Here is a 72,089-nt window from a genome sequence, read left to right as displayed (position 1 = left end):
TATTCACCATAGGACTGGAAAACTTCAACTGGAAAAGCAAAGTATGGAGAATCTGTTTCTTAAATCTTTTTTTCAACTTCCATGTGTGGTTTAGGATGTTAGCAATTTGCATTTTGGAAAGATCCTGTCGGTTATTTATGTTCTGACTGCTTTTACTGTTATGCATAAAACAGCTGGACGCCATACCAATGTCAATATAACTCCAAATATTCTCAAACATATAGTGTGTCCATAAAAGTATTACATGAGCTTCTACACTGAAATGAGGAGGTCCACAAAGGCTTGTACCACCAACACGGTAGATACATGAAACACATATTCAAAACAAAAATACTGGAAGTGTTATTAGACTCTGCAGGTTAATAAATATTTGAACAGTAACTCTAGGGTACGTTGGTTTTCATTACCTTCTAGTGCAGATCTATGGAAAGTACATCTACATTTCACAGTAAAATATGTATAAAGACTTCAGATATCCATAAAGAAAACCTTCAGCAGAGAAACATTGGCTTACATTTACAAAGTAGTTTACGTCAGGTTTTTGCTTAGGTTGCAATGACATCTAACATTCTGGTGTCAAAATTTGAGAGTTTTTATGCTATATTTGAAAAGGGAATAAAACATTAGGCAAGTTAGGCGGCTGCCTAAGGCCTTGCATTCGAGGGGGCCTTGTGGCTGCCTATCTTGCCTGTTAAATAAGTAAGCAAGTGGCGATACGTACAATGCAGGGCCATTGCTAGGGATGTGCTATTGGGGATTTGATGTCATTGTGCCTGCCCAGGGGATCCACTGGAACATTTCATAGACTGCAAGCCTGAAGAGGCACTAAGCAACATTGTGGGAGCCAGCAGGCTATGTAGGCATTATTACTAAGTGTGGGGCAATGAGGGGGGGCATAATTATTAAGTGTCAGGCAATGAAGGGGCATAATTATCAAGTGTGTGGCAATGAGGAGGCATAATTACTAAGTGTGGGGCAATAAGAGCCAACAGAATTATGGTATTATTTAATCAGTGCAGTGGTAATATGTTGTTGTGGTGTGGAGGTATTATTTTATGTTTTTAAACTCATACCCATGAGAAAATCCTGCATGCCTCTCTTGTGAGCGTTGATGCGCACACTGTATTCCTCGTCACTCTCGTACTGGCCAGTGGGGGTTGAGGGTGGAGGGGGGTGGAGGGGGGGGCGGGCAAAGACTATTAGACATCACAATACCATCCAGAACATAATCCTGTCTGGCTACAGTATCATCTTTGTAAGTAAGGGTGGGACTAGAATTACTCTGTGCACAGTCCAGTCCTATTAGACTGCAGCATGAAAAGAGGGAGGGAAGGGGGTTAGCCTGCAGTAATTGGATAAAGAAACCACACACAGCAGAAGCAGACTTAGGGATTCAGATGAGTCATGCAGAGTAGTGTTGGGCGCGAATATTCGCATTTCTAATTTTTATCGTGAATATATTCGCTATATATTCAAAATTACGAATATTCACTTTTTTAAGCATATGCACATATTCGCATATGTGAATATTCGCATATTCCTCCTTTTCACTTGTGGGCCAATTAGAATGATGCAAATACACTTGTCAGAGGTTGTCAACAACATCCCTAGCAACCAATAGTAAAGTTGCCCACCCCCTCACTGTTTTCTTCCTCCAATACGCGAATATGCGAATATTCGCAAATGCGAATATAACGAATACGGGAAACATAAGACGAATATTCGTCTATATATTCGCAAAATATTGCAAATTCGAACATGGGCAATGCCGCACAAATAGACACATAAAAAATTATATGTACATGTTTAGGATTAGTTACTGAGTAATATATAAAAATTTTTGCAGGATATGACAGGTACTCTTTAACCGCTTAAGAACGCAGGGTACCGTACCCTGCGCCCACTCCTGCTATATAATGCGGGGGTCAGTCCCGGCGGCTAACGGTCGCAGGGACCCGTGGCTAATACCAGACATCACCGCTCACGGTGATGTCCGGTGTTAACCCCTTAGACTTTGATCGCTGCCTCTAAAATGTAAAAAAATACATACCTTCCTCCTCGGTGTCCGATCGGCTTGAGCAATCGACCGCCGATTACACTGATCAATGCAATGCCATGGCATAGCATTCATCAGTGCCTGCAATCAATGTACTGCATGTTATAGTCCCTTTTGGGTGCTATAACATTGCAAAAAAAGTGAAAAAAAAACAAGTTAATAAAGATGATTTAACCCCTTCCCTAATAAAAGTTTAAATCACCCCCTTTTACCCCCTTTTAAATAAATATATATATATATATATGTGTGTGTGTATATAACCGCATAGGGTTCCCCCTATTTTTAGTAACAGCCTGACATTACCAGGGTGGGTGAGGGCAATTGTTATTGGCCCTCCCCAACCTAAATAACACCAGCCTGTTACCACCTAGGCCCAGGAGTGCCATTTTTGACTGAGGTAGCCTATGAAAGAAGGGGGCTACTCATGAGATAGATTTAAGAAAAGGTAAAACCTAAAATGAGGGAGGGAGGGTGGAAGCACGCTTTAACAAAACAGCAGCAGAGACCCTGAGCCCACTGCCTCTGCTTGAAATAGTGCTCAGACTCCGTCCACAAATTAGGTTAACTGTTTACAGCTAACCTCCACTTGTGGTTGGGTTACCATGATGTGTAATGAAAAGTAATAATAATTATAACCATGTCTAATATAACCATGCCTGAAGTGTGCCCGGCAGGCCGACTGAGGTAGCCTATGAAAGAAGGGGGCAAAATACCAACAGACAGGAAAAATTAATTTATTTATTAATGAAATTAGACCTTGGACAATTGGTTAAAAGCATTCGCCATTTCGACCTGAGGGTCTGGTATATACCTATGATAACATGGGGAATTCCAACAGCCTAACTTCTTAACAACATCATAAGAGGGGATGGCATGCCTGGAAGCAGATGATGCTGCACCCATCCTAAAAGAATGCCCCGAGACTGTACAAGGATCCATGCCATCAGGGCCGGTTTTAGGCTTAGTGTGGCCCTAGGCAAAATCAAAAGAGGGGGCCCAAAAGTCTTAAAAGTGCACTAACCAGATTTGCACATTTTTGGTCACTTCAAATACTATAAAAAATATCTTAAAAGCAATTGAAAAGTCCCATCAAAACAAAAATGGTACCGATAAAAACTACAAATCAAAGCGCAAAAAATGACCCTCATACATCCCCATATACAGAACAATAATAGAGTTACAGGGATCAGAATAGTACAATTTTATATTTTTGTATAGTTCCCCCACAGTAGGTTGAAGTTCCCTAACATTAAGTAGGCAGTATAGTTCCCACACATTAGGTTGGCTGTATAGTCCCCCACATTAGGTTGCCTGTATCGCTTCCCAAGATTAGGTTGGCAGTATAGTTCCCCCACATAAGGTTGTAGTTCCCCCACATTAGGTTGGCAGTATAGTTCCCCCCACATTAGGTTGTAGTTCCCCCACATAAGGTTGGCAGCATAGTTCCCCCATATTAGGTTGGCAGTATAGTTGCCCCCAGATTAGGTTGTAGTTCCCCCACATTAGGTAGGCAGTATGTTCACCCACATTAGGTGCAGTATAGTTCCCCACATTAGGTGTAGTATAGCTCCCCACATTAGGTGCAGTATAGCACAGTATATTAGGTGCAGTATAGTGCAATTTGGGGGGGGAGTGGCTCCCTCTGTAGCCGTGCATCCCCTCCCCTATTTCACAGGAGGTGGTTTGGATTGATAGTGGATCCAGCATGTCACCCAGTCAGAGGCTGCATGCCCAGCAGAGGTAAGTGAGTGTTAGGGTCCTATCCGATATGAGGCCACCTCCGCGTGGTGGATGGGGGACACGTTTTGATCAAAAAGTGCGCTAAGAGCCTCCATTTTGTTGACCAAGTGTGCTGCTGCCATTTTCTTTTTTTTTACATGTTTTGTACTTGCCACAGCAGCGTGCACCCTTGTATTGGGTATAGGTGCTGGCTACATTATAGTTTTTTGTGTGCAATTTGGGGGGAGTGGCTCCCTCTGTAGCCATGCCTCCCCTCCCCTATTTCACAGGAGGTGGTTTGGATTGATAATGGATCCAGCATGTCACCCAGTCAGAGGCTGCATGCCCAGCAGAGGTGAGTGAATGTTGGGGTCCCATCCAATATGAGGCCACCTCCGCATGGTGGATGGGGGGACACATTTTGATCAAAAAGTGTGCTATGAGCCTCCATTTTGTTGACCAAGTGTGCTGCTGCCATTTTCTTTTTTTTTTACATGTTTTGTACTTGCCACAGCAGCGTGCACCCGTGTATTGGGTATAGGTGCTGGCTAGATTTTTTGTTTTGTTGTTGTTCCTCAACATTAGGTGCAGTATAGTTCCCCCACATTAGATGCGGTATAGCTCCCCCACATTAGGTGCAGTATAGCTCCTCCACATTAGGTGCAGTATAGTTCCCACATTAAGTGCAGTATAGTTCCCCCACATTAGGTTGGCAGTATAGTTACCCACATTAGGTCCCCCCTCTCCCCCTGCTTTTTCTATTTTTCATATTTCCTTACCTGGTCGCGTTCGGCAGGCACAGGTAATGCGGCGGGTCTTGTGGGCTGTGTGGATAATATGAAGAGTGACGTCTCCCGACGGCTCCTCTGCGGAGTCAGGGACGTCACTCCTCATTTCCTGCAGCCGTGGCCGGACTGCTAAACTTAAGCAGCTGGCGCTGCAGGAAATGAGGAGTGACGAACCTGACGCCGCGCAGAGGAGCCGGCAGGAGATGTCACTCATCATATTATCCACACAGCCCACAAGTCCTGCTGCATTACCTGAGCCTGCCGAGCGCGGCCAGGTAAGGAAATATGAAAAAATAGAAAAAGCAGGAGAAGTGTCCGAGCCCGCCGCTGGTCACTGTTTTAAAGTGAAAACCCTAGTAAATGGACTTAGTCCTGGAGGAGTTTGTATACCCTGAAGGGAATTGGAATAAAGATAACTGTTTTAAAGTGGCCACGGCCAGGCTGCTGAACTGCTACTGAGCAGCCGGCAGGGGGCCCCCTGGGGGTTGGGGGCCCTAGGCAATTGCCTGGTTTGCCGCGCCCTAATGCGGCCCTGCGTGCTGATGCTACAAGCGAGTATCCTGACTTGCCTTACAAATTCCCTAGAAGTCAGAGGTAAAATGGGGAATGGTAGCAACAGTGAATCAGATGGTTTGGAATGGAGAAATCTTAATAATTGCTGAAGGACCTTCACTGGGCACCATGAATTGTTAGTGGGGTAAAAACTGACCATGACCTGTTTTGTTTGCTGAGTTTTAGAGCATTCCAACACTAACTTAAAGCCAGAGCCAGAAGGCATTAAATGTTTGATTAGTAAGGCATGTGTATTATAAGGGGTCTTAGCGAATTCACCCGGTCTGAGAAAGCCGTAAAATCCTAAATAAATGGCAGCTTTAATTACCATGCTATCAGAGATCCCGAACGGGTTGTTATCTAGTAAAATACTGAATTGTTGAAAATTCGTAGCAGATATCGAGTGAGGCCTAGGCTTCTCAGTCTTTTGAATTCCCTTTAAAGGACAACTGCAGGAGAATTACACTTATCCCCTATCCACAGGATAGGGGATAAGTGTTTGATTGTGGGGGGTCCGACCACTGGGACCCCCCTCGATCTCCCTAATGGGGCGCCGGCATTAGCGCCCATGGTGACGCCCCGTCTCCTCCCTGTCCCCATACAGTTCTATGGGGGATGCGGGGAGGCACGAATGCTGCCTCCCCGCCTCTCCCATAGAGATGTATAGAGGAGGCGTGCCGGCCACAACGTCATGCTGCGGCTGGCATGCCCCCTGCACGGGAGAGAGCCGCGGCCCCGTACAGGAGATCGCCTCAGCGTTCGGACCCCCCGTGATCAAACACTTATCCCCTATCTTGAGGATAGGGGATAAGTGTTTGTACCGCTGCAGATGTCCTTTAAGGCTGCTTTGACCGGGTGAGCACTAAGGACAGAAGGGAGAATTGGATACTGAAGGGAACGAAAATGTTGAATACCTGCTAAATATAACCGGATGGAATTATGTGATAGTTTTAGAGATGAGTGGCAAAAAAAAAACAAAAAAAACGAAGGCTAGGATGTACTGAATATCAAAAAGGGGAAGGTGACGGGTGTTTAACTTAAGAAAAGTGTTCCAGGCTAACTTGTAAGACCTGGCAGTGTTACTAGCTAACGAATGATTAATCAATTCTAAAGCTCCCAAATAGAAACTGTTCAAACGAGAATCAAGGAACTGAGAGGAGGTGCCTATCACGTCTGCCTCCGGCATTACTTGACATTACTTGACAGAAAACCTGAAAGTTTATACGAGAGAGTGCATCAGCAGCTATGTTTTACACTCTAAGTGAAACTTTCCTTCCAGAGCAGTGTGGGCCAACCTGGAGAGAAATGACATAATAATGAGTGACTTAGCCCTACCCTTGTGAATAATGTCACGTGTGACCATGTTATCAGTATAAAATACCACTGTCTTTCCTAGCCATAGATGACCCCATGTCTGGGCTGCTGCCACTATTGGAATAATCTCGAATAAGGCCGAGGTAGGCGAGAACTCAGGTAAAGCCAAAAGTTCAGGAGTCCAGGAGTCCCCTCCCCCAATGAGGGGAGAATATGGCTGCAAAAGCTGCTGAGGCTGCGGCGTCCGTGACAACTACCGGTGACAACTATCCGTGACAACTATCCCCAAACTGATTGGCTTTGGGGATAAACATGGAGACCCCATTCCACTCAGACAGGAATTGATCCCACATTATTAGATCTGCTCTAGCTGCCTGATCCAGGACCACGGGAGATTCTGCATTGGGAGCTGGGAGACGAAGGCCCTACCCTGAGGAATGATTATCATGGCAAAATGTAGCATTCCCGACAGGCTCTGGAGTTGTTTGCTGTTCGACGCTGGTGAACAGGCCATGTTGTGAATGACGGCCCAGATACGATCCAGCTTTTCCCATAGTAGTCTAGCTTCCCTGTCAATCGTGTCTAATATAATGCCTAGAAATGTAATGGATGTGGAGGGACCCTCAACCTTCTTGTAGGCCACAGGGACATTCAAGTTACAGAAAACTGATAAAAGCGTCTCAAGATCCTTAGGTCGATCAGTTGGGCTTTCAAGTAGCAGAAAATCATCCAGGTAATGTAATACATTTGCACATGATCAATGGTTAGTCAAGACCCACTCTGATGCTGCACCGAATGTATCAAATAACCAGGGACTACTCTTGGACCCAAAGGTGAGACATGTCGCAAAGTAGTATTGCCCACACCACTTGATCCCGTTCCATTGCCACAAATCTGGATGAATTGGTAACAATTTAAAGGCATTGGAAATGTCAGCATTAGGCAGCCGCGTGCTCGGCCCAAGCAGCAAGATCCGCTGGATGGCAACATCTACTGAAGTGTAGTTAAGTGTAAACTCTTCTGACGGTATGAGTGAATTAATGTTGGGAACTGCCGAAGAATGGGGTGCGGACAAGTCATAGATCAACCGATATTTATTAGAACACTTTCCACAAGCCACACCAATAGGACTCACCCTCCATTGATTAAAGGCCCAATCACGAATCCTTTCAGAACCTCGTTTCTCAAAAGCTGACTGGAGATTGCGGCACACAAAGGTCATTTGGGACAGACATACAAAACCAGTATTAAAACCATTATCAAATCCAAGTGTGCTGCTGCCATTTTCTTTTTTTTTACATGTTTTGTACTTGCCACAGCAGCGTGCACCCTTGTATTGGGTATAGGTGCTGGCTACATTATAGTTTTTTGTGTGCAATTTGGGGGGAGTGGCTCCCTCTGTAGCCATGCCTCCCCTCCCCTATTTCACAGGAGGTGGTTTGGATTGATAATGGATCCAGCATGTCACCCAGTCAGAGGCTGCATGCCCAGCAGAGGTGAGTGAATGTTGGGGTCCCATCCAATATGAGGCCACCTCCGCATGGTGGATGGGGGGACACATTTTGATCAAAAAGTGTGCTATGAGCCTCCATTTTGTTGACCAAGTGTGCTGCTGCCATTTTCTTTTTTTTTTACATGTTTTGTACTTGCCACAGCAGCGTGCACCCGTGTATTGGGTATAGGTGCTGGCTAGATTTTTTGTTTTGTTGTTGTTCCTCAACATTAGGTGCAGTATAGTTCCCCCACATTAGATGCGGTATAGCTCCCCCACATTAGGTGCAGTATAGCTCCTCCACATTAGGTGCAGTATAGTTCCCACATTAAGTGCAGTATAGTTCCCCCACATTAGGTTGGCAGTATAGTTACCCACATTAGGTCCCCCCTCTCCCCCTGCTTTTTCTATTTTTCATATTTCCTTACCTGGTCGCGTTCGGCAGGCACAGGTAATGCGGCGGGTCTTGTGGGCTGTGTGGATAATATGAAGAGTGACGTCTCCCGACGGCTCCTCTGCGGAGTCAGGGACGTCACTCCTCATTTCCTGCAGCCGTGGCCGGACTGCTAAACTTAAGCAGCTGGCGCTGCAGGAAATGAGGAGTGACGAACCTGACGCCGCGCAGAGGAGCCGGCAGGAGATGTCACTCATCATATTATCCACACAGCCCACAAGTCCTGCTGCATTACCTGAGCCTGCCGAGCGCGGCCAGGTAAGGAAATATGAAAAAATAGAAAAAGCAGGAGAAGTGTCCGAGCCCGCCGCTGGTCACTGTTTTAAAGTGAAAACCCTAGTAAATGGACTTAGTCCTGGAGGAGTTTGTATACCCTGAAGGGAATTGGAATAAAGATAACTGTTTTAAAGTGGCCACGGCCAGGCTGCTGAACTGCTACTGAGCAGCCGGCAGGGGGCCCCCTGGGGGTTGGGGGCCCTAGGCAATTGCCTGGTTTGCCGCGCCCTAATGCGGCCCTGCGTGCTGATGCTACAAGCGAGTATCCTGACTTGCCTTACAAATTCCCTAGAAGTCAGAGGTAAAATGGGGAATGGTAGCAACAGTGAATCAGATGGTTTGGAATGGAGAAATCTTAATAATTGCTGAAGGACCTTCACTGGGCACCATGAATTGTTAGTGGGGTAAAAACTGACCATGACCTGTTTTGTTTGCTGAGTTTTAGAGCATTCCAACACTAACTTAAAGCCAGAGCCAGAAGGCATTAAATGTTTGATTAGTAAGGCATGTGTATTATAAGGGGTCTTAGCGAATTCACCCGGTCTGAGAAAGCCGTAAAATCCTAAATAAATGGCAGCTTTAATTACCATGCTATCAGAGATCCCGAACGGGTTGTTATCTAGTAAAATACTGAATTGTTGAAAATTCGTAGCAGATATCGAGTGAGGCCTAGGCTTCTCAGTCTTTTGAATTCCCTTTAAAGGACAACTGCAGGAGAATTACACTTATCCCCTATCCACAGGATAGGGGATAAGTGTTTGATTGTGGGGGGTCCGACCACTGGGACCCCCCTCGATCTCCCTAATGGGGCGCCGGCATTAGCGCCCATGGTGACGCCCCGTCTCCTCCCTGTCCCCATACAGTTCTATGGGGGATGCGGGGAGGCACGAATGCTGCCTCCCCGCCTCTCCCATAGAGATGTATAGAGGAGGCGTGCCGGCCACAACGTCATGCTGCGGCTGGCATGCCCCCTGCACGGGAGAGAGCCGCGGCCCCGTACAGGAGATCGCCTCAGCGTTCGGACCCCCCGTGATCAAACACTTATCCCCTATCTTGAGGATAGGGGATAAGTGTTTGTACCGCTGCAGATGTCCTTTAAGGCTGCTTTGACCGGGTGAGCACTAAGGACAGAAGGGAGAATTGGATACTGAAGGGAACGAAAATGTTGAATACCTGCTAAATATAACCGGATGGAATTATGTGATAGTTTTAGAGATGAGTGGCAAAAAAAAAACAAAAAAAACGAAGGCTAGGATGTACTGAATATCAAAAAGGGGAAGGTGACGGGTGTTTAACTTAAGAAAAGTGTTCCAGGCTAACTTGTAAGACCTGGCAGTGTTACTAGCTAACGAATGATTAATCAATTCTAAAGCTCCCAAATAGAAACTGTTCAAACGAGAATCAAGGAACTGAGAGGAGGTGCCTATCACGTCTGCCTCCGGCATTACTTGACATTACTTGACAGAAAACCTGAAAGTTTATACGAGAGAGTGCATCAGCAGCTATGTTTTACACTCTAAGTGAAACTTTCCTTCCAGAGCAGTGTGGGCCAACCTGGAGAGAAATGACATAATAATGAGTGACTTAGCCCTACCCTTGTGAATAATGTCACGTGTGACCATGTTATCAGTATAAAATACCACTGTCTTTCCTAGCCATAGATGACCCCATGTCTGGGCTGCTGCCACTATTGGAATAATCTCGAATAAGGCCGAGGTAGGCGAGAACTCAGGTAAAGCCAAAAGTTCAGGAGTCCAGGAGTCCCCTCCCCCAATGAGGGGAGAATATGGCTGCAAAAGCTGCTGAGGCTGCGGCGTCCGTGACAACTACCGGTGACAACTATCCGTGACAACTATCCCCAAACTGATTGGCTTTGGGGATAAACATGGAGACCCCATTCCACTCAGACAGGAATTGATCCCACATTATTAGATCTGCTCTAGCTGCCTGATCCAGGACCACGGGAGATTCTGCATTGGGAGCTGGGAGACGAAGGCCCTACCCTGAGGAATGATTATCATGGCAAAATGTAGCATTCCCGACAGGCTCTGGAGTTGTTTGCTGTTCGACGCTGGTGAACAGGCCATGTTGTGAATGACGGCCCAGATACGATCCAGCTTTTCCCATAGTAGTCTAGCTTCCCTGTCAATCGTGTCTAATATAATGCCTAGAAATGTAATGGATGTGGAGGGACCCTCAACCTTCTTGTAGGCCACAGGGACATTCAAGTTACAGAAAACTGATAAAAGCGTCTCAAGATCCTTAGGTCGATCAGTTGGGCTTTCAAGTAGCAGAAAATCATCCAGGTAATGTAATACATTTGCACATGATCAATGGTTAGTCAAGACCCACTCTGATGCTGCACCGAATGTATCAAATAACCAGGGACTACTCTTGGACCCAAAGGTGAGACATGTCGCAAAGTAGTATTGCCCACACCACTTGATCCCGTTCCATTGCCACAAATCTGGATGAATTGGTAACAATTTAAAGGCATTGGAAATGTCAGCATTAGGCAGCCGCGTGCTCGGCCCAAGCAGCAAGATCCGCTGGATGGCAACATCTACTGAAGTGTAGTTAAGTGTAAACTCTTCTGACGGTATGAGTGAATTAATGTTGGGAACTGCCGAAGAATGGGGTGCGGACAAGTCATAGATCAACCGATATTTATTAGAACACTTTCCACAAGCCACACCAATAGGACTCACCCTCCATTGATTAAAGGCCCAATCACGAATCCTTTCAGAACCTCGTTTCTCAAAAGCTGACTGGAGATTGCGGCACACAAAGGTCATTTGGGACAGACATACAAAACCAGTATTGAAACCATTATCAAATCCTTGACACAGAAATACAACCAGGTCTGGAGCAGGATGCCCTGTATGTATGCTCGAAGGACCTGTTCTTTTGGGACACTGACTCTTGGGATGGGCTCTGTGGCAGATGCAACAAATATGTAACAACCGGCACTGACTGAACCTTTGCGCATTGCCTAAATAGTGCACTTGTCTACCAAATTTGTTGACTGAAGGCCCTGGCTGAGATTTGGGCATGACCCCACTATCCGAGGCAGAAGTGCTGGTTACAGCATTAGGGCACCAGTTTGTAGCATGGGTGGAGGACTGGCAAATGGCGCAAAGTGGTGCGCTAAGGCCAGCGAAATGCTACAGAAAAGCTCGGTGTCCAGTGCGGCCTAATTCGTAATTTGCTGGAACTGAGAAAGGGTGGCTTCTGCTTTAGCGGAAAATGATCGATGGTAGTCATAGAACCCGAAACCCCCGTACTTATAACCTAAATCTATCAGCTTAAGAAGGTACTGATTTATCTCGTTTCTCCTGTTAGGGTTAATGGCACAAACCACATCCCTGTAGAGCCCGAAAGCTAGAATGAATTTGAGGATGTTCAGCTTTCTATTGAGCCGAGGATCCCTAGCTTTCACTACAACCGACACTTTGCCGCAAGCAAAAGTCTTCTCGTCCAATACGTCTTGAGAAGCCACCAGGAGAGATGCTAAGTTTACATCCTTCCCCTCAAGGATATCTTTCCTGATGGTTTCCGGGATGAAGTGAGCGGGGATAAGACTCACAGCAGGAGAGGACGTACCTGAAGATGAAATCCCAGATGAGGAAGCAGTAACTAAAGTGGCAGTACCTGAAACTAAACGAACCGAAGGTCCTGCAGGAGCAGCAGGCATAGTGGAAGAGACGGGTACTAAGGCAGGTACGGACCCCGATGTGCCAGCCGCCTCTGTGAAGACTCCTGGCGTAGGAGACCCGGTGGACTCCAGATTAACCGCGGAAGCTGCTGGGCTTGCATGAGCCTCGAGAGCTAATAATCTCTCTTGCATAGCGTGCATTGATGTAGAGAGGGAATTTAACCCCTTCAGGACCAAGCCCATTTTGGCCTTAAGGACCAGAGCGTTTTTTGCAAATCTGACCACTGTCACTTTAAACATTAATAACTCTAGAATGCTTTTACTGATCATTCTGATTCCGAGATTGTTTTTTCGTGACATATTCTACTTTAACATAGTGGTAAAATTTTATAGTAACTTGCATCTTTTCTTGGTGAAAAATCCCCAAATTTGACGAAAAAATTGAAAATTTTGTATTTTTCTAACTTTGAAGCTCTCTGCTTGTAAGGAAAATGGATATTCAAAATACATTTTTTTTATTCACATATACAATATGTCTACTTTATGATTGCATCATAAAATTGACGAGTTTTTACTTTTGGAAGACACCAGAGGGCTTCAAAGTTCAGCAGCAATTTTCCAAATTTTCACAAAATTTTCAAACTCAATATTTTTCAGGGACCAGTTCAGGTTTGAAGTGGATTTGAATGGTCTTCATATTAGAAATACCCCACAAATGACCCCATTATAAAAACTGCACCCCCCCAAAGTATTCAAAATGACATTCAGTAAGTGTTTTAACCCTTTAGGTGTTTCACAGGAATAGCAGCAAAGTGAAGGAGAAAATTCAAAATCTTCATTTTTTACACTCGCATGTTCTTGTAGACCCAATTTTTTAATGTTTGCAAGGGGTAAAAGGAGAAAATTTTTACTTGTGTTTGTAGCCCAATTTCTCTCGAGTAAGCACATACCTCATATGTTAATTGTTCGGCGGGCGCAGTAGAGGGCTCAGAAGCGAAGGAGCGACAAGGGGATTTTGGAGAGTATGTTTTTCTGAAATGGTTTTTGGGGGGCATGTTGCATTTAGGAAGCCCCTATGGTGCCAGAACAGCTAAAACCGCCCACATGCCATACCATTTTGGAAACTAGACCCCTTGAGGAACGTAACAAGGAATTAAGTGAGCCTTAATACCCCACAAGGGTTTCACAACTTTTGCAAATGTAAAAAAAAATAAAAATAAATATCTAAAATGCTTGGTTTCCCAAAAATTTGACATTTTTACAAAGGGTTAAATCAGAAAATACCCCCCAAAATTTGAAGCCCAATTTCTCCCAATTCAGAAAACACCCCATATGGGGGTGAAAAGTGCTCTGCTGGCGCACTACAGGTCCGAGAAGAGAAGGAGTCACATTTGGCTTTTTTGAAGCAAATTTTGCTCTGGGGGCATGCCTCATTTAGGAAGCCCCTATGGTGCCAGGACAGCAAAAAAAAAAACACATGGCATACCATTTTGGAAACTAGACCCCTTGGGGAACGTAACAAGGGGTAAAGTGAACCTTAATACCCCACAGGGCTTTCACGACTTTTGCATATGTAAAAAATATATATATTTTTTACCTAAAATGCTTGGTTTCTCAAAAATCTTACATTTTTGCAAAGGGTTAAAGCAGAAAATGCCCCCCAAAATTTTAAGCCCAATTTCTCCCGATTCAGAAAACACCCCATATGGGGGTGAAAAGTGCTCTGCTGGCGCACTACAGGTCTCAAAAGAGAAGGAGTCACATTTGGCCTTTTGGAAGCAAATTTTGCTCTGGGGGCATGCCGCATTTAGGAAGCCCCTATGGTGCCAGGACAGCAAAAAAAAAACACATGACATACCATTTTGGAAACTAGACCCCTTGGGGAACGTAACAAGGGGTAAAGTGAACCTTAATACCCCACAGGGGTTTCACGACTTCTTGCATATGTAAAAAAAAATATATATTTTTTACCTAAAATGCTTGGTTTCTCAAAAATTTTACATTTTTACAAAGGGTTAAAGCAGAAAATACCCCACAAAATTTGAAGCACAATTTCTCCCGATTCAGGAAACACCCCATATGGGGGTGAAAAGTGCTCTGCTGGTGCACTACAGGTCTCAGAAGAGAAGGAGTCACATTTGGCTTTTTGGAAGCAAATTTTGCTCTGGGGGCATGCCGCATTTAGGAAGCCCCTATGGTGCCAGGACAGCAAAAAAAACACATGGCATACCATTTTGGAAACTAGAACCCTCGGGGAACGTAACAAGTGGTAAAGTGAACCTTAATACCCCACAGGGGTTTCACGACTTTTGCATATGTAAAAAAAAAATATATTTTTTACCTAAAATGCTTGGTTTCTCAAAAATTTTACATTTTTACAAAGGGTTAAAGCAGAAAATACCCCCCAAAATTTGAAGCCCAATTTCTCCCGATTCAGAAAACACCCCATATGGGGGTCAAAAGTGCTCTGCTGGTGCACTACAGGTCTCAGAAGAGAAGGAGTCACATTTGGCTTTTTGGAAGCAAATTTTGCTCTGGGGGCATGCCGCATTTAGGAAGCCCCTATGGTGCCAGGACAGCAAAAAGAAAAACACATGGCATACCATTTTGGAAACTAGACCCCTCGGGGAATGTAACAAGGGGTAAAGTGAACCTTAATACCCCACAGGGGTTTCACGACTTTTGCATATGTAAAAAAATATATATATTTTTTATCTAAAATGCTTGGTTTCTCAAAAATTTGACATTTTTACAAAGGGTTAAAGCAGAAAATGCCCCCCAAAATTTGAAGCCCAATTTCTCCCGATTCTGAAAACACCCCATATGGGGGTGAAAAGTGCTCTGCTGGCGCACTACAGGTCTCAGAAGAGAAGGAGTCACATTTTGGCTTTTTGGAAGTGCTCTGGGGGCATGCCGCATTTAGGAAGACCCTATGGTGCCAGGACAGCAAAAAAAAAAAACACATGGCATACCATTTTGGAAACTAGACCCCTTGGGGAACGTAACAAGGGGTAAAGTGAACCTTAATACCCCACAGGTGTTTCACGACTTTTGCATATGTAAAAAATAAAATAAAAAAATCACTAAAATGCTTGTTTTTCCCCAAATTTTTCATTTTTACAAGGGGTTATAGCTGAAAAATTACCCCAAAATTTGTAGCCCCATTTCCCTTGAGCAAGGAAATAACCCATAAAAGCACGTAAAATGCTTTGCTGGTGAACTACAGGTCTCAGAAGGGAAGGAGCAAAATTTGGAGAGAGAATTTTTTGGGGGCATGTCGGATTTAGGAAGCCCCTATGGAGCCAGAACCCCGGGAACCTGCTGAGGTATTCATCTAGGGGTATAATGGAAATTTTTTTAAGTTTTGTTTAGGGGTTTAGCAAGATAGTGAAAATAAAACTATACCTGCCAAGGTATTCATCTAGGGGTATAATGGAATTTTTTTTTGTTAAGGGTTTAGCAAAATGTTGAAAATATAAAACTATACCTGCCAAGGTATTCATCTAGGGGTATAATGGTAATTTTCAGTTTTATTAGGGGTTTGCCAATTAGATTTTTTTAAATAGTTTAGTGGAGAAAAAGGGGAAAATAAATGAATTGCTCACATGTCATTCCAAGGGTACATTGGGTAGAGTTATCCAAAGTCATTCTAAAAATAATTAAAGGGGACAAAATTAGATATCATATGTTGTGTGATAGATTTTAAAACAGTCTTCAATGCACAGACCGGGTTTGTGGGGACATGTCTCACAGTGGTATATAGTGCATTTTCTAATGCCACGCTTGGAGCACACCCGACACCGCTTCTGTTGCCTACTCCCCGATTCTCTACGGGGAACTACCGCAGGAAAATGTTGCCCTGGAACTATTCTGTTCTCCGATCCTGTGGCTCTGCTTTCCTCCCCTTCCGGATCCCCAAACAGAAAGTCCTTAATAACATTTTCCTGGAATTGCAGGTATGTGCATGTATTTCCTGCACGTTTGTACACCACAAATGAATTGTACATGGTAATTTGGAAGAGGTGCAGTGCCAATTTTTTATACCAGGTCTTAGTTTTGCGTAGGGCAGTGTACGGCTGCAAGGCCTGATCTGACAGATCCACCCCTCCCATGAACTTATTATAGTCCTGGATACACACCGGTTTAGGGGCACTCTCTGTGGTACCACGGACTTGGACAGGGGTGGATCTGTCTGGGTGTAAGGTGGTTAGTACAAGAACATCACGCTTGTCCTGGTACTTCACAAGCATCATGTTGTCCTTGCACACAGCCTTGCTTTCCCCCTTCTTCAACTTTTGCCGTACAAAAATTTTAGGCAGATCCCTTTGATTTCGCCTGATGGTACCACAGGCCACAGTCCCCTTGGCAAACAGGCATTGTAGTAATGGGACGCTAGTGTAAAAATTATCAAGGTAGATGTTATACCCTTGATCTAGCAGGGGGTGAACTAGATCCCATACTATTTTTCCCGTTGTTTTTAGTACGGGGGGACACTCTGGGGGCTCTATTTTAGAGTCTTTCCCCTCATAGACTCTGAATTTGTGCGTATAGCCGGTTGCGCTCTCGCACAACTTATAAAGTTTTACCCCATACCTGGCCCGTTTGTTAGGCAGGTATTGCCTAAAGTGCAACCTTCCTTTGAAGTGCACAAGAGATTCGTCCACTGCAATCTCTTTTTCTGGGGTGTAAACTTCAGAAAGTTTTTGATTTAAATAATTAACAAGGGGCCGAATTTTATATATGCGATCAAAATTTGGATCACTGGGAGGTGGACAATTTTCATTATTAGCATAATGTAGAAATTTGAGGAGGGCTTCAAACCGATTCCTTGGCATGACCGACCGGTACAGTGGAGTATGGTAAAGCATATCATTACTCCAATAGGAGCGAATTGTGGGCTTTTTAACTATGCCCATGTTAAACAAAAGGGCAAAAAAATTTTTGAGCTCTAGTGCATTGGTTGGCGTCCATTGATAAGGCCTAGCATGATATGCCTGTGGATTGGCCGCAATGAATTGCTCAGCATACCGGTTGGTTTCCTCCACTATCAAATTAATCAGCTCTTCTGAAAAGAAGAGCTGAAAAAAATCAGCTTCTTTCAACCCAACGGTGTCAACACGAATGCCTGCAGTGGCCACAAACTCAGGCAAATTGGGTATAAAGTTTGAAGCTGGAGCCCACTCAGAGATGGCACTAGGACCTGGCTCAATATTGGTACTAGGACTGGTACTAGGACCTGGCCTAGGGCGGTGGCGGGGAGGTTCCTCGTCAGAATCAGTGGAAGAGGAAGAAGAAGAGGGCAAATATAACAACTCTTCACCACTATCTGAACCAGAGGAAGATGCCAAGAAGGCATATGCCTCCTCAGTGCTGTACATGCGACGCCTTGACATATTGGATGACACTATAAGTGGCGAAGTGTTTCTGATGTACAACACTAGAACAATATTTTTTTTGTATTTTTATATATTTTTTTTAACTTTTTTACTTTTTTTATAACAACGGAAAAACTGAAACAAAAAGCGCCACTAGAACTAAAAAAAAACAGCGGCGAACTGTCACTGCTGTCACTAATCAGTGACGCACCAGGAAAAAACGTAACAGGGTAGTATGGAGGTGTGCGAGGTGGTGATGGGATGAAAGGGTGACAGTCACTTCAGGGGCACTGACAGTATTTTATATTATTCTTCACTGTCACTGTTATGGTCAGTGACAGACTTCAATTTCTTCACAGATTACAGCTGATGAATGAATGAACGAATGAATGAATGAATGAACGAATGAATGAATCAGCAGCAGGATAAGGGGCACTGATGGGCACTGAAACTTTATTACTGTACTGTACTGTAGAATGTAACTATATTCAGTTACAGTTACAAGTTACAATCTTCACTGCAGCCTGTCAGATCACACAGGCTGCAGACTTCAGACAGGGAGGACAGCAATTGGAAGGGGCACTGCTGGGAACTACTGGAGACTGATGGGCACTGCTGGGCACTGATGGGCACTACTGGACACTGATGGGCACTGATGGGCACTAGACTGTCACTGTTATATTCAGTGACAGTCACTAGGATCTTCACTGCAGCCTGTCAGATCGCACAGGCTAAAGACTTAGGAGGCAGCAGATGGGCACAGATGGGCACTGGGGGGCACTGCTGGGCACTACTGGGGCACAGATTTATAAAAGACTGTCACTGTTATATACAGTGACAGTCACTAGGATCTTCACTGCAGCCTGTCAGATCGGACAGGCTGCAGACTTCAGACGGCGGCAGCAGCAGCAGGGTAAGGGGCACTACAGGGGGGGGTTCTTTTACTTCCACTTAAATTTTTAGCTTTTAGAAAAGCTTTTTAACACTCTTCTGTCTTCTGTCTTCTGTCCTAACACTAACACCGGCTCCAATCGCTGTTCAGAACGAACTGAAAGCTTCGGAGCCGGTGTTATTGTAACAAAGACACTGATACACTGTGATTGGTCCACAGGGACCAATCACAGGGCTCTAATCCCAGGACCAATTACAGATGGTCCTGGGATGTCAAGCAGAACTTGTCTCCCGCCGCTGGGCACGGGATTTCTGCCTGTTAACCCTTGCGCTGCTGTGCAGCGCCGGGTTAACTGCATGTCATTTATAAACGCCGGGATGCGCGAACGCACTGCACAACACGGCGTTTATATATGACATTCTGCGGGAAGGGGTTAACAATGAGTGAATCTGGACAAGTGAAACAGAATCTCGGTCTGCCTGATCTTGGGGACCTGGGGTCCCGTGGGAACACAAAATCCTGAACAGTTCAGCTTTCCTGGCTGTAGCAGGGAAGGGGATACCCCGACAACGCAGTTCCGCTGTGATGTTTGGTATAGTCCAGGTCTTGAGTGACTGAACACTTACCAGAGAAGAAGATCTGGCAGGCGATGAGGAGGGGGGGGGGGGCAGGCGCCCCTTCTATGCATTACGAGATGTAAGGCATCACCTAAAACAATAGTAGTAATTGCTGCTAACCTGAACCCCACACTTAGATCACTAGAGAAGACAACGTGAGGCACATGGATTGACAAGCAATCTGTCTCTAGAGGTGCGCAACGACAAGACGAGTGACCTATATAAGCCAGACTACGAGGCACAAGGATTGAAGTGGGCAACCAACCTCTACTGGCAGATCCCCCCCCAAACCATGTAGCTCCCGGCGGCAATGCAACCAATAAAAGGGAAAAAAAACACACATGAGGACTCGAGGATTGACGTGGCAACACGCCTCAGAAAGCATAGGAGAATGAGGTGACTAATTATAGCCTTTTCCCCTTTAAATAACAGAAAGTACAGTGAGAAAAGGATGGGACAATTAGTCTGTTTTGTCTTGATACTTACAGACAAGCTATGCCCGAATGGCCCTCTAAGACTGACCGCTGGAAAGGACCTGTCGTAAGTAACGATGGATAGCGAGCACTAACCTATAATGATATAATGGTACGGCAAGTTGAATTCACAACTCTAAAAAGTATCAGAAATACCAGAAGCACCCTGAAAAATAAAAGGTCACAGAATACGTTCACAATTTAGCCTACCACAACTGAAACAATCCCGAAATCAGAATGGAGAAAAAGGAATCGTCAAGCGGATCTGAAAATAACGTGGTACATATGCAATATCAGGAAATGTAAATAATAAAAATAGCAATAAGCTCCGTACACAGAATTCTATTTGTTAAACTAAGCGAAATATAAAACCAGGCGATGTATAATGACAAGTGAACCCTCTTGATCCCCCTTAGCCTTGAGCCCCCCTGTATTGTTAGGTTGCTAAAACCCCCCATAACTCACTCTCTACTGCAGGATCTTACAAAAATGAAAATTAGCTAGCCTAGCAAACATCTTACTGTTCAGGCACTGTGCGAGCAGAGGTGACGTGATTGCTACTAGTAATAATGGGTTGATAAAGAACTTCGGCTATTAACATAAGGGAAAACTTTTCTGCTTTAAAAAATGCTTTTGTAAGTGGATTTCCCAGGTTTTGCTTACATGCGATTTATCAAGGTCGTGCGACAGAGTCTTACAGTAAGGGCATGCTGGGAGTTGTAGTCGTGCAAGCCAGGGAAGCGAGCAGTAATACGCTCTGCTCCCTGGCTGGGGTGATGAGAAAATCACTGTAATTTCATAATACTGCAGCCGCCCGGGACTCCCGCAGCCGGGCTGAGAGATGTGCAGGAGCCATCCCTGCCATCCCTCGGCGTGTACTGCAGTGCTGAGGGATGACAGGGACGGCTCCTACACATCTCCCCACCCGGCTGCGGGAGTCCCGGGCGGCTGCAGAGTTATGCTAGCTCGGGCTCCTTACAACGGCGACGCAGGGATAGTATATGATGGAGTCCTGGGTAGCTGCAGTGAGGCCAGCCCGGGCTCCTTACCATGGCGCCACAGGGATAATATATGGTGGAGTCCCGAGCGGCTGCAGTGAGGCCAGCCCGGGCTCCTTTTAACATATAACGGAGCCGCAGAGTTTTTAGTCCCCACTGCAAGATAAAATTTCCTGCTGGGTCCCGTGATTGGCTGCTCGGTCCCGGCCAATCACGGGACCCTGCGGGAAATATGAAATTACAGTAGAAGATATAAAAACTCTGCGGCACCGAGATATGTTAAAAGGAGCCCGAGCTGGCCTCACTCTGCAGCCGCCGGATTCTATCCCTACTGATTCTATCCCTACTACCCTAACTTAATGATGGGGACACTGATTTACATCCCCCCTTGTCTTCCACCCGCACATGCGCCACACATCTCCCTCCCGCTACCTGCTACAAGACTACAACTCCCCCTGTATGGGCATGCTGGGAGTTGTAGTCTAAGAGACAGGTAAGAGACAGATGGGAGATGTGCAGCGCGGGCGGGTGGGAGACAAGCGGGGGGATGTGTCCCTGTCATTAAGTTAGTGTAGCGGGGATAGAATCAGACAGAGCCCAGGCGGCTTCAGAGTGATGCCAGCCCGGGCTCCTATCATATTTCCCGCTGGAGCCGTGATCATGGCTGCCAGCGGGAAATATGAAAATTTGGTCTCCAAAGCTGTTTTGTAAGCCAGCTCCGGGCTGGCTTACATTTACGCTGTTTTGGAGGGCTTGAAACTTTTTGTGCGACTTTTTGTGCGACTTTCGCACTTCATAAATCCCTGACCACTACAAAGTGAAAAATAAAATTTACTTTCGTAGGCTCTTTTGTAGATTTTTGCTTACAGCCAAAAGTCACACAAAAATTTGCTTAGGTGCTAATGCAACTTTTTGTGCGACTTTTGTAAGCACAAAAAGAGCTCTAAATCCCTTGATAAATGTCCCCCATAGAATTTCTACCTGGGTTTAACATAAATTTGGACTGAAAGCATTAACCCCTTAACGATGAAGGACGTATAGTTACGTCCTCCGCAGGCTCCCGCCATATGCCGTGGGGTCACGCGGTGTCCCCGCGTCATATCGGGTCGGTCCTGGCGGCTATCAACGGCTCGGACCCAGGGCTAATGCAGGACATCACCGATCGCGGTGATGCCCTGCATTAACCCTTCAGATGCGGCGATCAAAGCTGACCGCCGCGTCTGAAGTGAAAGTGAAAGTATCCCGGCTGCTCAGTCGGGCTGTTCGGGACCGCCGCGGTGAAATTGCGGCATCCCAAACAGCTTACAGGACACCGGGAGGGCCCTTACCTGCCTCCTCGGTGTCCGATCGATGAATGACTGCTCCGTGCCTGAGATCCAGGCAGGAGCAGTCAAGCGCCGATAACACTGATCACAGGTGTGTTAATACACGCCAGTGATCTGTATAGAAGATCAGTGTGCAGTGTTATAGGTCCCTATGGGACCTATAACACTGCAGAAAAAGAGTAAAAAAAAGTGTTAATAAAGATCATTTAACCCCTTCCCTAATAAAAATTTGAATCACCCCCCTTTTCCCATAAAAAAATAAAACAGTATAAATAAAAATAAAAATAAACATATGTGGTATCCCTGCGTGCGTAAATGTCCGAACTATAAAAATATAATGTTAATTGAACCGCACGGTCAATGGCGTACGCGCAAAAAAAATCCAAAGTCCTAAAAAGCGTATTTTTGGTCACTTTTTATACCATTAAAAAATGAATAAAAAGTGATCAAAAAGTCTGATCAAAACAAAAATCATATCGATAAAAACTTCAGATCACAGTGCAAAAAATTAGCTCTCATACCGCCCTGAACATTGAAAAATAAAAAAGTTATAGGGGTCAGAAGATTACATTTTTAAACTTATAAATTTTCCTGCATGTAGTTATGATTTTTTCCAGAAGTATGACAAAATGAAACCTATATAAGTAGGGTATCATTTTAACCGTATGGACCTACAGAATAATGATAAGGTGTCATTTGTACCTAAATATGCACTGCGTAGAAACGGAGGCCCCAAAAGTTACAAAATTTCATTTTTTTTTCTTTGATTTTGTCGCACAATGATTTTTTTTTCCATTTCGCGGTGGATTTATGGGTATAATGACTAATGTCACTGCAAAGTAGAATTGGTGACACAAAAAATAAGCCATAATATGGATTTTTAGGTGGAAAATTGAAAGGGTTATGATTTTGAAAGGTAAGGAGAAAAAACGAAAATGCAAAAACGGAAAAATCATGCGTCCTTAAGGGGTTAAGAGAAAATGCAGAATAACCATCTAAGGCTAAGCTGCCTTAATAATGCACAGTATTTCTATCTATGTATACATTGAAAGCGTCGAGAATAAACGTGGTGTTTGCATTTTAGGCCAAGTTGTAAATACACATTGAAAGCGTAGAGACCAAAAGTTGACTAGTAGGTGAGTGACAAGAAAAGGAATTGTTGGATATGGTAGATGACAGAGTTCCTCTTCCATGTCTTCTGCCAGTGCACCAGTGCAAGTAGCAGCAGCCAAGGCCAGCCAAGGCAGCATAAGCAAGAAAAAGTTGCCTTCCAGGGGTTGTGTCATGGTTTCAGAGCATAGAACGGACCTTGTGGACTGGCTGACTCGTTCAAGGTTAGTTACATGGCGCAGTAGAAATGTCTGTCCTGGACCCCCCCCCCACTCCCGCCTAGTGCTAAGCTAGAGGATAGCATTATCCACTAGGAGGAGTTGGAGTGTGTTGCAGAGATGGTGGAGTGGGAAGCAATGGCCAAGCATAGCAGAAGTGGGACTAATGGTGGTAGGCATGATGTTGAGATTGTGAGGTATCATGGTAAATATGTTGAGGGGCAGCAAGGAGCCTGTGATCAAAAATCAGAAGTTCATACTGGGAGGAGTGGTGAGGTGGTGGGGACCATGTGCAGAAAACCAGGCACAGTGTCTGCAATAAGAAAGCCAGGCATAGCCAGGGTCTAAATTTAGTAATTAAGGCTCCATGTAAGCTCATGGAGCAGCATCACGAGGCCTGGCTATAAGTATCAATAGTCCACTAATGCCTGCTGTCTGCTGACTACTACTACTACTAGTACTGGTCTACCACTGCCTGCTTTTCACTACTACAACTACCACCAGTCCACCAATGCCTGCTACCAGCTGGGTTTTCACAAATGCAACTCATAATCCCTAACAAAGGGATAATTTATTTTCATTCAAAAGCTATTTTTTCTTTACCATTTTTGGACACCTATCCTGTTGCATCTTGCCTGCAACAAAACCTATTGCAACTCCCAAAAAGGGTGAATGTTTTAAATTTTATTTTTTTTAACTTTTCAATATTTACAAAAGCTATTTCCTCACTGTCTATAGTAAGGGTCACGGCAGGTGGTGGATCCTCTGGGCCTGTGTGGATGATGACGTGAGCCGTGCCAGGGAGTTGAGTCTAAGGTGCCGCTGCCGCTGGTTTTCACCAGAGCCCACCGCAAAGCAGGTTAGTCTTGCTGTGGCAGGCAGCACCCAAGTCGTTACCCCTTGCACGACTCGTCCACACAGGTTGCTGGGATGTGGTGTGGCACAAAAGGAAACTACCAAGACGAGGTCAAGGTAGCAGTAGGTCAGGGCAGGCGGCACACGTGTAGGGTATGGTAAGGGAACAAGGATCGGGAACACAGATGTCAGGAAAACAGTATGCTTTCACTAGGGCACAAGGTAACAAAGAGACGGCAGGGATACAAGGGAGGAGCAAGTACTTATAACAAAAGCACAGGTGAAAACACTAATTAGGGAAGTACTGGCCCTTTAAATGAAAGAGCTCCGGCATGTGTGCGCCCTAGTAGGTGGGGGCACGTGCACTAGGGCTGCGAGACCAGGAAGACCAGGGAGGGGAGTGGCGGGCTGGGATTCGATGCGAATCCCAGCCCCACCGTCAGCGGGGACATGTCAAGAGAGCGCTCATTGCCAGTGTGTCTGGCCAGAGCGCTGATGTTACATCGAGGTTCTTTACTATTTTGAAATATCGTCACTAAACCTGTTGCAACTCCCAAATTTTAATACTTTTTTTTTAAACTTTTGAATGTTTACAAAAGCTGTTTATTTACTAATGACTGTTTCTTTACTATGTTGAGAGACCATCACGAATCCAGTTGCTACTCCAAGAAAGGGATAATTATTGGAACATTTGGAAAAAGCCATTGCTCCTTCTGATTCCTCCATATGCGCCTTCATTTTAGTGTTAAAAAGCATACAAAATCTGCTAGTTCGGCGTGTTTTTAACAAGCTGTTGGTTACCATGGGTTACCGCATGTCGACGTATAGTTGACATTAACTTAAAACCACTTTAAAACTACTTGAATTTGAGGTTTATTTCATTGCTGGTTTATAGACAACCTGTTTGCCATGAACAAAACTTTTTAAAAAAGGTCTGAGAATACTCAATCTATATATATAGAACTCAATGGCCCTGATTTAAAAAGAATGGAGCATAGGATTCTTTGTGGGTTTTATTTCCCTACAATTTATTTTCCACAGTATTTACTAAGGTTTCCCTACAATTTCCACTTTTCCTACATTTTTCTTTTTTTTTTTACACATGCTCTGATCTGTGGGGTTTTCCTCAGCTGAAATCCACCACATTTTCTGTGAAAACCTTAGTAAATATGTTGGGTTTTTGAGAAAATGTCGGGAACACGCCCCTATTTGGTGACCACGCCCCTTTTTTCCAGACAACCACGTCCCTTTTTCGGGTTTTCTTAGCAAAATGGAGAGTTGTTGGGTTTGCAAAAGTAAATGAGGGCCATTGTGTGTATGTGTGTGTGTGTGTATGCTCCAGCATCACGTCCAAATGGCTAAAGATATTAACATGAAACTTGGCACATATGTTACTTATATGTCAACAACAAACATAGGATAGGTAGTTTAACCCTTACACACCCATATTTGCCAGGGTCGGGGTTTTTGTTTAATGTCCCATACAAGTCTATAGGAAATATATTTTACTGCATAACTTTCAAACGGCTGGAGATATTTCGATAATACTTGGTCACATGTTACTTATATGTCCAATTAAAATATAGGATGGTTCATTTAACCCCTTTTCTTCTCTACCCTTTTCATGCATCGGTCTGGCTTGAAAATCACGCCCAGTCCCACAAAGCCATGTCCCCTTCTATTTTCAGCTTACAATATCTTCATCACAAATCAGTCCCACCTGAGGACGGGATATGAGGTCGGGATATGAGGACAGGACATGGGGTTGGGATATGAGGACGGGATATGAGGTCGGGATATGAGGACAGGATATGGGGATGGGACATAAGGACGAGATATGAGGACAACATATGAGGACAGCATATGAGGACGGGATATGAGGTCAGGATATGAAGACAGTATATGAGGACAGCATATGATAATGGGATATGAGGTCGGGATATGAGGATGGGATATGAGGACGGTATATGAGGTTTAGATTGGAGGACGGGATAGGAGGATGGGATACAAGGATGGGATATGAGGACGGAATAAGATGATGGGATATGAGGTTAAGATATTAGGTCGGGATATGGGGTCGGGAAATATGGATGGTATATGGGGTCAGGCTATGAGGACGGGATATGAGGTTGGGATATATGGACAGGATATGAGGATGGGATATGAGGACAGGATATGAGGTCAAGATAGGAAGATGGGATAGGAGGTCGGGATATGAGGACAGGATATGAGGACGGGATATGAGGTCAAGATAGGAGGTCGGAATATGAGGACGGGATATGAGGATGGGATATGAGGTTGAGAAATGAGGAAAGGATATGAGGAAGGGATAGGAGGTCGAGATATGAGGACGGGATATAAGGACAGGATATGAGGTCGGGATATATGTGGACGGGATATGAGGTTTAGAAATGAGGACCGGATATGGAAATGGGAAATGGGGTTGGTATATGACAACAATGTATGAGGATGGGATATGAATTTAAAAGCTTCCTCGATTGTTGATTTTCCTCCCTAACAAGGATTAGGAAGGAAAAACCGGGCAACTCAGGGTACTCAGCTAGTCTATTGTGGCAGTGTGGCAAGGAAAGGGTGTATTTCCCTGGCTCACCCTGCAGAAGCTCTCACCTGCTTCTTAAGTAATGAGACAGGAGGGAAGGGAGGTGTATATGAGATGGAGACTCAGTCTAATGTGGGCTCTTCCTAGGAGACAGCATGTGGGCTGTAGGGGAGAGACAGAGCCTGCTGAGGAGTACACAGACCGAGCTATGAGTGGCTCAAAGAGTGACATGAATTGTGAGTAGAAGGTTGCAGGGGACATATGTTTAACCGGCTGAGGGAAGCTCAGCGGTTGTTAGTCAGGACAAGCTGATCTGTTTAGTCAGTGACCAGACGGTCTAGGATTTTGTTTTGTTCCTGCTTTTTGTTTATTTCTTTCCCTGCAACCTGTCTAATAAAACTGGCAAGGTGCCAGATTTGCATTATAAGCGTTTGTTTGCTGGCTTATTGAGAAGAAACGCATCCTGTGGCGTGGTCCAGGACGATCCCAGAGCTAATCCCCAAGACGGATCGTCACACTATATATATAAAACTCAATGTGTGTGTGTATTTTCCAGCATCAAGTCCAAACGGCTAAAGATATTAACATGAAACTTGGTACACATGTTACTTATATGTCAACAACAAACATAGAATAGGTAATTTAACCCTTACTCACCCCCATTTGCCAGGGTCGGGGTTTTTGTTTAAAGTCCCATACAAGTCTATGGGAAATATATGTTACTGCATAACTTCCAAACGGCTGGAGATATTTCGATAATACTTGGTCACATGTAACTTATATGTCCACTTAAAATATAGGATAGTTAATTTAACCCATAACTACCATCCATTTGTAAGGGTCGGGGTTTTTGTTTAAAGTCCCACATAACTTCTGTACGGCTGGAGATCTTTCAATAATACCTGGTACACATATAACTTATAGGTAAAATAAAATATATGATAGTTTAATTAACCCTTACCTTCACCTTTATATAAAAGATGGGTTTTTGTTTCAGGTCCCATGCAAGTATGTGGAACTTCCAGTACCTTACTCCACAAGCTCCACTTTGTATCTCCTGGTGAATGTGTCAGTCCGGCTTGCAAGCCACACCCCATCTCACAAAGACATGCCCACTGTGTAAGCCCCACCCTTTTTATTATCTACCCTTTTTGTGCATCAGTCTGGCTTGTAAATCACACCCAGTCCCACAAAGCCACGTCCCCTTCTATTTTCAGCTTACAATATCTTCATCACAAATCAGTCCCACCTGAGGACAGGATATGAGGATGTGACATAAGGACGGGATATGAGGACAGCATATGAGGACGGGATATGAGGTTGGAATATGAGGTCGGGATATGAGGTCGGGATGTGAGGACGGGATAGGAGGACGAGATAGGAGGACGGGATATGGGGACGGGATATGGGGATGGGATATGGAGTCGGGCTATGAGAACGAGATATGAGGATGGGACATGAGGTCGGGATATGAGGACGGGATATGAGGACGGGATAGGAGGTCGGGATCTGAGGTCAAGATATGAGGACGGGATATGAGGTCGGGTATGAGGTCGAGATATGAGGACAGGATAGGAGGTCGGGATAGGAGGTCGGGATCTGAGGTCAAGATATGCGGACGGGATATGATGTCGGGTATGAGGTAGAGATATGAGGACGGGATATGAAGTCGGGATATGAGGTTGAGATATGAGGACGGGATATAGGGACGGGATATGGGGTTGGGACATGACAACAATATATGAGGATAAGTCACAAGCTTCCTCCTTTGTTGATTTTCCTCCCCAACAAGGATTAGGAAGGAAAAACTGTGCAACGCTGGGTACTCAGCTATTACCTAAATAAGACAGAGATTTGGTATCCCCTCTGTGCCAATCATTGATAACATGCTGTATACGATGTATTGACCTGAAGAAGTACATATGTTCATGGAACATGTGTTACTGCCTATATAGAAACGACCATAGATAACAAAAGTGGTCCTGCAGAAAAAAAAAAAAAAAAGGGAATGTATCCTGATTGAACTCCCCCTAAGCAAACACATTTCCCTGTATAATGGTAGGGACACCAGGGACAGATGCCACATTTATGATTGCCTATGGGAATAGACTGACAGTATTTAATGTATTATTGAGGGGCAAATCTGCTATGAATCAAAGTATCATTCAGGTTTGTACACCTTTTGAATGCCACCAATTATTTATAGGCTTCTATGTCCCCCAAATAGAGATCACTCTGAACCAGAAACCAATTTCTATGAATAACTTGTTTAATATTAGCTACAGGGTTAAAAATGGAAAGAGAAGGAAAATGAATCTGATTTTATGCTCCTCTCTCTTTCTGCCTTTTTATGTATAAGTGATGTCCAATTCTGTTTAAGAGCCTTTTCCATAGGCTGATCCATACTGAAGGTAGATAGCCCTTGAAAAGTAATCTGTTACGTAGATGTAGAGCCTCAACTGCATAATCCTCTTCTTTACTATTTAATGGATCTGATTTTACGCTCCACTTTCGCTTTCTACCTTTTTATGCACCAGTGATGCCCAATTCAGTTTGAGAGCTTTTTCTGTAGGCTGACCTGTACTGAAGGTAGATAGCCCCTGAAAAGTAATCTGTTACATAGATGTAGAGCCTGAACTGCATAGTCCTCTTCTTTACTATTTATCCTACGTAAACATAGGAATTGCCCAATCATATCATGATGTAACAGAGAAATGCAGGCCTTAGGTTTTCTATAACACATTAGGTTTTCTTCTAACTGTACTAACACGTCTAGAATTTTCAACTTTTCTTCAGTAATTATAAAGGAAAATATGGGATTCATGTCACTGGTTACAATAAACCCTTAAGGACCAAGCCCACTTTGACCTTAAATGGGTACTCCGCTGCTCAACGTTTGGAACAAACCTCATGGGGGGCCGTTCTATGGTGTCACGAGATCTAGCCGCCGGCTCCAGCATTCGGAACAGTTTGTTCCAAACGCTGAGCAGTGGAGTACCCCTTTAAGCCCTTAAGGACCAGGCCCATTTTTGCCTTAAGGACCAGACCAATTTTATTTTTGCATTTTTGTTTTTTCCTCCTCGCATTCTAAAAATAATAACTCTTTTATATTTCCATCCACAGACCCATATGAGGGCTTGTTTTTTGCGTCACCAATTGTACTTTGTAATTACATCACTTATTTTAACATAAAATGTATGGCGCAACCAAAAATTATTATTTATGTGGGAAAATTGAAAAGAAAACTGCAATTTAGCACATTTTGGAATGTTTTGTTTTCACGCTGTACACTCTCCGGTAAAAAGGACATGTTTTCTTTATTCTGTAGGTTAATATGATTAAAATGATACCCATGTTATCTGCTTTTCTATAATTGTACCGCTTAAAAAAAAAAAATCTCAAACCATTTTAACAAAATTAGTATGTTTGAAATTGCCCTATTTTGACCACCTATAACTTTCTCATTTTTCCGTATATCGGGCGGTATGAGGGCTCATTTTTTGCACCATGATCTTTAATTTTTCTCAGTACCACTTTTGCTTAGGTTTTACTTTTTATAAATTTTTTATACATTTTTTTTAGAATAAAATGTGACCAAAAAGCGGCAATTTTGGATAACATTTTTTTTTTTACGTTTACGCCGTTCAACCTACGGGATAATTAACAATATACCGTATTTTAATATTTCAGACTTTAACACATGCGGCGATACCAAATATGTGTATTAATTATTTATTTTACGCTTTTTGGGGGGTAAAATGGGAAAAACGGATGTTTTACTTTTTACTGGGGAGGGGATTTTTCACATTATTTTACTTTTTTATTTTAAATTTTTTTACTTTTTTACCCTTTAACCCCTTAAGGACTCAGGGTTTTTCTGTTTTTGCACTTTCGTTTTTTCCTCCTTACCTTTTAAAAATCATAACCCTTTCAATTTTCCACCTAAAAATCCATATTATGGCTTATTTTTTGCGTCACCAATTCTACTTTGCAGTGACATTAGTTATTTTACCCAAAAATGCACGGTGAAACGGAAAAAAAAATAATTTTGCGACAAAATCGAAAAAAAATACGCCATTTTGTAAATTTTGGGGGCTTCCGTTTCTACGCAGTGCATATTTCGGTAAAAATTACACCTTATCATTATTCTGTAGGTCCATACGGTTAAAATGATACCCTACTTATATAGGTTTGATTTTGTCGCACTTCTGGAAAAAATCATAACTACATGCAGGAAAATGTATACGTTTAAAAATGTCATCTTCTGACCCCTATAACTTTTTTATTTTTCCATGTACAGGGCGGTATGAGGACTCACTTTTTGCGCCGTGATCTGAAGTTTTTATCGGTATGATTTTTGTTTTGATCGGACTTTTTGATCACTTTTTATTCATTTTTTTAATGGTATAAAAAGTGACCAAAATACGCTTTTTTGGACTTTGGAATTTTTTTGCGCGTACGCCATTGACCGTGCAGTTTAATTAATGATATATTTTTATAGTTCGGACATTTACACACCACATATGTTTATTTTATTTTTTTTTACACTGTTTTATTTTTTTTATGGGAAAAGGGGGGTGATTCAAACTTTTATTAGGGAAGGGGTTAAATGACCTTTATTAACACTTTTTTTAGCATTTTTTTTGCAGTGTTATAGGTCCCATAGGGACCTATAACACTGCACACACTGATCTCCTATGCTGATCACTGGCGTGTATTAACACGCCTGTGATCAGCATTATCGGCGCTTGACTGCTCCTGCCTGGATCTCAGGCAATCGGACACCGAGGAGGCAGGTAAGGGCCCTCCCGGTGTCCGATCAGCTGTTCAGGACGCCGCGATTTCATCGCGGCGGTCCCGAACAGCCCGACTGAGCAGCCGGGTCACTTTCAGTTTCACTTTGGAAGCGGCGGTCAGCTTTGACCGCCGCTTCTAAAGGGTTAATACCGCACATCGCCGCAATCGGCGATGTGTGGTATTAGCCGCGGGTCCCGGCCGTTGATGAGCGCTGGGACCGCCGCGATATGATGCAGGATTGCGCCGCAATCCCGCGTCATATCGCGGGAGCCGGCGCAGGACGTAAATATACGTCCTGCGTCGTTAAGGGGTTAATAGTCCCCATAGGGGACTATTTATAGCACTCATTTGATTGCTAACACTGTTCAGTGCTATGTATAGGACATAGCACTGATCAGTATTATCTGTGATCTTCTGCTCTGGTCTGCTCGATCTCAGACCAGAGCAGAAGACTCCGGGAGACAGCCGGAGCCAGGTGAGGGGATCTCCGGCTGCCATGCTGGATGATCGGATCTGTATTGATCACGGCATCTGAGATGGCATAGCCATGCCCATAGCTATGCCAGTCCTCACAAAAGTGAAGTCACAAACAATACGTGCATTACTTCAGCAAAAACTGTTCAAGTAACGTATGCATGCAATGAAATCCCAAAACCTGTGAAATTCTGGTGTAAAAAGCTAGAAATCAACCCTACAATCCTACTAGATTATCCAGGACCAAGATAAATTTGATGGTATGTTTCACCAAAGATGTCAAGTTTTGATTTTGTACCCTGTAACTTCACATAAGTTTTAACTTCATAAGGTTGGTGATGGGCATTGTTTAAATAGTACATTTTTGACATTTTAAATGTGTTGCCCCCCATATCTGATTTTTTTTAAATGATATCATGTCTGAACCAGCAGCAACTCTAGACTTTGTGAGGCCTTAGGGACAAGTCAAATATGAGGCCCTGCATAATTTTCTGCAGATTTCACAAAGTGATCCGATCGGTTGTGAGATGGTTGCGCTGTTAAGGCAGTACCAATCTCAAGTGGCAAAGGGGAAGCCATAAGATCAGAAGTGTATGTATTGTCCTGTAGGCCTCATGGCAAATTCTGTACAGTACACTAAGACCACATTGACTGATATTACCAGTATACAAGGAGGAATATTAACATGATACTGTTACTGACCAAATCCTGTATACTTAATAGCATGATACTGTTACTGACCAAATCCTGTATACTAAGACCAATTTACCAATAATAACAGTATACAAGAAGGAATATTATTACCATTCATATTACCATCATATTGATACTGACCACATCCTGTATACTGAGATCAATATTACCAATGATACCAGTATACAAGAAGGAATATTATCACCATACATTCATTATCATAATACTGTTACTGACCAAATCCTGTATACATAGACTAATATTACCAAGAATACCCGTACAAAAAAAGAAAAATGGTCAGCACCACCAGACAAAATTAAATATGTGCACATGTGCACACTGTTAGTTGTGTGTGTTACAAGCAAGGAACAAATAATACTGCCACACCATGACCACGTCTGACTTATTGTGGCTAACACCAAAATATTGTTACTGTATAAAATTCACTATACAAACACCAATATTCCCACATACAGTGACCATATAATGGTAGATACCAGCTGTATACAGTATCTGCAGACCATATAAGTGATTACAGTTACATCTAGCATCAAACAGGAGACGTCTTTTCTGATCATTCACTTCTCCATTTCTTCTTTGATTACTTCTTTTTGCAAAAATTTGTCTCTGCAGAATCTGCCTGACAAACATTTTAGTTTCTTTTCTATAGTACCATCCCTACCTCTTTACAAACTCCCCATTTGTATTGCCCTACAGTATATATCATGTGGTTAATTGTACAATTGTATAAACCTACTTGTTTGTAACAAATTTGAAAAACATTATGGTAAGGATTTAGCTGAGGCTTCAATTAGAGATGGGTGAATTTGTAAAAAATTTGATTCGGCCGAATATATTTGCGGCAAATTGTTACTAAAAACGACTATTTCCGGGCTACAGAGAGCCTCAATAGGGGTGTTGAACACTTTGCTTTACCGTAACATGCATAGGGAGTGTGCTGGGGTAGTGAAATAATACTGTTATTCAGTATTCCCTGCCTGCACTATGGTTGCTTGCAGTCATTGAATGGAGAGTGCTTCCTGTGATGATCTCAATTGCCAGACTATAAAACAACTTCTAAACTCTCCATGCCTACCTGCAGTGATGCAGGCTTGAGGTCAATGAATATCCCCTGTGCAGATCTGTATTTTCAGCAGTAACGCTGATTAGTGACCACACAGTGTCTGCTCTCTCTCTAGCCAGAACGAATGCGGGGTTGAGGTGAATGGATCTGTACTGTCAGTAACGTTGATTAGTAGTGTTGCTGACGAATATTCGCAATTCGAATTTTATTCACGAATATCGCATATTCGCGAATTTGCGAATATTCGCGAATATAGCATTATATATTCGCAATTACGAATATTCGGGTTTTTTTTTCACAGTACACATCACAGTGATCATCCCTCTCTGCTTCCAGCTTGTGTGGTGTAAAGAAGGCTCTAATACTACTGTGTGAGACTGGCGTACGCATTTTCGCATATGCGAAAATTAGCATATGCTAATTTCCGCATATGCGAATTTTCGCTTATGCTAGTTTTCACATATGGAAATTTTTGCATATGCAAAAATATACGCAAATATTACGAATATGCGAATTTAGCAAATATATGACGAATATTCGTCCATATATTCGCGAAATATCGCGAATTCGAATATGGCCTATGCCGCTCAACACTAGTCAGGGATGGATAAAGGGGTCTGGAAGAGGAGTAAAAAGGGGTCAGAGATGGAAAGGAGATATGATGGGGAACAGAGTGGTTTATAAGAGAACAGAGAGGTCCTGAGGAAAATAAAGGAGTACAGAGGGGTCTGGCGTAGTACAGAGGGGCTTGGATGGCACAAGGGGGCTTGGGGAGACTAACAAAATGGTTTAGAAGAGACATACTGCCTGTGATATAAATAGCCCTTTTCATTTTACCTCTCAGACTGCTCCTGTCATGCAAGGGTTAAACTTACAGAAATAAACAAACCTTACTGATAAGCCAGGAGCAGCCTGAGAGGTGATACATGTCCTGGGCCCTGATGATTTGGCCTCACAGCCTGGTCAGGATGATAGATGACTATCTATGAAGACAGATAAGGTGACATAACTTACAGCCTCCTCAGCGGCGGGCAGTGTCGGCTCCATGCTCACAGGGTGGAGATTAGACTTTCTCCCTCACAATGCTCTGCGCTCCTCAGCCTTTACAGCTGCTCAGTACACAAGGGCAGGTAGGGGATGGAGTGGCCTAGAGACAGCCGGGCACATAGGGGAAGTAGTGGATACTATGCAATGTAGCAGAGCCGGGCCAGGGCAAGGTCTGTGGTAATGTGACCATGTTCTGCTGTACAATATTGGAGCAAAGGCACATGAGGTGTGCCTGCTATCTGAACACTGTGTGGGGGGACATACCTTATCCAAAAGGCAGGAAAGATCGGAGACTCCTCTCTCCCCTGCTCTCCGGGGGCCTGGCAGGGACATACAAGCTGTGCCTGCTGCCACACACTCACAGTAGCCGCTACTGGCAGAGGGGATGAAGTACTTACAGCGAGGTATGGCCACTTGTTGAAGTTGTAGCAGGGTGAGTGAGGGGGGAGACTGGCTGGGGGGGGGCTGAGGTTACTGTTGGTGGAGCACTGCCTGCCGCTCCACCAGAATCGCTTGGTGATGCCAATAGCTCAGTGAGTGACTGGAGCTTTAGTTTACTGACAACGGCGGAAGTGCGCCCTCACAAAAGTGCCCTATAGGCGATCGCCTACTTCGCCTATTGGTAGAACCGGCCCTGGCCAACACCTCCACGCTGTGCCATTGAGCCACGATATGATATCCTCATGCTGCCAACACCTCCACGCTGTGTCATTCAGCCACTATATGGACTCCTCATGCTGCCAACACCTCCACGCTATGTCATTCAGTCACTATATGGTCTCCTCATGCTGCCAACACCTCCACGCTATGTCATTCAGTCACTATATGGTCTCCTCATGCTGCCAACACCTCCACGCTGTGTCATTCAGTCACTATATGGTCTCCTCATGCTGCCAACACCTCCACGCTATGTCATTCAGTCACTATATGGTCTCCTGACACTGATGCCACCACCAGGCTCTGTAATTGTGCTGCTGTGCGGCAGTGATTCTAAGAGTGATGCTGGTAATCTGCATACTATTCTGAATAACATTATTATTTCACTACCCCAGCACACTCCATATGCGTTTTAGGACACAGCAAAGTGTTCTATGCCCCTATAGAGGCTGTATGTAGGCTAGAAATAGCCTTTTTTAATATAGATTCGCAGGGAAAAAATTTGGATCGAAACTAACTTTTTCGGAAAATTCGGCGAATCAGCAGAATCGAATTTTTGAAAAGTTTGCTCATCTTTATAAATAAACAAAGAGTAGTCCGTTAAGCTATAAGGAATAAGTACTTATTTAAACACATGTTAAATGATAGTCTTGGCAATAATGATACAGAATAAATGGTTATTATCAAACATAACTGTAGATAAATAGATATTTTGCAGTAGCAGTTTTTCCAACTGTTGTTTCAAAAGAATAGCAAAAAAAATATAGCAGCAAAAAAATGATATAAATATAACTTTTAAACCAACTTTTTATATATGATCATTATTAGTGTTGAGCGGCATAGGCCATATTCGAATTCGCGAATATTCGCGAATATATGGACGAATATTCGTCATATTCGCGAATATTCGCATATTCGTAATATTCTCGTTTTATTTTCGCATATGCGAATATTCACACGTGCGAAAATTAACATATGCGAACATTTGAATATACAAAAATTAACATAAGCGACAATTCGCATATGCGAAAACTAGCATATGCACATTTTCGCATATGCGAAAATTCGCACACCAGTCTCACACAGTAGTATTAGAGCCTTCTTACACCACATAAGCTGGAAACAGAGAGGGATGATCACTGTGATGTGTACTGTGAAAAAAAAAAAAAAACGAATATTCGTAATTATGAATATATAGCGCTATATTCGCGAATATTCGCGAATTCGCGAATATGCGATATTCGCAAATAAAATTCGAATTACGAATATTCGCGAGCAACACTAATATATGAGGATGCTGTGAACACCACCACAAAGTGGGATAGATATGATCTTCCAGAGACTCCAGTTCAACATCGGTGTGCACCCCAGATACATCGCTATATGCCAGGTTATCTAATTGCAACACAGAGGCCGACAGAACATCTCCAATAGATGCATAGTTATGGGACTTCAGTGGTGAGTGGTAGAGATGAGTGAACTAACAGTAAATTCGATTCGTCACAAACTTCTCGGCTCGGCGGTTGCTGACTTTTCCTGCATTAATTAGTTCAGCTTTCAGGTGCTCCAGTGGGCTGCAAAAGGTGGATACAGTCCTAGGAAAGACTCTCCTAGGACTGTATCCACCTTTTCCAGCCGACCGGAGCACCTGAAAGCTGAACTAATTTATGCAGGAAAAGTCAGCGACCGCCACACCGAGAAGTTCGTGATGAATCGAATTTACTGTAAGTTCGCTCATCTCTAGTGAGTGGTGTATAATATGAAAAGCAGTCTCATCAACCAAGAACTCCATGATGTTTCTATCTAATTAATGTTCACCTATCTACTTAACCTCTTAACCCCTTGGGGACGGAGCCCATAATGACCCTAAGGAAAGGATGGGAGCATTTTTTTGCAAATTACTGTCCCTTTAAGCATTAATAACTCTGGGATGCTTTTACTTATAAATTTAATTCCGAGATAGTTTTTTCATGACATATTCTACTTTATGGTAGTGGTAAATTTTCATCTATACTTGCATCATTTCTTGGTGAAAAATTCAAAAACTTGATAAATAATTTGAAAATTTTGCATTTTTCTAAATTTGAAACTCTCTGCTTGCAAGGAAAATAGACATTCCAAATAAATTATATATTGATTCACATATACAATATGTCTACTTCATATCTGCATCATAAAGTTGACATGTTTTTACTTTTAGAGAAAGGAAGGAAGGCGCCTCATGTGCGGGATCAGTAGATCTTGCAGGTGGGGGTAGGGGAAGGTGATTCCCAAGCCGCTTACCGAAGTTTGTTGTGCGCCCACACACAACAAGGTTAGGAGCAGAAGAGATATGAAGGCAGGTCCACTGCAGCCCTCCTGGATAGGTGTAGAATCAAAGGCGAATGACCAGGGAGTCAGGAGTTTGTCTGGCGCAGAGAGGAACCATCAGACAGCCAAGTAAAATCAATGGATTTATTAGATGCAACGCGTTTCGCTGCGCATGCGCAGCTTCATCAGGCATGACAAGGGGAGGCTGGTAACAGGTATATATACCTCCAGGAATTAACCATTAGAGTGCTTTTTGAAAAGAGTTGTTACATAGAATTACATATCCATATGACAATGTATGAAAAAAATATATAAATAAATATAAACAGAAATCACAAAAATAGTAATAAGACAGCAATATGAAAGCACAATGCAATCCTATCAACATATGTATATAAATATATATAATATAATCTAATTATAATTATCGCATGTGATGTGAATGTAACACCACAAGCGACTCAAAAAATCGCACCGCTAAATCGCCGGCGCGGCATTCAACAACACAAGTTGGATATTATTTCAAAAAATATATATGATATAAAGAGTTATGTCAATTGATTCAAGAGATAGAAAAATTATTATTTAATTGTATATCGCTACCTTATTAAAAAATAAAATAATAAAAAATAAATGACAGTGCGATAAACCAAACCGCAACTGATCAAAAAGGAAATGTATGAACACTACTTAGAGAATAAAATGAACTCAATTAACTAATGCGGTATTGAATACAGCAACCGGCGAAAACGCAGGGTGTGAATATTCGTACAAGAATCCAGATTAACAAACAATAAATAAATTAAAAATACAAAGATGTTTATATGTAAAAAAGAAAGGAAAAAAAAAAAAAAAACTTAGATAATAAAACATAAGGAATAAATAAATACACCGTGGGGCGCTCCAGGGTGAACAGTACAGAAGGAACAAAGAAAAAATCAAGGTATAATATTTTCGAAATTAATCCATATGGAAAGATGGGAAATTTTTAACTCCCAAATTATCAAATTATTTAACTGTATCGATACATTCATTAAAACCTTGAGGGTGCAAAGTATGTAGTTTGTGAATCCAAAAGGATTCGCGGTTGTTCAGTCTTTGTATTCTATTAGGTAAATGAATGGGGATAGTTTCTAATTATTTTAGAAACTATCCCCATTCATTTACCTAATAGAATACAAAGACTGAACAACCGCGAATCCTTTTGGATTCACAAACTACATACTTTGCACCCTCAAGGTTTTAATGAATGTATCGATACAGTTAAATAATTTGATGATTTTGGAGTTAAAAATTTCCCATCTTTCCATATGGATTAATTTCGAAAATATTATACCTTGATTTTTTCTTTGTTCCTTCTGTACTGTTCACCCTGGAGCGCCCCACGGTGTATTTATTTATTCCTTATGTTTTATTATCTAAGTTTTTTTTTTTTTTTTTTTTTCCTTTCTTTTTTACATATAAACATCTTTGTATTTTTAATTTATTTATTGTTTGTTAATCTGGATTTTTCTATCTCTTGAATCAATTGACATAACTCTTTATATCATATATATTTTTTGAAATAATATCCAACTTGTGTTGTTGAATGCCGCGCCGGCGATTTAGCGGTGCGATTTTTTGAGTCGCTTGTGGTGTTACATTCACATCACATGCGATAATTATAATTAGATTATATTATATATATTTATATACATATGTTGATAGGATTGCATTGTGCTTTCATATTGCTGTCTTATTACTATTTTTGTGATTTCTGTTTATATTTATTTATATATTTTTTTCATACATTGTCATATGGATATGTAATTCTATGTAACAACTCTTTTCAAAAAGCACTCTAATGGTTAATTCCTGGAGGTATATATACCTGTTACCAGCCTCCCCTTGTCATGCCTGATGAAGCTGCGCATGCGCAGCGAAACACGTTGCATCTAATAAATCCATTGATTTTACTTGGCTGTCTGATGGTTCCTCTCTGCGCCAGACAAACTCCTGACTCCCTGGTCATTCGCCTTTGATGTTTTTACTTTTGGAAGACATCAGAGGGCTTCAAAGTTTAGCAGCAATTTTCCAATTTTTCACAAAATTTTCAAAATCGGAATTTTTCAGGGACCAGTTCAGTTGTGAAGTGGATTTGAAGGGCCTTGGAGGTATATAGTTTAGAGAACATTGTATAGTGGTCTCAAACTGCAGCCCTCCATCTGTTGCAAAACTACATATTCCAGCATGCACAAACAACTGTCTGGGCATGCTGGGAGTTGTAGTTTTGCAACATCTGGAGGGCTACAGTCTCAGACTGTAGCCCTCCAGATGTTGCTAGGCAACTTACTGGCTTCCGTAGGATCCAGATTCTTCCGCACGACATCGCTGCCCGCCGATCTCCGTCGCCCACAGCCTCTGGATGGGTAAGTGGATCTTCGGCGCCTGTTCCCCTTCGGTTTCGCCGTCTCCCTTATATTCCGGGTCACCGGGTCACCATAGACCCGTATAACCCGCAAATTGCAACTGTGAATTCACTTGTGATTTGCACCGATTGCCGACGGGGGGGGGGGTCTAATGACCCCCCTGGGCATTTGCACGGGGTGCCTGCTGATCGATATCAGCAGTCTCCCCGATCCAGTCACCGCCATGCGCGTGGCGGGGACCGAAATTCCCACGGGCGAATGGATACGCCCTTCGTCCTTAAGTACAAGGACGCAAGGGCGTATGCATATGCCCTTTGTCCCCAACAGGTTAAGGAACCAAGACGTACCGGTACGTCATGAGTCCACTCCCGATCTATAACGCGGGGCCACGGCACGCACCCGTGGCTAATAGCGCGGCATTGATCGCGGTGCCACGAGCGATTAACCCAGGTAGGGATCCTCCAGCTGTCATGTAAGCTGTTCGGGATGCCGCGATTTCGCCGCGGCGATCCCGAACAGCCCCCTGAGCCAACCGACATTGTTTTACATTCACTTTAGATGCAGCGTTCAACTTAGAACGCCGCGTCTAAAGTGAATGTAAAACCGTGTCGGTTGGCTCAGGGGGCTGTGCGGGATCGCCGCGGCGAAATCGCGGCATCCCCAACAGCTTACATGACAACCGGAGGATCCCTTCCTGCCTCCATGCTGTCCGATCGCCAAATGACTGCTCAGTGCCTGAGATCCAGGCATGAGCAGTCAAGCGGCAAAATCATCGATCACTGGTTTACTATGAGAAACCAGTGATCAATATTAAAGATCAGTGTGTGAGCAGTGTTATAGGTCCCTATGGGAGCTATAACACTGCAAAAAAAAAGTGAAAAAAAAAAAGTGAATAAAGATCATTTAACACCTCCCCTAGTTTGAATCACCCCCCTTTTCCGATTAAAAAAAGAAAACTGTGTAAATAAAAATAAACATATGTGGTATTTGCCACGTGCGGAAATGTCCGAATTATAAAAATATATATCGTTAATTAAACCAACCGGTCAATGGCATACGCGCAAAAAATTCCAAAGTCCAAAATAGTGCATTTTTGATCACTTTTTATATCATGAAAAAATGAATAAAAAGCGATCAATAAGTCCTATCAATGCAAAAATGGTACCGCTGAAAACTTCAGATCATGTCGAAAAAAAAAAAAAGTTATAGGGGTCAGAAGATGACAATTTTAACCTCTTAAGGACGCAGGGCGTATGGATACGCCCTGCATTCCGAGTCCTTAAGGACGCAGGGCGTATCCATACGCCCGTGGGAATTCCGGTCCCCACTGCTAGCCGGTTGGGGACCGGAGCCGGATGCCTGCTGAAATCGTTCAGCAGGCATCCCGGCATATCGCCCAGGGGGGTCATTATGCCCCCCCATGTCGGCGATTGCCGCAGATCGCTGGACAATTCAGTCCAGCGATCTGCGGCGATTCCGGGTCAATCGGGTCTCCAGTGACCCGGTGACCCGGAATTACTGGCTGTTCAGAGACTGCCCCGAACAGCCAGAGCCTGCAGGGGTGTGGTGGCACTGGTGCCACCTCACGATCGCCCTGATTCGTCGGCCGGATTACCGGCCGACCAATCAGGGCACCTGCTGCGGGTGTCACTCCCGCACCCGCTCCGCCCCTCTTCCGGAGGGGGTGAGCGGGTGCGGGAAGACAACCCCGGGTGCTGGGGACCCCGATCCCCGGCGTCCCTGTTGGGATCGGGGCCCCAGGAGCGACGGCGGCGAGGGACTTTCCTGCGATGAAGCAGCAGCAGGAGGTGAGTGACAGCCTCCTGCTGTTGCTTAGCAACAGCTCCCAGCATGCAAAAAGGGCATGCTGGGAGCTGTAGTTATGCAACAGCAGGAGGCAGACCACCACAACTCCCAGCTTTCCCTTATGGGCATGCTGGGACTTATGGTTTTGCAACAGCTGGAGGCACATTTTTTCTATGGAAAAGTGTACCTTCAGCTGTTGTATAACTACAACTCCCAGCTTGCACAAACAGCTAAAGTGCATGCTGGGAGTTGTAGTGGTGCATCTGCTGGTTGCATAACTACAACTCCCAGCATGCCGTTGGCTGTCGGTGACTGCTGAGAGTTGTAGTTTTGCAACAGCTGAAGGCACACTGGTTGTGAAACTTAGAGTTTTTTTTTTTTTTACCTAACTCAGTGTTTGACGACCGGTGTGCCTCCAGCTGTTGCAAACTACAACTCCCAGCAGTCATCTTACACCATGCACCGTACATGCTGGGAGTTGTAGTTTTGCAACAGCTGGAGGCACACTGGTTTTGAAACACTGAGTAAGGTCACAAACTCTGTGATACATAACCAGTGTGCCTACAGCTGTTGCAAAACTAAAACTCTCAGCATGTACAGTCTGTCAGCGCATGCTGGGAGTTGTAGTTTTGCAACAGCTGGATGTCCCCCCCAATGTGAATGTACAGGGTACACTCACATGGGCGGAGGCTTACAGTAAGTATCGGGCTGCAAGTTTGAGCTGCAGCAAATTTTCTGCAACAGCTCAAACTGCCAGCGAGAAACTACTGTGAACCCCCGCCCGTGCGACTGTACCCTAAAAACACTACACTACACTAACAAAAAATAAAATAAAAAGTAAAAAACTTTATTTCATTTTTGGAGGGGGATTCGCAAGGGCCCTGCGTTGCCCCCCTCCAGCTCACATCTACCCTTTTTGTATTTTATCACATTTTTTCATTAAATTGATATCATTTTTACTCTATGGTCTAATCTCTTTTTTGCTCACCTCTATTATCTGATTTCCACCTCTTCCCATTTCCCCTCCCCTCTCCCTTCTCCTCTTCGCACCCCCCTCCCTCCCCCCCCCCCTCACTAGATCACTTGAGGACTGTTACCTTATTTTTCATACTTCGGCCGACATTTATCAAGGAGTTTACACCTTTATTTCTCTGTACAAAAGGCGCTATTTTGGCGCACTGTGTGTTATTTTGTGCCTTTTGATGGTAGAATATTTTAGTCATTCCAGATGTTTTGGAGTAGCAGTACACGCTTTTCAATTCAGCATATGCCATGGACTGAATTTTTTGAACTGCGCCTTTTTGTAAAAAGGCACAAAAAAGGCGCAAAGCCACTGAAAAGTGTCTAAAACTACACCATCCCAGACCTGGCGTAGCTTTTTGGTGTATGTGAAGAGAGAAATTTCAGAAAATGTTTACCTGCACAAAATTTTTCAAATGCTCTGTGAACATTTAATACATTTGGTGCTCCTACACATTATCAGCACACAAAAAAAGGGTGTAAAATGCTTCACTTACACCTACAATAATAAATGTGGGCCTTCGTGTTTTTAGCCAAGCAGCTTGTTATTAGATGCTATTCAGTTAACCTCGGTTATCTAATTTTCTACCTAGTCAAGCTGCACAATCCCCCTGTTACACTAAAAAAAGGAAATTAAAGCTTTAAAAAAAAATGGCTTCTAGCCCAAAAAGCCCTGTGCCCAAAAAAAAAAAATATGTTTACCTAATCAGTGGTGTGCACACTGATTAGTGCTTGGTAGTGGCAGGGGGTGCAGAAGTCAGTGGGGGGTCGTGCCACTCAACCCAGAAGAGTGGCTGGTGGCACGTACACAGACCCCCACACAAAAAACCTGAAAGATAGAATAAAAAAAGCTGAAACCCCCCAAAAAGCACCTGCCTGTACCCAAAGAAAAACACTGATCAGTGATAAATCACTGACAGTGGTGGGGAAGGTCACACACACACAGGTACGGTCCATCCACACAGCACTAGCCTGCTGCTGGTGGCATGAACTGCCTAACAGGTGCAAAAATAAAATAAAAAAGTTGCTTATGATCCCCAAAAATGCGCCCGCACCACGTGCTATGGGACTGATCAGCGGTGGGTGGGCGATTAGCTAATGATGGCCGGCCACTCTTTTATGCAGAAGAGGGTCGGCCACACAGTTAGCAAAAAAATAAAAGGTCTGCACCCAAAAGAAATGCTGGGGCCGGACCACTGCAACCCTGTAGGGCTCGGGTCACACGGCTAAAGGTGCTGTGGACCCGCAGACACCTACAGATGGTGGTGCGCTGCAACACTGCCACCTCGCAGTACAGTACAGAAAGTGATTGGTGGTGTATATTACACCACTGATCACCTTCTTTTTCATGGTCATTGGGTAACCTGTGACCTGAATGACCCAGAATCGCTGCAGATCTGAATTCAGTTCTGATTCAACAGGCATCCCGGTCCTCTCCCCGCCTGGCGAGTGGCAGAGACCGGAAAACCGCAGGGCGTACCTGCTGTCCCTGCCCGGAGAGTGGTGGAGACTGGAAAACCGCAGGGCGTACCTGCTGTCCCCACCTGGCGAGTGGTGGAGACCAGAAAACCGCAGTCCTTAAGGCCTCGGAAACGGGGAAGTGCATGTACGCCCTGCGTCCTTAAGTGGTTAAAGAATGGGAAAAGGGGGGGTTATTCAAACAATTATTAGGAAGAGGTTAATTCAATTTTAATTTTCAATTAACTTTTTTTTTTACACTTTTTTTTTTCAGTTCCCATAGGGGGCTATAACATGCAATCTTATGATTGCATACACTGTTCAATGCTATGCCATAGCATATTATTGATCTGTGTTATCAGTGCTCTGCTGCTCTAGCCTGCCAAAACTGGCAAGAGCCTCAGTTTACCGTTTGGATGACAAGGAGGCAGGTAAGGGATGCCTTGCTTTCCCCTGTGCCGATCAGGACCCGCGAATGTCCCGATCGGCTGCACTGAGCTAACTGGCACCGTTAACACACACAAAGATAATTGTGGCATCTAAACGGTTAATGCCATTATCCATGGGTCCTGACTGCTCGTAGCAACCGGGACCCTACGGGTATAAAGCGTGCTCAGCTCGTGAGCACGCTTTAAAAACCAGTAACGGGGTACTAAAGACTGAGGGCGTACCCCTACACCCTTGGTCCTTAACATGTTAAGAAAAGCACTGTCTATGTGTTTTATAATTCAAAATATGTAAAAACAAATATCAGTCTCCTGAAGGACCCCATTCACTTAAAACAGGGATGTCGTGTTCAGTTCTCAAGATATGTTATGATGGTAAGAATACTGCTGTATCCAATGTGGCAGAGTTTGCTTTATTTGAGCTTCCAGCAAAAATATGAATGGAGCATAAGTCATGTTTTCCATCACTATCCTATCAGATCGGTATCCAAATTGCAGCCATATTTTATAACCCTTGAGTGGTTAAAGACAATATAATAACGCTCCTGAAATATCTATTTTAATAAAATCCTTTCAGTTGCTTATGTCTTACAGTGCCTGGTTGGCATATGCGTTATAACATCATCATGACAGGACTAAGCGACCAGTAACTACTGGAAGCAAATTCATAAAGACTTTTTGATTTTGACCAAAAAATAAAATGATGTGGAGCGTACTATTTGGTACATGGCTCCTGATAGCACAGTCCCTTGGATGCATACCCTGCAATAAAAGGGGTTTGGAGGCTCTTGAGAAATTGAAGATCTTTATTCAGGACCAGGTTCTGGTAGAAGAAACCGCCGACTATGTGACTATCAAAAATGTTGCAAACGCTGCCAAAAGGCAAATTGAACAATACTTGGAGGATGTGGGGACTCTGGGTAATTCATTATGATTTCTGTGAAAATTCAAAAAGGATGCATTATTAATAATGATTGTTCTGTATTTATATTCCAGATGAGTATGCCCTATCCGAAATAGGGTCCGAATATCAAATATCAGTCAATATCATCGTGGACTTGGACTCTACAGGTAATTGCTGAATTTTCAATGTAGATGAATAGAAATAAAATGGCTTTAGTTTGGGAGCAGAGGCTGATATATCTGTCACTTCTATTTATTCCAGGTGTGAATCTTCTCAATGACCTTGAACACCAGTTCAAAAGACTTGAGAAGATTGAGATTATTGTGCAGGAGGCAGAGAAACGTAAGTCTATACAGAACCAGTCTTGGGATGACATGGATAGCCTTCCCCTGTATGTTACAACTGATAAAGGGTTTCCCTCCCCCACAGATTTCCCCAAAATGTATATTAATGCATTTACAGATGTATCAGAGCTCAATTTGTCATTTACTTGCCACTTTTGTGACCCATGATATATATCAAAACTAACAAAAAGACCTGTACTTGTTTTTCCTGGCAACCACTCACAGCTGAGCATTAGAATGTTGACAGCTGAACAAAGAATGGTTGCCATGGCAGCGAGGTCAGTATTTTAGTTTGGTAGTTTAGATATGTAAGTGATATTGATGTAATACAATGGCTCAGATTTACTAATATAATTTGTTTTCCTATTTGGCATACCCATTACAAATTGTGCTTCATATATGTGTGATTCACCTTCTCACATATCATTACCAGAAACATGAAATAAAAAAATAAAGAAAACACAACAATCCTTCTGTGTCATTGGGCTGCTTGAGGCTGTGTTCACACGTTCAGGTTTTTAATGATTAAAATCAAAGCCAAAAACAGCTCATTTATGAAGGACACGTACAGAGGAGACAATGTATCTTCTCTTTTAAGATCCATTCCTGGCTTGTGGAATGTGGAAGGCTATGTGGAAATATAGCCTTATAGGCCAAAATAGTGTGCGGTAACACAGCCATAGCGTTGATATCAAGGCTGATGCAAGGATTTTTGCCACCCTAAGCAAAACCTCATTATGTCCCGTTCCCCCCCCCCCTAAAAAAAAAAAAAAAAAAACACTTTGGTCTAAAAAAATATATTTTGGCCGATGTGTAAGCATGGCCTTAGTAGGTTGTGTTCCCACATTTGTTTGTGAACGATATCACCATACAATGAATAACACCGCACTGTTAACACTGTGATGCTGTGGGGAGCCCGGGGTGTCAGTGCATGTGGGGTGCACATAGAAGATGCTGGGTAGCCCACCTGATTGAATAGTATGGGTGTCACTAATAGATTGTAAGGCAGCATAGTGCACTACACATTATCATGTAACTGCCACCCTGTGTATGCCTTATCTGTGTGCAACTATTATACTAGGAAAGTACCCCCCTCATGAATAGTAGGCGTGTGAGTGGTTATTCATCAGTATTTTACACCTGTGCGACCTCCCCTTATATAGCATTGTGGCTGACCTGCATCATTGTGGGAATAGGTGCCTAACCAGCCCTTGTACCAGTAACCAGTAAGTGTGGTGTTTTTTCTGTAATTTTTTTGAGTGATTTTTGTCCCAAACATATTCACACCCTTTCCCCCTTCCTAACATGTGCCAGTGCCTCAATCTCCCACGCAACCTCTGAGGCAGTCTAAACAGGACAAATAAAAGACGTCCCTAGCATGCATCATCTGTGGAGTTGCCATCTTTATCTTGCAAAAAAATAACAGCCATGCTAATTTGCATATTTGATTAGATATGTGTGACATCAAAGGAAGAAATACATATGTGGGGGAAAATTTTGTCCTCTTCTGACCCTTATAATTTTTTTATTTGTTTGTATACAGTGCTGTATAAGGGCTAATTTTTGCACCGTGATCTGCAGTTTTAAACTGTGACATTTTTCATGTGACTTTTTGATCTCTTTTTATTACATATGGGAGTTGCAGATAGTTTCCAGCATGCCCTCACACAGCTCTGTAGCTACCCAAAACCAAAACTACAACTCCCAGCATGTTGCACTATATAGTAAAATAGTATTGGTTCCAGTGCAACATGTTGGGAATTGTAGCTTTGAGTCAGCTACAGAGCCATAGGTTGTGTCAAAGAATGTTGGAAGTTGCTGTTACTAGCTAATTACAATGCCCAGCATGCCTTGACACAGCCTAAAGCATCTGGTATCTTTGTCCTAGAAACTGCCACCTCACCCACTTTCCTTGACTCAAAATGTGCCAGAATGGTCCCCTGTGTACCACATGAGTTCACAGAGTAGAGAGGTGCAAACTCCCCCACCATTCTCTATGTTGGGGCCTTGTGAGTTCACAGCATTGCACATCTGTTGAATTTGGGGAGGGGAGGAAGTTAAACTAAAGCGGGGCTAAAAGTAAACTAAAATAGAAACAAAGATTTAGCTCACCACAGATAAGGTTCACTAGAGACACATCAGGGGGTAGGCTAGGAAGGCACGGAACCATGCAGAGGAGCCGGTACTCATAAGGAGCTTGTCCAGGAACAAAAAAATTGTGGAATTACAGCTCCCCTAAAAATTCAAACTTTAATAATGTCCATTAAAAATCTTGTGCTCAAAAACAAACATTTAAAAGCTAAATGAAACACTGACGCGTTTCGGTTTGTTAGAAAGCCTTAATCATGGCGATAGTCTCACTACAGCAATAGTGTCTGCTAAAGGACACAAATAAAGTTGAAAATGGAGGCCATTGGCATTGAGAGGGGGAGGGGAAATATCCGAGTGCTCTGCATACTGGAGATGAGTATGCCCCGGCAGAGGAAAAACAAAAAAAATCCTGCTTCCTGAGCGCAGCACCCTTATTCAATGTGCGCTCTAGGCTGGATTCTACATTGCCTATAGGTGGCATCGGCCTTTGTTTACATATGTGTATAGCTATAATATATAGTGCGTTTTACTAATATTCTGTTTTGTTATTAGTCATTTACATTTTTTTTTTATGTTCCATTTTTAGGGAGATGCCCTAACAAGAAAGGTGAGTTCTTATAGATATTTTTTCTATGAAAAAATTCTATATTTATTTTACAAGTGAGTTACACAGTAACAACTCATAGTAACTCACCATTTCTGGGACTGAGAATTACTAGTCACCTCAGTCGCTATTGGCAATTTAGACTGTTGTTTATAATTTTTTTCACTATTATAGTTTTTTCAGTTTAAGTATATGACAATGAAATATTAATATTCCTTTTTATGTTATTTTTCAGATTTTGACAACTGTGGTAAGTGGATTTTATATTTCTTATATAAATATTATAAAATAATTTTATAGGACCATGTTCACATGAACATTAACCATGTGGGTTTTTAAAGTAAAACAAGCACAATGATTTCAACATCAAAACCATGTCCTATCACTAAAAAAGCCCTGCTGCCATTGATCTCAATGAGGGATGTTTAACAATGAAGAAAAAAGAAGTGACATGTGGCCATCCAGTCCCGATCTTATGCACCCATTAGAATCAATAGCAAATTCAGGACAGGAACCCTCCCCGGTCTGACCAAAGTTTGGAGAAAGCTATGGTACAGTAAAGTAAATAACCCCTTAACGACGAGCGCCCTAAATGTACGTCCTGGTGCGGTGATACTTAACACACCAGGACGCACATTTACGTCCTAAGCATAACCGCGAGCATCGGAGCGATGCCCTGATCATGCGCGGCAGGTCCCGGCTGCTGATCGCAGCCAGGGACCCACCCGTAATGGTGGACATCCGTGATCCCATGGATGTCTGCCATTAACCCCTCAGATGCAGTGATCAATACAGATCACGGTATCTGCAGCATAGCGGTCACTAAAATGGATGATCGGATCGCCCGCAGCGCTGCCGCGGCGATCCGATCATCCAGCACGGCAGACGGAGGTCCCCTCACCTGGCTCCGCTGCCTTCCTGGCATCTTCTGCTCTGATCTGCCTTCCCGCAGACCAGAGCAGATGACCGATAATGCTGATCAGTGCTGTGTCCTATACATTGCACTGAACAGTATTAGCAATCGAGTGATTTCTAAAAATAGTCCCCTATGGGGACTATTAAAGTGTAAAAATAAAAGTAAAAAAAGTAAAAAAAAGAAAATAAAAAAAATGTGAAAACCCCCCTCCCCCAATAAAAATGTAACTTGTCCCATTTTCCCTATTTCACCCCCAAAAAGTGCTAAAAAATATTTTAAAAACAAATTTGGTATCGCCGCATGCGTAAATATCTGAACTATTAAAATAAAATGTTAATGATACCGTACGGTGAACGGCGTGAACGGAAAAATAAAAAAAAATATAAATAGATGCTTTTTTATTCCCAATTTTTTTTTTTATAAAAAATTGATTAAAAGTTCCATATAAGCAAATATGGTATCAATAAAAAGTAAAGATCACGGTCCAAAAAAGGAGCCCTCATACCGCCGCTTATACGGAAAAATGAAAAAGTTAAAGGTCTTCAAAATAGGGGGATTTTAAACATACTAATTTGGTTAAAAAGTTTGCGATTTTTCTTAAGCGCAACAGTAATAGAAAAGTATGTTATCATGGGTATCATTTTAATCGTATTGACCCAAAAATAAAGAACACAAGACATTTTTACCGTAAATTGTACGGCGGGAAAACAAAACCTTCCAAAATTAGCAAATTTGCCCAGAGCAAATTTGCCCATGTTAACATACCCTAACATAAGTTTTTTAAACAACTGCCTTTCCTCAGGTTTATTGGTCCAAACATTGACCAACTGCAGGACCTGTGAAAAGGAGAAGACCATTTGCGCTGGAGGATCTCCTGGAAATCAAGGTAAGGTTAATAGTAAAGTAAAATAATTGTAAGCTTCATAGTAAGACTCATAATAGTGGCCAGAATGACTACGATCGCATCATCATCAACCTTATTATTCCATAAGTCACTACTGTGCATGTACATAAGATTTGTATTAAAAGTTCACAGTGGTATCAGAATATGACTATTATACAGAAATACGCAGCTCTACATATCTGCTATACTCCTCTCTGTGAAAAAATAATCTAAAACCAGTAAATAGGAACTGCTGTTGACTGGCTGCCAATATTTATTTATAACAGAGGGCATCAGAAAAGGAACATGAGGAAAGTGAGAATAAACAGGCAGCTGTTTTGTTGGGGCACACTTGGGTTGTCTCTATCTTTAGTGCTGGCTACTTGGATGGTGTTATTTTAGACTACTGGCTGATACTTTATGGAGGTCACTATGGTCAGCAGTCTATGGGGACATTTGTGCTCAGTATAGAGGGTGCTATGTAGAGGACACTATATATAGAGGACATGTTTGGGAGAATATAAGCTGTGTTATTGGACAGGGGACATTAGCTTAGGTGGTGGGCTAATATGACATGTTATAGTTTTAGTATTGGAGTGCAGCTACAGACAAATAGTCACTTGTGACACCAGGGTAGCCTTAACCACCATGCTCCAATGTACAGCAGTTCTCCTGGGCCAAGCACTGGAGAATAACAACATCAGATGCAGGGTTATGGACAACTGCCTATACTGAGGTTCAAGATAACTGTTACAATCCCTTACAATGCAAATTGAAAGAGGGGAGATGCAGAGGAACTATTATACTTTAGACTTGAGACCACCCGCGCTGACTTGAGACTCACTGCAGTGCTTCCCGCCAGGCTTTGACTTTAGACTTTTGGACCAAGAGTTGCCTGGGGCTTTCTATCTCCTGCTATTGTATACTATTGTAGACTGAACCTGTGTGGAGGGGTACTTGCAGATGGTTGAAGGGTTTTGACTTTTCCACATGAACTCTTCAGGTTACTACAGACTCCTCCCCACTTCTCTCCACACTGCTTCTTCAGTTCTTCTCCTCAACAGAATATCTCCTCCCCCTACACTACTTAAAGCACAGGCTTGGGGGCATCCCATTGGGCATAAGGATCACATGGTTTTCTCTGCATGAGGAATGTTAAACATTTATTAAATGCAACATAATAAATACATTGGAAAACAAGATATGGCAAAATAGAGCACAATACAGCACCCTGAGCAGTGGGGCCCAACACAGGCACCTGAGGCAGCATTTACCTGACCGGGCCATGTCGTGTACTAGAGCACCACACTTACACTATGTAATATAAATCACAGGGCCTGGACACTGTGTATATCCTACTTCTATAGAAATGACAATATTGTGTCTGGATGATGTAATTTTTATATTATGTTTCCCTCTCTTCACAGAATACTTTGACAAGTGCACCTGCGTATGCACCCAGAACAAATGTTTCGGTAAATATCCACTTATATTTAGGAAGTAGAAAACATAGAACATAAAATCTAGTAAATTTTTGTACAATATTAAAAGGCTACATTGTAAAATGAGAAGAAAAAAATGGCAGTATAATGGGTAGCTGCAAATTTATACAAAGCTTCAGTTTTTTAACCCCTTAATGACCAATGACGTTTATACATACCGGGCGGCCCTCAGCTGACTCCTGTAGCTGAGGGCCACCAATAATAGCCAACATGCCGCAGGCGGCTATTAACCCTTTAGATCTAAAGGATTCACTGCTAAGGTAGCCGGATGGCTTACCTTTCTTTCCCTGTGATCCATGGCTCTTTGATTGATACAGCCCGGCTCTATGAATCAAGCGCAGAGCACACAGATCAATGCAGTTTTATGTAACTACATTGACTTGTATGCGGAATTTAATGATTCCTCCTAAAAGTCCCCTAAGTGACCAATAAAGTGAAAAAAAAAATGATAAAGGTTTAACCCACACATTAACCATTTCCATATAAAAATTTTAAATTTCCCCCCTTTCAAAATAAAAATAAACATACTTGGTATTGTGGCATGTGAAATTGTCCAAACTAGTAAAATGTAACATTATTTATACCGTACGGTGAACAGCGTAAAGGACAAAAAGTACCACACCCAAGAAAAGCCTTTTTTTTTAATCACATCATACCCCCAAAAAATGAAATAAAAAGCCAATTAAAAGTCTGATCAATGCCACAATGGTACTGATAAAAACCATGGATAACAGTGCAAAAATAGAGTCATCATAGAGCCCGGTAAAAAAAATAAAATAAAAGTAATAGTGGTCAGAAAATAGCAATTTAATTTTTATTTAATCTTTTCTAAAACGTTTAGAATTTTTTTAAATCAGTAAAACATAATGCAAACAATATAATTTGGGTATTGTTCTAATTGTGCCAACCTAAAGTATCAAGATTACATGTTGACCATATGATGAATAAAGTCCATGCACTTCCATAGATTTGTATAGAGGGGGCAGGGCATGATGTCACAACAGGGTGTGACATCACTGTCGCACATTCCGTGAGAAAAAATTTAGGCGCTAAACCCGACAAAAAGAGCCAGTATCATGTTAGTAAAAGATGGCCAATATGTTGGGTTTTTGTAAAAATGTCGGGAACACACCCCTTTTCTGTGACCATGCCTCTTTCGGGTGTTCTCAGTAAAATGGAGAGTTAGTCGGGTTTTTCTCAATTCTGGAGCAAAATCTGGTGCAAAATCTGGTGCAAACAGAATTTCTGGCGCAAAGTGCACAACCCGACAAAACATGTCAGGTTTGCATAAAAAAATGAGAGCCAATGTGTGAACTTTCTGAACCCAGGGGTAATCTGGGTTCAGAAAGTTATACAGATTTTTAATTTACCTCTATATAAACATCTTAATCCCTCCAGTACTTATCAGCTGCTGTATACTACAGAGGAAGTTGTATTGTTCTTTTCTGTCTGACCACAATGCTCTCTGCTGACACCTCTGTCCATGTCAGGAACTGTCCAGAGCAGGAACAAATCCCCATAGCAAGCATCCCCTGCTCTGGACAGTTCCTGACATAGACAGAGGTGTCAGCAGAGAGCACTGTGGTCAAAAAGAAAAAAAAAATTAAAACTAGAAGGAACTTTGTAGTATACAGCAGCTGATAAGTACTGGAAGATTAAGATTTTTAAATAGAAGGAGGTTACAAATCTGTTTAACTTTCTGGCACCAGTTGATTTAAAAAAAAATTGTTTTACACCGGAGTACCCCTTCAATATTCAGTACCCTGCTAATAGTCCATAGTATTTGGCAGAAAATCTTGCTGAACCAGAAGGACATTTACTTTACTATACCTCTAAAATGGTGCCATAAGCAGAATAGAAGCCTCATTCATGGCGGCCTGTGTTTTGTCCATGTGACAGAGGGGTGATACCCATCACCCCTTTATCAGGAGATTGATTCTAAGGAAAAATTCTACAGAGACTTTAATACTCGCATCACACTTTACTTTCTTTTTTTATCAGATTTAAAGTCCGAAGATGAATGCACTCCGTGCAAAGATATGACATCACATCTTGCAGAGGTTATAGACTGTGGAGGTAAGTAGATAGTATAAAATAAACCAGTCACTAGCATATACAATGTAAAGGCATCTCTCTGTAATGACAGACAGATGTAGTCCCATGTAAGGAACTCCAGCACATTCATACTCTATGATAGTATATATATATATATATATATATATATATATATATATATATATATATATATATGAAAGTGCAGAGACAGACTAGCTACAAAATTATGACTATAATATTTCATGTCACTTTTTAGAGAGAAATATTACAGTTACAGAAGATCACGATGTTCTCCTTGCCTGTAACTTAGAATGGTATCCGAGGCTTGAGGACGGATATACAAACACTTTCAGTAAGGTAAAAGCCATTAAAATTGTCAATAATATAGGTGTAAAGTAGAAAATTATTGTCATAAAAGGAGATATGTCATACAAAAAAAGGGGATAGGGTTTGGATCGCAGGGGGTCCCCACAATCTCCTGTACGGAGCCATGGCTCTCCCCTGGAACGGCGTGTCAGGACCCCTGCCCGAAGCGGAGGCGCCATGCCCCCTCCACATATGTCTATGAGAGAGCTGTTCGGCTATCTTCCGTTCTCCCATAGAGATATATAGAGGGGGCGTGGCAGACCCTGCTTTGGGCGTGGGTTGTGACTTGTCACTCCAGGGGAGAGCCGGGGCTCCATACAAGAGATTGTGGGGGACCCAGCACTTGGACCCCACGCAATCTAAAACTTATCCTCTATCCTGCGGATAGGGGATACATTTTTTTGTATGAGAGAATTTCAGCCTACCTACTGGAGAGGGGACAATGGTCACTTAGTGCCCCACTTCTAGGACCCCCACTTATAATAAGAATGAGGGTCCTGCACTCCCCATATGAATGGAGTGGGTTTTAAGGCATACAACAGAAATTGTATAAAGTTACAGCAAAACTCTATACATCTAGTTTATAAGCCATTGAGACATATCTGAAACACTCTTATTATCTCTCCAGACTACTCATCCTAGACGAAGGGTAACTGAGGATCCTTATATTGAGCTGAAAGAAATTCAGAAATATGAAGCTGGCCAATACATATGTACCACCATTCTTAATTCTGGTGTGCCAATCGCTAAATTTACTTATAACGTGAAAGGTAAGAGCACATTATTACGGACAATTTAATGGATTTTGGATTTAGTTCTGTTATACATGACTATAATATTATTTATAGTGTTACAGTTATTTAAGAAAATACCCATCTCTAGATATAGTCAGTAGAAGGGTATGGTAGCGGCCTTCACTCCCCAGTTTACTTCTTGCTACGACTTGTTGTAGGAGACAGGCCCCAGAGAATTAGGATCTCATACAATGAGATGAATTGAGGGGTGAAGCAGGGAGTGAAGAGCACTACCATGGGCTATATTTAGAGGCCGGTAAATTTAATAGTAAAACGGATTAAGGTTAAATGATAGCTGTTCTTTAATTATAAATTAAACTGGGTTCACACTGCATGATATTCGGTGTGTATTTTATTCTCTGAGCGGAGATTCCATCACTAGCTGGAGCTGATAATGAAGCTTGGCAATTATAGACAGGTGCATAGTATAAGGGGTGCAAAGGTAGTAGTCGCACCGGGGCCCTGATGCCTAAGGGGGCCCCAAAGCACGTATGCCCCATAAGAGACCAGTAGTATAATTGACACATGGGGCCCTGTTGCAGATTTTGAACCGGGGCCCAGAAGCTACAGATTACGCCTGTAGAAGTGTATTGGGCTTTCATTTGAGGCAGAAATTTTATCATGTGAATAGACCCTAAGACCTGTACAATTGTATTCAACCTGCAGCTCTATGTTTCATATGGTATGAAAAGCCTTTATGACCAATATTTTTATGTTATACTTTATTCTGATGGTTTGTACTATTAACACAATTTCTTTAATATTTAGTTGGCAGCGGATTAGGAGCAGTAACTGGAAAATACGAGCTTGTGCCAACACTTCCCGCAGAGACAGAGATGACAACCTCCGAGCCACTAGCTGAGGATCCCACACTTATGTTACCCGACATTGCAGCATATGTAGCTGGTGCCATCACCTTATCACTGTTCGCTGGCCTAGGGTTTGTAACACTTAGTAGTATTTACATTGCCATATAACAAAGGGATCAGTTATTCTAACTAACAGACATCCGCAGCTATACAGTACAAAAAAATCCATTTAATGATGTCTGCTCACACTCCACCCATTATCAAGGTGGTGGAATTTACATTTACATAATTTCTTAATTTTTTTTCTTTCAGTATCTTCATGTACTTAAGAAAAACAAAAAAGGCTAAGAATATCTCGCCAGTGTAAAGGCTTTAAGATCATGTGGCCACACAAAAAAAAATAAAGAAGAAAAAAAAGATGAAAAAAAAACCAAAGAAAAAATAAATAAAAAACCACAGAAAACTTAAAAAAATAAATGTTTCCTTCCCCCGAAGAAACCTTGTCTGTAGCATTTATTTGATTTAAACCGATATCTGCATGTATCTAAAACAGCCAACAATGAATTAGAACTACTAGGGGCAGCTGCCCTGGGCACTGCCATTCCTGGTGACCCTAAAGCAGCTAGCCCTTTAGCCCCATGCTAAAGCAGCTAGCCACTGCCGCCGGTCCAGAGAGGGCCGGCCCTGCCACTACACTGCGGCTCACTGTTCTAAAGCGGCGCCGTGGCCTTTAAAACAGTGAGCCTGCGGCATGGACTGACAGGGGACACCGCACAAGTGACGTTCCTCCGGAGACCCGCGCAGGAGGACGACACCGTCGTCACACATCAGTCTCAGCCGATGCAGGAAAGAGGAAACCACTGACGGCCAGGTGAGTGTGTCTGTAAGTGTATCTGTCTGTAGTGTGTGTCTGTAAGTGTATCTGTCTGTAGTGTGTCTGTAAGTGTATCTGTCTGTAATGTGTGTCTGTAAGTGTATGTCTGTAATGTGTGTCTGTAAGTGTATGTCTGCAATGTGTGACTGTAAGTGTATGTCTGTTGTGTAATGTGTGTCTGTAAGTGTATGTCTGTAGTGTGTGTCTGTAAGAATATGTCTGTAGTGTGTTTCTGTAAGTGTATGTCTGTTAGTGTATGCAGGGCCGGCGTTAGGGCGGGGCACACCAGGCAATTGCCTAGGGCCCCCGTCCCCCAGGGGGCCCCCTGCCGGTTGCTCAGTAGGGGGGGGGGGGGTAACTGTTTTAAAGTGGCCGCAGCTTTGGCTTCTTGTTAAAGATTAGCAGCCCGGCCGCGGCCACTTTAAAACAGTGACCAGCTCCATGCCCCGTGCCTGTAGGGGGCCCCGTCACATTCTGGACATCCCTGTGTCCCGAAAAATCTTTTCAGCACACAAGGATGCCCCGTTTACCTCACAGCGGCCCCGCGTTAACTTTAAAATCACTGGTGCCGCTGGGAGGAAGCGCACGCAGGGACGTCACTCACGTCCCGTGCGTGCGCCTATAGCAACAGTACAGCGGAGCAGTGAGGAGGACGCGCGGGTATGGTAAGTGACCAGTGGTCATCTTCAGTGTTCAGACCACCGCTCCCGGGATCTACTGCTATGGCCCATAGGCCATAGCAATAGATCGTGACCCCGGAGCGGTGGTCGGAATACTCAAGTGGGGCAGTAAACAGGCATACAGCCTCCAGCCATACATTGTACATGTCTGAAGGCTGTATGTCTGTGGGGGAACATAGTGCACCTTATGTGGGGAACTACTGTATGCTGCACCTAATGTGGGGAATTATACTGCACTTCATGTGTGGGAACTACACTGCACCTAAAGTGGGAGAACTACTGTATACTGCACCTAATGTGGGGGAACTACTGTATGCTGCACCTAATATGGGGAACTACTGTATACTGCATCTAATGTGGGGGAACTACTGTATACTGCACCTAATGTGGGGGAACTAGTGTATACTCCACCTAATAAGGGGGAACTACTGTATACTGCACTTAATGTGGGGGGACTACTGTCTATTGCACCTAATGTGGGGGCACTACTGTATACCGCACCTAATGTGGGGAACTATACTGCACCTAATGTGGTGGAACTATATTGCACCTAATGTGTGGGAACTATACTGCACCTAATGTAGGGGAACTATACTACACCTAATGTGGAAAGCTATACTGCACCTAATGTGGGGGACTACTGTATACTGCACCTGATGTGGGGGACTATACTGCACCTAATGTGGAGGAACTACTGTATACTGCACCTAATGTGGGGAAACTACTGTATACTGCACCTAATGTGGGGGAACTACTGTATACTGCACCTAATGTGGGGGAACTACTGTATATTGCACCTAATATGGGGGAACTACTGTATTCTGCACCTAATGTGGGGGGACTACTGTATACTGCACCTAATGTGGGGAAACTATTGTATACTGCACCTAATGTGGTGGGACTACTGTATACTGCACCTAATGTGGGGAACTACTGTATACTGCACCTAATGTGGGGGGACTACTGTATACTGAACCTAATGTGGGGGACTACTGTATACTGCACCTAATATGGGAGGACTACTGTATACTGCACCTAATGTGGGGAACTATACTGCACCTAATGTGGGGAACTATACTGCACCTAATGTGGGGAACTATACTGCACCTAATGTGGGGAACTATATGGCACCTAATGTGGGGGAACTATACTGCACCTAATGTGGGGGAACTATACCGCACCTAATGTGGGGGAACTATACTGCACCTAATGTGGGGGAACTATACTCCACCTAATATAGGGGAACTATACTGCACCTAATGTGGAGAACTATACTACACCTGATGTGGATAGCTATACTGCACCTAACGTGGGGGACTACTGTATACTGCACCTAATGTGGGAGACTATACTGCACCTAATGTGTGGGAACTACACTGCACCGAATGTGGGGGAACTACTGTATACTGCACCTAATGTGGGGAACTACTGTATACTGCACCTAATGTGGGGGAACTACTGTATACTGCACCTAATGTGGGGGGACTACTGTATACTGCACCTAATGTGGAGAACTACTGTATACTGTGCCTAATGTGGGGAACTACTGTATACTGCACCTAATGTGGGGGAACTACTGTATACTGCACCTAATGTGGGGAACTACTGTATACTGCACCTAATGTGGGGGGACTACTGTATACTGCACCTAATGTGGAGAACTACTGTATACTGCACCTAATGTGGGGGAACTACTGTATACTGCACCTAATGTGGGGAACTACTGTATACAGCACCTAATGTGGGGGGACTAATGTATACTGCACCTAATGTGGGGGGACTACCGTATACTGCACCTAATGTGGAAGGACTACAGTATACTGCACCGAATGTGGGGGAACTACTGTATACTGCACCTAATGTTGGGAACTACTGTATACTGCACCTAATGTGGGGGAATTACTGTATACTGCACCTAATGTGGGGAACTACTGTATACTGCACCTAATGTGGGGGGACTACTGTATACTGCACCTAATGTGGGGGGACTACCGTATACTGCACCTAATGTGGGGGGACAACTGTATACTGCACCTAATGTGGAGAACTACTGTATACTGCACCTAATGTGGGGGGACTACTGTATACTGCACCTAATGTGGGGGGACTACTGTATAATGCACCTAATGTGGGGGACTACTGTATACTGCCCCTAATGTGGGGGAACTACTGTATACTGCACCTAATGTGGGGAACTACTGTATACTGCACCTAATGTGGGGGAACTACTGTATACTGCACCTAATGTGGGAGAACTACTGTATACTGCACCTAATGTGGGGGACTACTGAATACTGCACCTAATATGGGGGAACTATACTGCACCTAATGTGGGGGAACTATACTGCCAACCTAATGTGGGGGACTATACTCTTTACCTAATGTGGGGGGAACTATACAAAAATATAAAATTTTCAGATCCCTAAAACTATTCTGATCCCTATAACTCTTATTTTTTGTATATAGGGATGTATGAGGGTCATTTTTCAGGCTGTGATTTGTAGTTTTTATTGGTACCATTTTTGTTTTGATCAGACTTTTCAATAGCTTTTTAGATATTTTTTTTTATAGTATTTGAAGTGACCAAAAATATTCAAATCTGGTTAGTGCACTACAACTTTTGGGGCCCCACTTTAGATTTTGCCTAGGGCCACTCTAAGCCTAAAACCGTCCCTGAGTGTTTGTCTGTAGTGTGTGTCTGTAAGTGTATGTCTGTTAGTGTGTGTCTGTAAGTGTATGTCTGTAGTGTGTGTCTGTAAGTATATGTCTGTTAGTGTGTGTCTGTAAGTGTATCTGTCTGTAGAATGTGTCTGTAAGTGTATCTGTCTGTAGTGTGTGTCTGTAAGTGTATGTCTGTAGTGTGTCTGCAAGTGTATGTCTGTTAGTGTGTGTCTGTAAGTGTATGTCTGTAGCGTGTCTGTAAGTATATGTCTGTTAGTGTGTGTCTGTAAGTGTATCTGTCTGTAGAATGTGTCTGTAAGTGTATCTGTCTGTAATGTGTGTCTGTAAGTGTATGTCTGTAGTGTATGTCTGTTAGTGTGTGTCTGTAAGTGTATGTCTGTAGTTTGTGTCTGAAGTGTATGTCTGTTAGTGTGTGTCTGTAAGTGTATGTCTGTAGTTTGTGTCTGAAGTGTATGTCTGTTAGTGTGTGTCTGTAAATTTATGTCTGTAGGGTCTGTCTGTAAGTGAATGTCTGTAGCATGTGTCTGTAAGTGTATGTCTGTAGTGTGTGTCTGTAAGTGTATGTCTGTAGTGTGTGTCTGTAAGTAGATGTCTGTTAGTGTGTGTCTGTAAGTGTATCTGTCTGTAGAATGTGTCTGTAAGTGTATGTCTGTAGTGTGTGTCTGTAAGTATATGTAAGTTAGTGTGTGTCTGTAAGTATATGTCTGTTAGTGTGTGTCTGTAAGTATATGTCTGTTAGTGTGTGTCTGTGAGTGTATCTGTCTGTAGAATGTGTCTCTAAGTGTATCTGTCTGTAGTGTGTGCCTGTAAGTGTATGTGATAGCCTGGGGGGTGTAGGGGATGGGGAGTGTAGCTGCGCGGTAATCAAAGGGTGCTTATTAACTCTTGCTATTCGTGACACCAGGGTGTGGGCTCCTCAAAGCTTTTCTTACCGCCGGCCTTCCCAAGAACGATAGGGAGGTAGATGATAATGGGTTTGAGGTAGAGAATAATAGATTGTCCACAACCGGAGAGCTTCTGTGAACAGTGTTAACTTTTACTGAAGATTTTCTGTACACTTCATTAACATAATAGTCTCTTAGCATAACAACAGCTTTCCTTTGGAGATTGACAATGGTTGGGACTTTAGCATTCAGAGTCTTTTAGTCTATTGCGCTGTTCCACTGGATTTAGGGGAATTAGTTGCGGTCCAGTAGTCACGCTAGCATTAGCAGGAATTTAGATTTAAACTCCCGATTTTGGTTCTGCTGAGGCCGTAGGTTTTGAGGCCTAGCGTGTCTTTGAAAGTTGCGTAGCACACCGTCCTGTTAGTCTGGCATCCACAAGAGCAACAACCCAAGAGAGCGATAATTGGACGCAGCTCCCTTATATGGGCAGGGTCTGGACTAACGCTAATTGGTCCATACTGATGTCAATCACCATTACAGAGGTTTGTGGGTGACATGTGACCCAAGGACCTCCTAAGGTCCTACAACATACCATAGAGGTTACTAGCATGGTCACATGACCGATGGTCCTGCGACGCTGAACAAGGTAAGTACTATACATTCCTATGAAATATAGAGATAATTATTAAATATAGACATATATTAACATTAAAGTTAGACTTTAGGAGAGGTGACTAGGGGCTTTCCCACCTGATGAACCCCTCCTGAACGTAGTTACTCTGACTTTGGGGACCTCTACACTAGATACGGTATGCAATACGGTACCGGGACACCACAAACCCCCTTACTTAACCCCTTAAGGACCGGGATTTTTTCCGTTTTTGCATTTTCATTTTTTGCTCCTTGCCTTTAAAAAATCATAACTCTTTAAATTTTGCACCTAAAAATCCATATGATTGCTTATTTTTTGCACCACCAATTCTACTTTGTAATGACGTCAGTCATTTTGCCCAAAAATCTACGGTGAAACGAAAAAAAATTCATTGTGCGACAAAATTGAAAAAAAAAACGCTGTTTTGTAAATTTGGGGGCTTCCGTTTCTACGTAGTAAATTTTTCGGTAAAAATGACACCTTATCTTTATTCTGTAGGTCCATACGATTAAAATGATACCCTACTTATATAGGTTTGATTTTGTCGTACTTTTGGAAAAAATCATAACTACATGCAGGAAAATGAATACGTTTAAAATTGTCATTTTCTGACCCCTATAACTTTTTTATTTTTCCGTGAATGGGGCGGTATGAGGGCTCATTTTGCGCCGTGAACTGAAGTTTTTAACGGTACCATTTTTGCATTGATAGGACTTATTGATCGCTTTTTATTCATTTTTAAATGATATAAAAAGTAACCAAAAATGAATTATTTTGGAATTTGCGCGTACACCATTGACCGTGCAGTTTAATTAACGATATATTTTTATAATTCGGACATTTCCGCACGCGGTGATACCATATATGTTTATTTTTATTTTTATTTACACTGTGGTTTTTTTTTATGGGAAAAGGGGGGTGATTCAAACTTTTAATAGGGGAGGGGTTAAATTATATTCATTCACTTTTTTTTCACTTTTTTTTTTTAGTGTTATAGCTGCTATAGGGACCTATAACACTGCACACACTGAACTTTATCATTGATCACTGGTTTCTCATAGGAAACCAGTGATCGATGATTCTGCCGCTTGACTGCTCATGCCTGGATCTCAGGCACTGAGCAGTCATTCGGCGATCGGAAAGCGAGGAGGCAGGTAGGGGCCCTCCCGCTGTCCTGTAAGCTGTTTGGGATGCCGCGATTTCGCCGCAGCTATCCCGAACAGCCCACTGAGTTAACCGGCAGCTTTTACTTTCACTTTTAGCCGCGCGGCTCAGCTCTGAGCACGCGGCTAAAGGGTTAATAGCACGCGGCGCCACTATGACGCCGGGCCCGCCGTGATATGATGCGGGGTTACCATGTAACCCTGCGTTATATCACGGGAGCAGGACCAAGGACGTACCAGTACGTCCTTGGTCCTTAAGTCGGCCTCAACGTCAGTCCCCTAAGACAGAGGGAGGAAGTGAAGGTCGGGTACAACCCATAAAGCTATTTAACATTTTTTTTTTTTGTGTACATACATTGGTTTGGGTAAACTCACGAACAGGATTGGTTCATGAATTTAGTAACACGATGATATTATTCACATGAGATACATCCTACTGAACATTTTTTCCTTTCTCTAGCTCACTAGACAAGTTAAATCTCACCATACATTTTTGCCATATTAGCTACCTGTTTAGTACACTGGAAGTATCCCGAGGCTTTCTACCAATAAATTTGGCTACTATTGGCTACACACTCCTATCCCTAAAACACAACAGATAAACCTTACCTAGGTTACCTTTAATTACGTGCATTAATTTTAGCTTGCAAGAGTATCTACTGGCCAGGCAGAACATCTCGCACACATATAAGAACAGAGAATTAGTGTACATGACAGTGGCAGGAATTGGAAAAATTTGACATTAGCTACAATTCCCAAAGCATTTACTTTAGTGTGAGATAAGTTTTTGTTTGTTTTGTGTAATAAGTTTAAGTGAGGTAAGTACACTTAAGTGATTGTTTTGTGAAGTACTATGTGTTTAGTACTATGTGTAAGGTCAGTCTTGATATCTTAGGGGTAGTTTCCGTTGAGTGGACCTTTGAGACTGACGCAACACCACTTCCTTACTCTCAGGGACTTCTTCGAAGGACAATTCTCTGGCAACTTTGGTCCTTGTGGGACCCTCTCGAGGACTAGAAACAGGAGTCATATCTTCTGGAGGACTGGCATGGCCCATCAGGCTTGTTGAGGGAAGTCCTGGAGTACATGGTGCAAGCACGGGAGTACTTGAAACTGTCACTGTAGGGCACTCAGTGCCAGGCGAAGAGATCAAAGCCGGTTGTGCTGCAGCCGGACACTGTACCCCAAAGAATATGGTAGGGCGATGAGAGGAGAACAGTGTAACATCCATTGTAGGGTGGATTCCTTCTCCTGGAACATACTCTCTTGTCAGCCTTGCCTCTGAGGGAGCTGAAGGAGGTGGCTCGGGCAAGTCGTCCTTCATGCACAACTTTATCCTATTTTGGAGGACTACCTGTGGCTGGAACCCCTCCCTCTGTATTTCATAAAAGTCTGCGTCGGGGTATGGCATGGCAGTAATAGTGTAAGGCTCCGTCTCCCACAGAGAGTCCAGCTTATGGGACCGAGGAAACTTTCAGAGCCAGACTCTATCCCCAAGTTGCAGTGGTGCATGCCGGTTGTAGTCCTTTTGCTGTCTGTACTGAGCCTCACCCATTTTCTTCTCCACAATATCCATAGCTTCTTTAATCTCTTCAGGACGCAGGGCGCATGGATACACCCTGCATTCCGAGTCCTTAAGGATACAGGGCGTATCCATACGCCCATGGGAATTCCGGTCCCCACCGCTAGCCGGTTGGGGACCGGAGCCGGATGCCTGCTGAAATCGTTCAGCAGGCATCGCGGCATAACGCCCAGGGGGGTCATGATGACCCCCCCCCCATGTCAGCGATGGATGCAGATCGCTGGACAACTCAGCCCAGCGATCAGCGGCGGATTCCGGGTCAATCTGGTCTCCAGTGACCCGGTGACCTGGAATTACAGGCTGTTCGGGGCCGTCTCTGAACAGCCAAAGCCAGCAGGGGTGAGGGGGCACTGGTGCCACCTCACGATTGCCCTGACCCGTCGGCCTGTTTACCGGCTGACCAATCAGGGCACCTGCTGCGGGTGTCACTCCCGCAACCCGCTCCGCCCCTCTTCCAGAGGACGTCATCGGGTGCGGGAAGAGGACCCCGGCAGCCCTGTTGGGATCGGGGCTCCAGGAGCGGCTGCGGCGGTGAGGGACTGACCTGCAGCGGCGGCATGGATCAGTAGTTGGAGCTGAGTGACAGCCTCCTGCTGTTGCTTAGCAACAGCTCCCAGCATGCAAAAATGGCATGCTGGGAGCTGTAGTTATGCAAAATCAGGAGGCAGACCACCACAACTCCCAGCATTCCCTTATGGGCATGCTGGGACTTATAGTTTTGCAACAGCTGGAGGCACATTTTTTCTATGGAAAAGTGTACTTTCAGCTGTTGTATAACTACAACTCCCAGCTTGCACAATCAGCTAAAGTGCATACTGGGAGTTGTAGTGGTGCATCTGCTGGTTGCATAACTACAACTCCCAGCATGCCAGTTGGCTGTCGGTGACTGCTGAGAGCTGTAGTTTTGAAACAGCTGAAGGCACACTGGTTGTGAAATTCAGAGTTTTTTTTACCTAACTCAGTGTTTCACAACTGGTGTGCCTCCAGCTGTTGCAAACTACAACTCCCAGCATGCACCGTACATGCTGGGAGTTGTAGTTTTGCAACAGCTGGAGGCACACTGGTTGTGAAACAATGAGTTAGGTCACAAAATCAGTGATACATAACCAGTGTGCCTACAGCTGTTGCAAAACTAAAACTCTCAGCATGTACAGTCTGTCAGTGCATGCTGGGAGTTGTAGTTTTGCAACAGCTGGATGTTCCCCCCTCCTCAATGTGAATGTACAGGGTACACTCAGATGGGCGGAGGCTTACAATAAGTATCAAGCTGCAAGTTTGAGCTGCGGCAAATTTTCTGCAGCAGCTCAAACTGCCAGCAAAAAACTGCTGTGAACCCCTGCCCATGCGACTGTACCCTAAAAACACTACACTACAATAACAAAAAATAAAATAAAAAGTAAAAAACACTACATATACACATACCCCTACACAGCCCCCCTCCCCTTCTCAATAAAAATGAAAAATGTCTGGTACGCCACTGCTTCCAAAACGGAGCCTCCAGCTGTTGCAAAACAACTACTCCCAGTATTACCAGACAGCCACTGACTATCCAGGCATGCTGGGAGTTTTACAACAGCTGGAGGCACCCTGTTTGGGAATCACTGGCGTAGAATACCCCTATGTCCACCCCTATGCAAGTCCCTAATTTAGGCCTCAAATGGGCATGGCACTCTCACTTTGGAGCCCTGTTGTATTTAAAGGCAACAGTTTAGAGTCACATATGGGGTATCGCCGTACTCGTGAGAAATTGTGTTACAAATTTTGGGGGGTATTTTCTGCTTTTACCCTTTTTAAAAATGTAAAATTTTTGGGAAAACAAGCATTTTAGGTAAATTATTATTATTATTATTTTTTTACATATGCAAAAGTCATGAAACACCTGTGGGGTATAAAGGTTCACTTAACCCCTTGGTACGTTTCCCGAGGGGTCTAGTTTCCAAAATAGTATGCCACATGTTTTTTTTTTTTTGCTGTTCTGGCATTATAGGGGCTTCCTAAATGCGGCATGCCCCCAGTGCAAAATTTGCTTCCAAAAAGCCAAATGTGACTACTCCTCTTCTGAGACCTGTAGTGCGCCAGCAGAGCACTTTTCACCATCATATCGGGTGTTTTCTGAATCGGGAGAAATTGGGCTTCAAATTTTGGGGGGTATTTTCTGCTATTACCCTTTTTAAAAATGTAAAAATTTTGGGAAACCAAGCATTTTAGGTAAAAAAAACAATTTTTTTTTAACATATGCAAAAGTCGTGAAACACCTGTAGGGTATTATGGTTCACTTTACCCCTTTTTACGTTCCCCGAGGGGTCTGGTTTCCAAAATGGTATGCCATGTGTTTTTTTTTTGCGGTTCTGGCACCATAGGGGCTTCCTAAATGCGGCATGCCCCCAGAGCAAAATTTGCTTTCAAAAAGCCAAATGTGACTCCTTCTCTTCTGAGACCTGTAGTGCGCCAGCAGAGCACTTCTCACCCCCATATGGGGTGTTTTCTGAATCGGGAGAAATTGGGCTTCATATTTTGGGGGGGTATTTTCTGCTATTACCCTTTTTAAAAATGTAAAATTTTTGGAAAACATGCATTTTAGGTACAATTTTTTTTTTTTTTACATTTGCAAAAGTCATGAAACACCTGTGGGGTATTAAGGCTCAGTTTATCCCTTGTTACATTCCCCGAGGGGTCTAGTTTCCAAAATGGTATGCCATGTGTTTTTTTTTTGCTGTTTTGACACCCTAGGGGCTTCCTAAAGGTGACATGCCCCCCAAAAACCATTTCAGAAAAATGTTCTCTCCAAAATCCCCTTGTCGCTCCTTCCCTTCTGAGCCCTCTACTGCGCCCGCCAAACACTTTACATAGACATATGAGGTATGTGCTTACTCGAAAGAAATTGGGCTACAAATACAAATAAAAATTTTCTCCTTTTACCACTTGCAAAAATTCAAAAATTGGGTCTACAAGAACATGTGAGTGTAAAAAAATGTAGATTTTGAATTTTCTCCTTCACTTTGCTGCTATTCCTGTGAAACACCTAAAGGGTTAAAACACTGACTGAATGTCATTTTGAATACTTTGGGGAGTGTAGTTTTTATAATGGGGTCATTTATGGGGTTTTTCTTATATGAAGACCCTTCAAATCCACTTCAAAACTGAACTGGTCCCTGAAAAATATCGAGTTTGAAAATTTTGTGAAAAATTGGAAAATTGCTGCTGAACTTTGAAGCTTTCTGGTGTCTTCCAAAAGTAAAAACTCAAAAATGTTATGATGCAAACAGAAAGTAGACATATTTTATATGTGAATCAAATTTTTTTTATTTTGATTATCCATTTTCCTTACAAGCAGAGAGCTTCAAAGTTAGAAAAATGCTAAATTTTCATTTTTTGCATCAAATTTGGGGATTTTTCACCAAGAAAGGATGCAAGTTACCATAAAATTTTACCGCTATGTTAAAGTAGAATATGTCACGAAAAAACAGTCTCGGAATCAGAATGATAAGTAAAAGTATTCCAGAGTTATTAATGTTTAAAGTGACAGTGGTCAGAATTGCAAAAAAGGGCTTTGTCCTAGTGGTGAAAATGGGCTGCGTCCTTAAGGGGTTAATCCTCCTTTGGAGCTCAGAAACCCAGTCTTGAGAGGCCTGAGGAGAGTTGTTGAAAGATGCTTGCAAGTCGAAGGCTCTATCTTTAGGCAGTTGACTGTGTCGGCCCATCATCAAGAAGAAGGGAGTGTACCCGATGGAACTGTGGATAGTATTATTGTAGATTTCCAACAGTTCAGGCAGTAGTCGGGGCCACTCTTCGTGCTGATCAGTGAGGACGGATTCAGGACACACGAGGTGTTGGACCCAATGGCTGTAGAAGACCTGGGCGGCTGTCCAGGCAGTTAGATCCTTGACGGGCACGACAACCACCCACTTGGAATAATGATCCACCATAGTCAAGGCATAGATGTATCCGGATCGAGTAGGAAATAACTTTGCATGATCCAGAGCAAACAGCTGGTTAGGCCTCTCAGTACAGATGGGATGTAGAGATGAGCGAATCAAAGTTGACGAACCCGAATTAGTTACGAATTTCATGAAAAATTCGATTTGCAACGAATGCGAATATCGTCGCGATTCGATTGCACGAATCGCTTCATTAAACTCCATTTTACAGCGTTACAGGCTATTAGAGACCTAAGATGGTGCATCCACTTGTGAGTACATGGGGCAGGGGATTATGGGAGGGCGGGAAACAGCGGTGGGAATGAAGGTAGGCCGGCTGACCCTGAATCACATGTGAGATGCAGCCTATCAGTGTTCACTGACCCCTGTGATGTCACAGCCCCTATATAATCGGCGGCCATCTTGCCTCTATTCATTTAATCTATGCACTCAGATAGAGAGGACGGGACTATGTGTGTGTGACTAGCTCATACCACAGCGTTACACTGCAACTGCTAGTCACATCAGCATTAGGGAAAAGCAGGAGTGATGTGCTGTTACACTGAGAAGGATCAACTTTTCAATATAGTCAGACCACAGGTGTGCACAAAATGGGTGGCTTCCCTATGTCTATCCCAGGGCTCCGTATCCTGAGTGCAGTAAACCGTATATATAGAAACAGACATACAACTGGGAATTGCACTTAAAAAGTTCTTTATCACAATATTTATCCATGTACAAACTTGAAATGAGATATACAGAACATAATCACCCGGTGCTCAATGAACTGCTCAGAGGTAATTCCACTCGGTGTCTTCAGAACCTTCCATCCCAGACTTGCTGCTTGTTGGACGGTGTGTTCCTGGCCATGTGGATGCTAATTCTGAGGGGGTGTGGAAAGGCCCGCTGGCATGCGAGCTGCTGGACGTTTCAGGAGTCTCCTCCCTTTCTCAACATAGTTCCTGTGCACCCACCACCATACACTTATACAGGTACGTGTCGAGAATGGACATCAGATAAGTGAGTTAAAATGGTTGATATTGGAGGAAGTAGAGGGTATTAATAGTGAACAGATAAAGAAGAGATTAAATCAAAGAGAAGTCTTTTGGATACATTGTCTCGATTCTTTGGCACCAAAAGGGATTAATGAAAGCTGTAATTTTAATGTGTTCCTATGAATACTGTCCGATTAGAATCCTGGTTTTAATTATTTTATATCTTGTATATAGAAATGAATTCTCGCGAGAGAATGTACCTGTATAAGTGTATGGTGGTGGGTGCACAGGAACTATGTTGAGAAAGGGAGGAAACTCCTGAAACGTCCAGCAGCTCGCATGTCAGCGAGCCTTTCCACACCCCCTCAGATTAAGCGTCCACATGGCCAGGAACACACCGTCCAACAAGCAGCAAGTCTGGGATGGAAGGTTCTGAAGACACCGAGTGGAATTACCTCTGAGCAGTTAATTGAGCACCGGGTGATTATGTTCTGTATATCTCATTTCAAGTTTGTATATGGATAAATATCGAGATAAAGAACTTTTTAAGTGCAATTCCCAGTTGTATGTCTGTTTCTATATATACGGTACACTGAGAAGGATCACTGATAGCTAAACCTCCTATTCACGTTATTGAGCATTGCAGCAGAGAGGGGCAGATAGCTGTCAGCTGCCTCATACAGATCTCCAAGCTGCCTGAACTTTCTGAAGCATCTTATCTCCTAATTTTTCAGCCCAATTGAGTATTTTTTTTTTATTTTTTTATTTTTTGCTCCACAAATCTTCTGCTGCTCAGAATTGTGTGACAGAGTGCAATTTAGGGTTTAATCCCTGGATTTTTAGTTTTTTTTGTGGTGCTGCACTGTTGGGTCCTGCTGCTGTTCAGAAATATGTGATTGGTCAGTGGACTGTAGTGCATTTGTACCATTTTGTACGTGTTAATCTGTCAAGGGGCTGGCTACATACTGTGCAAGTCCAAACAATAGTATTCCCCAGCTGTTTTTTTCTTTTTTTTTTAATACAGAGTTTTTTCTGCGTATAGTTACGCATATTACTGCCCGCATCAGTGCATACTGCAAAGTTACATCCAAGTATTGTACCATTTAGTACCTGTTAATCTGTCAAGGTGCTCCAAACCGTCAAAGTCCAAACAATAGTATACACCGGCTGGACTTCTGGGCAGCCAAACTTGATTTATGGCCGCAACTAGCAGAGTTTGCCCTTTAAAAACTGTCCTACCCGGCCAGTAGTGTGCCATCAGAGTGGGTGTTTAGTGCGGGGGCCATAGTCACCCCAAGGCGAACTCGTCTGTCCACTAAAAATGTGGAGAGACTGACGTTTGTCAAGATGAATCAGGGATTGATCAGCCAGGTTTTCCAGCTACCAATGCCAGATGTCTCAGAGTAGATTGACCATGCTGCTACACCAACATTTCCCAATTATGGTTGGTTATGAAACCCTCTTGAGTTATCAATTAGGGTTATGAAACCTCTTTGGTGCTGCGATTGCCTGCTCCTTGCTCATCCTGTGTCTTTCAGGAACTTCTTGCCTCACTGATGCTTCTGGCCTTGGGCCTTTAATTTTTGGAAGTTTAGCAGTAGCTAAATACATGTTTATTGCAAATGTCAACATTGATCTTTAAATGTGAGGGGTTATGAAACTCTCTTGGGTACTGCGAATGCCTGCTCCTGACTCATCCTGTGTCTTTCAGGAACTAGTTGCCTCACTCACGCTTTTGGCCTTGGGCCTTTAATCTTTGGATGTTTAGCATTAGCTAAATATATGCTTAATGCAAATGTCAACATTGATCTTTAAATGTAAGGGGTTATGAAACCCTCTTGGGTACTGTGAATGCCTGCTCCTGACTCATCCTGTGTCTTTCAGGAACTACTTGCCTCACAAGTGCTTCTGGCCTTGGACCTTTAATTTTTGGATGTTTAGCAGTAGCTAAATATATGCTTAATGCAAATGTCAACATTGATCTTTAAATGTAAGGGGTTATGAAGCCCTATTGGGTACTGTGAATGCCTGCTCCTGACTCATCCTGTGTCTTTCAGGAACTACTTGCCTCACTGATGCCTCAGGCTTTGGGCCTTTAATTTTTGGAAGTTTAGCAGTAGCTAATACAGGCTTAATGCAAATTTCAACATTGATCTTTAACCCCTTAAGGACCAGGCCATTTTACACCTTAAGGACCAGAGCGTTTTTTGCAATTCTGACCACTGTCACTTTAAACATTAATAACTCTGGAATGCTTTTATTTATCATTCTGATTCCGAGATTGTTTTTTCGTGACATATTCTACTTTAACTTAGTGGTAAAATTTTATGGTAACTTGCATCCTTTCTTGGTGAAAAATCCCAAAATTTGATGAAAAAAATGAAAATTTTGCATTTTTCTAACTTTGAAGCTCTCTGATTGTAAGGAAAATGGATATTAAAAATAAAACATTTTTGGGTT

At 43.1% G+C, this 72,089-nt stretch overlaps 2 protein-coding genes across 2 annotated transcripts; one reads left to right on the top strand and one right to left on the bottom strand.

The window, feature by feature from the left end:
- Positions 1-15,980: 15,980 nt before the first annotated feature.
- Positions 15,981-17,699, bottom strand: LOC130354352 (piggyBac transposable element-derived protein 4-like). Its single transcript, XM_056555134.1, has one exon. It carries the CDS (start codon positions 17,697-17,699, stop codon positions 15,981-15,983), a length of 1,719 nt encoding a protein of 572 aa, XP_056411109.1.
- A 22,463-nt stretch (positions 17,700-40,162) lies between these two features.
- On the top strand, positions 40,163-56,680 carry LOC130303133 (uncharacterized). The gene is made up of 12 exons (XM_056551753.1): positions 40,163-40,199; positions 45,926-46,000; positions 46,095-46,175; positions 48,855-48,875; positions 49,108-49,122; positions 50,591-50,674; positions 52,099-52,146; positions 54,175-54,249; positions 54,485-54,585; positions 55,223-55,364; positions 56,157-56,328; positions 56,510-56,680. Exons 1-12 carry the CDS (start codon positions 40,196-40,198, stop codon positions 56,562-56,564), a joined length of 873 nt encoding a protein of 290 aa, XP_056407728.1. The 5' UTR covers positions 40,163-40,195; the 3' UTR covers positions 56,565-56,680.
- Positions 56,681-72,089: the final 15,409 nt, after the last annotated feature.

Source organism: Hyla sarda, chromosome 1 (assembly GCF_029499605.1).
Source record: "Hyla sarda isolate aHylSar1 chromosome 1, aHylSar1.hap1, whole genome shotgun sequence".
In the NCBI taxonomy this organism is placed as follows: domain Eukaryota; kingdom Metazoa; phylum Chordata; class Amphibia; order Anura; family Hylidae; genus Hyla; species Hyla sarda.
The sequence above is the reverse complement of the archived record's forward strand: the minus strand, read 5'-3'. Positions and strand labels throughout refer to the sequence as shown.

What these genes read in the sequence shown, in the direction of transcription:
- LOC130354352 (XM_056555134.1), bottom strand. Translation starts at nt 17,699, where the DNA reads ATGTCAAGGCGTCGCATGTACAGCACTGAGGAGGCATATGCCTTCTTG.
- LOC130303133 (XM_056551753.1), top strand. An exon ending in CGTGGACTTGGACTCTACAG is followed by an intron (nt 46,001 to 46,094) that starts GTAATTGCTGAA and finishes TATTTATTCCAG; the next exon opens with GTGTGAATCTTCTCAATGAC. An exon ending in TGTGCAGGAGGCAGAGAAAC is followed by an intron (nt 46,176 to 48,854) that starts GTAAGTCTATAC and finishes TTCCATTTTTAG; the next exon opens with GGAGATGCCCTAACAAGAAA.